General features: G+C 32.5%; 1 pseudogene; it reads left to right on the forward strand.

The window, feature by feature from the left end:
• Positions 1-25,709: 25,709 nt before the first annotated feature.
• LOC149552982 (cytochrome P450 94A2 pseudogene) lies at positions 25,710-32,419 on the forward strand (annotated as a pseudogene).
• Positions 32,420-72,089: the final 39,670 nt, after the last annotated feature.

A 72,089-nucleotide genomic window follows, 5' to 3' on the forward strand; every position in this document is an offset into this window, starting at 1 on the left:
CACGTCCATCTAGGTACAACATTACATAATAAAAATAAAATAAAATAATAAAATAACAATATTATGCAATGTGTGCAACACCCATTATCTCAACAGAACAGTCTGGATTAACTCTTCCCAGGAAAAATCCAGACCTAAATGGAGGTTCACTACTCAGTCTCCTGCTTAAACCATGCATTCCGTGAAACTGTCTTCGTTAGCTTTACAAGTTTGAGGTTAATATTACTATTAGTTCAATAATTTATGTCTTCCCATGTGGAGGTTAGTATTCAATTTTCTTTTCTTGAGGTTTATTTAGGTAATACACTACATGTGGGAGCTTTGTTTCAAAGTTAAATTATTTATATCAAAAAGTTTCGTCAGTTCATATAAATAATTCACACTTTTTCCACGTCTCTTTGCAATTTATTTGCACCCTCTAAATAAATTTGTCATGTATTGTTTGTTATTAGCTTAAATGTTTTCATATTTCTTTCTCATCTAAATCTTTTTAAGCATCCTTCAAATACTTTTGGTAGTCTTTTGTACTTTCCAATATGTTTTGAAGCTTATGTGGCTATCCTCCCTACAAACTCTATAGTTGACCAATGTTCCAAGAAACAAAACCATCATTGGTTTTTCTGAAATCATAATCGTCGAAAACAACAAAAAATTGGAAAAAAATCACTATGTTTTCAGGAATTTTTTTAAAAATTGACTTTGTTTTGTCTTTAGTGCATTTTGAAGACTTCAGCATTCGGAAAATAACAAAAAAATTGGAAAAAACTCACTATGTTTTCAAATATATAAATTTGACTTTGTTTCGTCTTTAGTACATTTTCTTTAGAGATCAGCTTGTCCCTTGATTAAATCGGATTTGATCTCCTTATAAATCTTGTGAGAGGAAGTATTTTAGTATTCAAGAATTTTGGTCAGCATTTTCTAAATTTTAGTGATTTCATCATTCTTGACTAATGGATTGGATTCTCTATGTAGTCTTACAATTGTATTGGAACATGTTTAATGAGTTAAATTTGAATCTTCTCTTTTATTGCTTTTTTTAGTAATTACAACATGGTTAGAGGATTTTTAACTTAGATTTTGTCTCCCCAAGAGCTTTTGTTGTGTCTCACCAATAGCTTTTGTTGTGTTAGTGATGTTTTCTTATAAAAAGTGAAGGTTAGTTAATTAGGTTTAGAATACAGGCTTTTCAAATTGAAAGTTGAGTTATTTGAACTTAAATCTATGAAATGATTTTTGCTCATTGTTTTTTACATTGGATTTATAATGGCCATGATAATTTTCTAATTTTGTAAATGCTTTTAAATTTTTATAATAATTATATAATTATACTTTATAATATATAAAAAATAATTACTAATAAAATCTTTATTTGATATACTTCATATTTTACCTATTTATGATTATATAAATAGAATGTATAATTATTATTAAAGCTTCTTTTTTTCTTTTGATGGAGGCCATCCACAAACAAGTTTTAGGTATTTGATACGAGTCCACACGTGTTTGAAACCTCTTCGGCTATGAGCCAAGGGCTAAGGAGCATCCATGCTCCCAAAATTTGCCACGATCCAAAGCTTTACACTATATTACTATTATTATTATTATTAAAAAAACTTCCTTTGTGAAAATAAACATATCAATAATAAATTTTAGTTTTTGGTTTTTACAAGTTAAAAGATATACTTTCCTATTGGCACACAACATGCTAGTCTATTATAAAGTTTAAACTTGAAGCTAGTAATTTTTTGTTTGTACGAAGTAGTTAATTGGTGTATTTGTATGAAAATAATCATTATTGAATTCAATATAAATAATGTTTACAAAATTTTTTGTTATGTCATTTTATTTTTCATATTATTATTAATATAATATTTAAGATGTACATCTTATTTAGTAAAGATATCTTATGTTAAAGTTGTTTAATTTTATATTTCAATTCTTTATTTATCTCATCTTTACTTTCCAATTAGTGTGATTTTTTCATGATATATTGAAATTATAAGATCGTAGAGAGGAAAAAATATAGAGGTCGATGAAGATACTATAAAGACAAGGACCATTTTCTTATCATGTTTGTATTCATTCAATAAATATTTAAAATTATTAAAAAATATTTTACTTTGAAATACATTAATTTTTCATTCAATAATATTTATCCTATTTTAGTTATATAACATGTTCTATTCTTTGAAGCTTTATCTTATATTACATTTATATAGAACAATTGATTTATATTCCTAAAACAATGTCACCTATGCAAAAGGAAAGACACAATATTTAGTTGATTTGTGGCAAGCTTGTAGAACTTTGTTTAAGGATACAATCAAGGAGTATTGACAAATAAAATCATGATGATAGTGATTATTATAATTTGGTAATTAAAATAGTTCCAATGCATGTCTTGTAGATTGTTATAGGTATGCTAGTAGAGGAATTCCAATATGATTAGTTAATATCAAGAAGAAAATAGACTATCAAAGCATTGAAAATAGTTACATGACAAATTATATGGACATACTAATGCAAATCAAAGTGGCCATGTTTAAATAATTGGGTTAATTAGGGTTCAAGTACTTATGTATAATAGTTTTAAAATTTTATTTTAACAGTTTATGAATTCTTGGTTAGGAGATAACATTTCCTTAAGGAAAGAGGTAGTAAAAATTAAATTAGAAAAAATATAGACATGATTAAATAGTTAAACTGATATTTAAAATCAATTACAACATTTTATTAAAAAAAAATTCAAAAATTTTTTAAGTATTTTTAATTTGATGCTTACTTTAGTGCTTTATCATAGATTAAGCCTTTTCACTAATTGGCTATCTTGGTAAAAGTTATACTTATTGTTATGTATTTCCTTTCCTAGCCCACATTATTATTATTTTTCTAGTTGTGTTGATTTACATTTTTTGTCTTTGACTAGGAAGTATTCAATTTTGTTCTATGACACATATCAAGTCTTTTGACATTCCTTTGATAGTATGTTCTCCCTCCCTTCTCAAAATTTTGCTCTTATAGATTTCCATAAAGTCACTTTCCCCTTGTGATATGTGAGGTTTATCAAGTCTTTTGACTTTCCTTTGATAGTATGTTCTCCCTTCCTTCTCAAAATCTTGCTCTTATAGATTTCCATAAAGTCACTTCCCCCTTGTGACATCTAAAGTTTTCTCTCCCTAAGCTAGCATTTCATCATTTACTTAATAACAAATGCCCTCATGTTTCATGTTTCTCAATTATCCCCATTGTCAATGTAATATTCAAAAAATCCTCAGTTTAATCAAATGACTAGATAATGCAAGGAAGAGGTGCTGATACTTGTTTCTTAATACAAAAACCCTCAAACTAGGCTAGGCTTCTTCCCAGGCCTACCTAAGCATAACATATTCTATCGCTTTAGATTCTCTAAGGTTAGACACAATGTGAATGGCCTATTCCTTGTGCCACTCTCACCTATTCTATTGTCTCCATCGAACCCTTCACAATACCCAAACAATGAATTCACACAATACCCAACACCTCTGTCACCTTACACCCTCTAGGATCTTTTCATCAACACCATAGTTCAAAATACTTCCCACGAATGGTCAAACAATATCCAAGACTCTTTATACATTCTAAATGATATTTATCAGCATTCCAGAATTTGATAGACCTCCAAACAATCATACATAACTTTTGAAATATATAATATTTTCACAATCCCTTTGGTCATAACTTGCATAATTTGGTTCTAAATAACATATCCAAAAACTAATGGAATCCAAAAATTCAATAAAAAGATATGGTCCATGTACTAAGACTGTAATTGTTTATGATATAATTCACAAACCTTATTACAATGCAGGTTCCCTTGCTGCATAAGGTTATTACCTCCCAATCTTCAATACATAAACTACTCCACTCATTGGTGATGTTTCTCAATACACCAAGGATGTAGACCAACCCTCGAGCATCCCTTCACATCTACCATAGGATTACAGGTTGCTGATTTGCTGTATTTTTGTTTCTAACAATAGTCAAAATGTTGATTCACAACTTCTTCTAATACAATAAATAAAACTGGTGAATCTTAATAAGATTTAAAATTATACACACAAGGGAACCTTCAAAGCTTTCCAATCCTCATACAAATACCATATGCAACTACTATGGCCAATTAAACCCGGAACTACAAGTGTTATGTTGTTTACCCAGTGAATGAATGTAAAATACTATCCAAATTGTGAATATGGTAGATTATTTTCATAACTTGTGTAGATAGGAAAACCTCAAATACCTCAACAATTAATAAGCCATTTTCAATATCTTTCAAATACAAATTACTATTAGCATTACCTTTTCCAAATCTCAAACTTATCAAATACTTTTCCAATCTTGTATACTAGGCTCTAGGTGTTGGTTTCAATCCATACAATACTTTCTTAAATTTGTAAACCATGTCTCCTTTATCTATCAAAAGAAAATGACTAGGTTGCTCTATGTATACCTCTTCTCCAAGTTTTACTATTTAGAATGGATGATTTGACATCCATCTTATACACACTGAAATTCTTGTGAGTTGCATACACCAAAAACATTCTTACTACTTCTATTCTAACAAGAAGTGTAAGTGTTTCCCCAAAATCAATTCGTTCTTGTTGTGAATAACCTTTACATACTAGTCTTTCTTTGTTTCTCGCAACCTCACATTTTTCACTCATCTTGTTTGTAAATACCCACTTAGTTCCAATAACATTCTTACCCTTAGGTCTAGGAACCAATTTTGATGTATTGTTCTTTTTTGTAATTCCCCACTCGAGAACCCAAAAGAAATAAATCTAATATGTTACAAAGTTTATTTAACTATATATATATTTTAATTTAAACATCAAAGATATAATGTAGAAGTAATATACACAAACACAATATTTACATAAATGTAATTACAATACATATTTCATTCTTGAAGCATTCCTTCATGTTGAGTCACGTTTAAGAAAGTTTTTTTAATAAGTGTAAGTCTCAATTACAATATTCCTGATCATAAAGAAAGAATAGATACATCATCTCATTGGAAAAAGCATGAATAATGCAATGAAATACATTTGCTACACATGTCACATGGTATGCAAGAATAAATACAAGTACACCAAGATACAAGATATATGATAACTTATATACCAAAACTAAACTAGAAGTTTCCAATATAAGAACAAGAATGATAATGGTGCAACTACATCAACGAACATCAACCATTAGCTAATCTGAGGGGGACCCAAATGGTAAAAAGTCACTACCTCTTGACTGTGTGGTCACCTTATCAAGCTCCCACTCCCAGTGTGCAAGAGAGATACTGAATGATTTGTATACGAATAATCAAACCATAAAATTATCCTAGGCAAGGAATCCTGATAGCCAAATTTACCTCAAGGGTACATGAACTACTGATGAAGAAAAGATAACCAAACTTGAAAAGACACTCATTCAAACTAACGTAACATGCCAAAATCAACAACAAATACCAAGTACAAATCAAATATCAAAATTATAATGATACAACCACCTCCAAATCAATGTCAAGTCTCACAAGTACATTAATCAATAGATAGAAACTATCATCAATAAAAGTAAACCACCACTCACTAACTCCAACAATAAAAGCACCACCAACAAATAGCTGACACTCATCATTAAAAGTCAATTGTCAATGATAATTGACATCCAATCAATAAAAAAAAATCCACAATAAATACACTATCAAAAGTAACATCCAAGAAGTACACCACCACTGGTAATTATAAAAAAATCATGAAGGAGAATCAAGCTACATACTATAGAATTTCATCACATGAGCCAACTCTAAGGTTACCCTGGTAGTCTCTTAGGACCATGCCCTCGTAGTGACTCTATGTAAAACCAAAATACCCTCTTGTGAAGACAAGAAAACTAGTCACACCTTTCAATGTATCATCCCATTACCATTCTTAGCCTATACAAGTACTCAAGGCATGGACAAGGTAAAATCTCTAACCTATCTTTTTAATTTATCTCAAGGCATGAGAGAGAAAAGTATTTTAATTACTATGTTATCACTTGCTACAAAACTTACAATGAGCTACACTGTTAGTCACTTTGGGCCTCGACCCCATTACAAGCCACTCCCATAGACATGCACCTAGACTACATTCCCAAAACTCATAAACCACAATTATGTCTCATACCACAAAAGTAATACTGATCAAATTTTGTTTCTTAACACACAACTCGAAAATAACATTGGCTTTCGAAACCCAAGTTCTCATAAATGTTCATCAAAATAAATCTCAAATTGAATCATAAAATATATCATGACACCTAGTCAAATAATCATAAATAAAATCTCAAAACGTCTCTGGCGCACATCCTAACTTAGCCAACTAAAAAATCCATAAAAAAAAAACTATCACAAAAATAAAGATCACAAGATTATAAATAGAATATAAGAAAACACATAGTTTTCAATCATATGGTTTAATTCCATAATTTTCTATTGTTAGATTGAGCCATAAAGATGTGTTTAGAAATAAAGTAAGAATATACATGTTAATATAAATTGTTATGTTAATATGCTTACTTAAATCAATATGTATTTAAATGTCAAATCTCTTTGTGCATATAAAATATCATGCAACATTATCATGTTATTAATTTAAATAATCTTAAATCATAAATGATTTAATTAATAACATAAAGATATTTTATTAGATTTAAATATTGATATCAATTCCATTTTTAAAATATTACTATGACTTCTATCTAAGTCTAATATTAATATTTACTTTTCCATTAATTCAATATGACTCTACAAATAACTCAAACTTGAAATTATAATTATAATTAAGTTATTTACAATTTCTCTTACAATATTCAAATATTCATAACTAGATGATTATATAGTGAACTCCACTATAACTTCTCTTAAAATATAACTAAATCACAATTTTATAGAACTTTCCACAATCCATTAGAGTTCTTTGCTATATTTGCTGGGTAGATTGTGTTAAATTTTTTTTGCTTTAACGCTTCGGATCAGACTCTATTCCTATAGCTCTTTCACCTTGATGATGGATCATAGAGTGTGATCCAAAACATTGCTATAATTTTTTTTTAACACAATCTACCTAGAAAACATAGCAAAGAACTCTAATGGATTGTGGAAAACTACTATCTACATAATTTTATATTTATTAACTTATAACTCCACTTGCATTAATAAACATATAACAAGTTATAACTTAGTAAGAGTTTTAAAAATAATTAATACTAAAAACTCACTCATAAGAAAGCAAGTAGTGTTTATAAATAAAATAAATAATTTATTTTTAATTTAATTTTTTTAAATATATTTTTTAAATTTCTAAAATTAATAATTGGTCATATTTTTTTAAATAAATCTAAATATTATATTATATTTAAAAATAAATAAAAGTAAATATACAATTAGTATTTTTTGCATGTCTTTGATCTATGAAAATCATGCAACCATAGTATAATTAGTTTTCTATCTTTAGTATATTTGTTTTCACATGGATGTAGAAGTTTAGTTACAACATGCTTTCTTCTCAATTAATCTTTTGCTTTTCAAATAAATTTTGCAACCAAATTATGTTAGATAAAGGAGGAATATTTATCTTTATTTAGAAAATTCAAGATAATCACATGGTTCTAAAAAAAATTTTAAAGTTGAAACCCTAACTATTCAATTTGTTGTTTTCTTCCAATTATCTATAGTCAATTTTTTCCTATAGTAGAAAGTCTCTTAAAATAATGCAATAATAATTATTTTCTAAATTTTTCTACAGTTTTCCTCATTCAACTTTTCTTGATTAATAAGTTTTTCCTTTTCAAAATCTATAACATAATTCTTTATCCAAAAATAAATACAATAAATTAATAAGCATTATGCAAGTACTCGGTAAGACATGAAGTAGACAAATCTATCAACAAAATTCTGCAATTAGTTTTCAAACCCTACTTTTAAATCACAACTAAAATCTGAGACAATTTGTGAATGCATGCAAATCCAAATCCTCCGAAACTTTCAATAATGCTTTTGCTCCAATTCCAAATTTTGCTTCCCAAAACTTGTGTATCTCTCAAATGAACTACAAACTCTCTAATAAAGAACCATAATCCTAACTAGAGTTTCTATTCTCCAATATTTCAAATGCAACTAACTTTGTTAAAATATTAATATTTTAATTGTTTATTCCTTTCATGCACAGTCAAAGGATTATTTAATTAAAATATTCTTTTCTTTTCTTTTCCTCTATTTTACTAATTAGTGCAAACACTATTTAAAGCATAGTTTATTATTTAAATTAATAATTATTATTAAGCATCATTATTTAAATGCAACTCTAATTTAATTATTATTAATTAAATAATTATAATAAAGTAATATTAAATATTTAGTCTTTTAATATTATAATTCTCTTTAAACAATTTTCTAAATTAGATTTTTAAATTAAATCTTTTAAACTAAAACACATTTAATTAATTAATAAATAATTAAGTGTCATAATATTTTAATTTCTCTTTAACCAATTTTCCATATTAGACTTCCAAATTAAGTCTTTTATATTAAAGCACATGTTTAATTACTTTTCTATTAATTAAGTATACTCTTATTTAATATTTTTTTTTAATCAAACAATATTTAATAATTCTCAATATTATATGATTAACCCAAATATTATAATTCTGCGATTTACTAAATAAATCACATAGCCAAATCCACATAAAAGCAACATTATCAAAACTCAAGATTAAATAGCACAGGCAAAGATAAATCACTAGTTTAAAAGGGGTGGAAAGTTAGATACATGTCCTCCTTCTCAAGATAACTAATTAGGCTACGGATGAGATCAGACTTGAACATTATCTCTCAATTCTTTCCATTGAGTTATTGCAATAGAACACACTCATCTTGGCAATTCAAGGAAGTCGATGCCTGATACTTACAAATCTGTATAAAAGATTAACATGTACATGTGCATATATCTCTAAGCTAAATAGGAAATGATAGAGAGTGGTATATCGTGTAGATCCTGACTAGTAGGTGACTACGACTCCCTACCTCAACCATATTAGGCACACCAAATATAAATGTAAAATAGACATACACACCATACACATGCAAGTGTGAGGTAAGTATAATAGTAAATCCTACATATAAATAACATCATATTCTAACATGAACATCTCATCATCATGAGGACATAACAAACATCTTTCTAAGATAGTACACCATATGAGAAGATCATAAAAGTAATTTCATTAACTAAGAGCAATTAGAGCATCATCACTACAAGTAGGAAATTTTTACAACCTAACATAATTAATTGCTCAACATATAAAAGTATTGCATTTCAACTATGAAATAAATTCTAACACATCTATAGAAGAGTCATATAGAGATTTTAACAACTAAGTCTACAATGATAGAAAAGGAGGGGTATTACTTCTTGCTCCCCTTAAAATAGGCTTACTCTTGGAAGCCGACTATTAATACTAAGGTAACAAAAATGAAATATATAGCCACAAAATAGCATTTAAAATACCAAGTGTTAGGAATCAAAGTTTTTCTTTCACAGTTCTATTGTTTTCAATTTTGTTCTTTATATTTTCTTTTGATAAGTCTTGTTGTTTGATCTTGTTGAAAATTTAACAACTTGTTAACTAATGACACACAATATTCTTAGAGTTCCCAATGTTGAAACTTTGACTCTGATACTAGATGTAATGCCTCACTCGTGAACCCAATAGAAATAAAACTAATATGTCTTTTATTAATTAAAATGGGCTTTTTACAAGGATTCCTAAAACCCACTAGTTAACTATAAAATACTACCAAAAGTTAAGGTCTAGCAACCAAGCAACATAAAAAACAACAGGCCATACCCAACCATCAAATCTAAACAAAAAACATAGGACCAAAAGCTAGGGAACAAACAAAAGACAAGGAACATTGATCAAGGCACCAATTCTTTGGCTAGCTCCACTTTCTTGAGCTCTAGCTCTCCCATGGCCTTAGCCTAATTAGTCTTTGATTGGCTATCATTCAGAGAATCCTCCTCTTCCCTCTTCCTCTTTTACACTCTCCTTCTTTTGCTCGAGCTCTAACCCTGCAAAGAATCATCCTCATCAGCTACCCTGGTTTCCTCTCTGTCCTTTTCCTCTTTCACCTTTTTTCTTTCCTCTATCATCAAGTGTAGCTAAATGATGTTATGATTAAGACCTTTTATTATTTTTAGACTCTAGTTAGTAAAGCTATAGAGAGAGCTCTCCATCCTTTCCACTCTTTTTTCAATCTCAGAAACCCTTGCATCCAACTTGCTTATTCTAACATTCCCGTCCCACTTTTTGGCCTTTCCTATCCCTACATCTTGAACTTAATCTCTTCAATTTCATGGAAGATCCATTTAATGGACCATAAATTGTCCAACAAACTATTGTGGGCATTTTTTAGGAGGTTCATCCCCATTCCCCTTGCATTGTCACTAAGAATCATCAAAGTCGGGTCAATGAGCTCCTCTAATTGAATTTTTCCATTTGTTCCCTCCAAAACCTTTGGGTGGATATGCTCTCTAACTAGACCCATTTTTTTTAGTGCTGGCATGAAAGTTCCTCCATGTAGTTTTCCTTCCCTTTGCATCAAGAGTAATAGTGGTTTTAGTCAAGCCCTCTTCCTCTTTTCTCTCTTCTAGAGCTTCAATAGTGCTCTGGTTACCCTCACCAAGTGCCTTCTCAGCATCCTTCTCACCACCCCTTTTACTTTTGACCAAGCTGTCATCCTTCTTTCTTACCTGAGCCTTGCTGGTGCTCTCCTCTCTCACTTTTCCCTCCTTATCCATGTCCATCCCCTCTTCCTCATCATTGAAATTCTCCTCCAAGTTTTTCTCTTGCTTTATACTTCTCTCTGTTCCATTTCTTGGCCTCTTTTTCTTCTTCCTACCCATATCCTTTATGATTTTAGCCACCTCCTCTTCATTATCCAAGTGTATACCAACATTATCCTCCATATCCGAAGGGAGGTAAGAGCTCTCTTTCTTCTCAGAAGAATCCACCTTTTGGGTAACAACCCTTCCACAAGTTTGAGCTTTAAAATGCTCATATATGAGTAATAACAAACCCTCATGGAAGGTAGGATTAGCATATGTTTTCTTCTTGAAATCCATAATACTCTTATTTGTAGAGAAAAATAGGTAGAAGGGGATGAAATTTTTTGTTCCATATCTGAAATGGTTTTAGATAACGAAATGCTGGGTTCAAATCCTTTCAAACCTTGTGTCAAACATTATGTAGGATATAATTGCCCTTAAGAAAAAGCTCCACAATTTCTTAATAGATGCGGGCTCACAATAGGCACCAGTCTTAACTAGTTTCTTCATCTACTACGCATCCTTTGCAAAGTCTTTCACCACATTCATAGATATTTTCTTATCCCTATAGAATTTTATGCCCTAATTGGGAGAGTTAATAACCTTGGCAATGATCCCTTCATTAACCTGGAAGTCGATCCCATCAATCTTCATCTTCTCATCTCTCAATGAATTAACCATAAGGTTAGTTATCTTTGGATCTTAGCCATGAAGTTTTTCAATGAAGGATGAGATGCCACCTTCCCTCAACTTCTCCCACACCTTTGATCGCCTCTTGGACACTTCTCTACTTCTCCCTTTGACTCTCTACGATGCCTCTCCCCTACCATTATGTTACAAAATGAAGAAGAACAAAAATTTTTTGTTCTATAAGAACTACGAGCCGAACACTGGTTTTTCTCATAGAACTTGTACTTGCCTCCAACTTCAATAAAGAAATAGTAATAGTAATTACCAATTTCCCATAAAATCATCCATAAAATGTGCCACAAAGCCCCCTAATTATGATGCCTCTGAATCGGCCCTACCAAGCTTTCATCACTCTACAAGTTTGACTGACAACATTAACTTCCATTAATACACTTTATGTTTCCCATCCTCCCCTGGATTCTCTCCATCTCAATTAAACTTTTAGCGGTCATTGGAAATTCGTCATCACTAGGTCATCTGTGTAACATGTCCCTCCTTACTACCTCACTAGCCATCCAATCAATAACCATGTTTCCCTCACGATAAACATGTGACACAAAGACCCTTTCGAAGGAAAGTAAGATAATATGTTACAAAGGTTACTAAACTATATATTTTTAAAATTTAAACAACGTTAAACTAAAACAGTGGAAACAATATATACAAAAACAACCTTTACACAAATGCAATTACAATACAAATTTCATTCTTGAAGGGTTCCTTCGCATTGAATCATGTTTAAGGTAGTCTCATTAATAAGTTTAAGTCTCATAGTCTCATTAATAAGTTTAAGTCTCAATACAATATTCCCAATCTTAAAAAAATAACATATACATCATCTTATAAGAACAAGCATGAATAAAAATGATACAATGAAATACATCTAATGAATAACATCTGCTACACATGTGACAGCGTATGTGAGAATAGATACAAGTACACCAAGATACAATATACATGCTAGCTTATATATCACAAGTAAAGTAGAAGTCTCCAAGATGAGAATATGAATGATAATAGTGCAACTACATTAACAAACATCCAACATTGGCCAATCTAAGGGGGACCCAAATGGTAAGAAGTCACTACCTCCTGATCATGTGGTCATCTAATCAGGATCCCACTTCCACTATGCAAGAGAGATAATGAATGATTCACATATGACTAAATGAAACCATAAAACAATCCTAGACAAGGAATCTTGATAGCCAAATCTACCTCAAGGGTACATAAACTACTGATAAAGGAAAGATGACTAAAGTTGAAAAGACACTCATCCAAACCAACATCACTACCAAAATCAACAACATAAACCAAGTACAAATCAAATATCAAAACCAAAAAGATACAACCACCTCCAAATTAGTGTCAAGTGTCACAAGCATAATAAGAAATAGATAAAAACTATCATCAATAAAAGTAAACCACTAACCACTAACTCCAACAATAAAAGAACCACCAATGAATAACTAACACTCATCAATACACTACAACATTTGGGGTCAAATTGTGATGGTGGTGTAATTTGTGTTGATTTTCATGCTTTCTTTTGTAATTTTCCTGACATCGTTGCAATACTGACAGTGACATTGTAATTGTGACACCTTGCAACTATAAACAAAAAAAAGAAAACATGGCATAAATCATTCCCCATTTGTTTTGATTGTCGAGAGTTGTGTGAGAAAGAGGGTTGAGTGCTCCAAATGAGGGTGGAGAGCTATGAACGTTTTCATCCCCTTCGTTGATGTGATCTCTGCATTTCATTGTCATGCCCTTGGTCTATGATTTTTTTGTTGTGATCTTTGCAGTTTGTTTTTGTGCCCTTGCTATGCGATTTGGTTGTCGTGCCCTTGTGATCTCTACATTTTGTTGTCATGGCCTTGCTCTGCGATTTTGTTGTCATGCCCTTATGATCTCTACATTTTGTTGTTGTGCCCTTTCTCTGTGATTTTGTTACCATGTTATGCCCTTGTGATCTATCTACCCTAACTTTTTAATTTCGTTGTTGTCCCCTAGCTCTACTATTTTCTTCAAGGGCTATGCAAATTTTTGCTTCTTTTCCTTCTAAACATGCATCTCTTTATATTTTCTTCCAAACATGTATATTTAGAGATCTATTATAAGGTTCTTATTACATCTAGCATAAAAGATAAATCAATCCAACTGCATAAATATTCTAGAATCCAAATAAAAATAAAATAAACTCACTCAACTTGTGCTAAGTGACTTACCTCAAGATCCTCCACAAAAATAATATGGACCAAGAAAAAAGAGTAGAGCTCACAAGAAATTTTACAAAAACACCTCATACTAGATATTTTTAGAAAGAAACCAGCCATAACCTAGTAAATTGGGATTTAGTTGCTGATTAGTTGGGTTGATTACAAATTTGTGTAGAACTATCATTAGATTAGGTATAATAAAATGAACAATCAGTTATTCCCATCTAGTAGGATCAAATATAGTTTTCCATGGTATTTCTACAAGCACATTACAGTATGGTCTTTCTACAAGCCACATTTTATATGAGTATTACTCATTAAACCAATCAATTCCAAAATTTCTAGTCTCTTGAGGCCTCTTGCCCAATTGTTCATGTGCTTGTATATGCTTCCATATTGTGCATTTTATGTGATTATTGTATTCTATGTAATTATCACTCTACTTTTTATCCATCTCATGGGATGACCTCTCTATTGACACATTGCAACAAATGATTCATGCCTCCCTTCACTACGGTGCCTCTATAAGCTTTATCCATTCCACGTGAGCATGATGTCCTCTAGTTGCAATGCAATGCCTACCAACGATTGACTTTTGAATGGAAGTATGGACAATCTTTTTAACAAATATCATGGTAGCATTCTATCAAATAGTTTACATGCCTTGTCTATACTACCTAATTGATGAGTTCTCACTAAGAAGTGTTGTTAGATAAGAAGATTCACATTTATTTTCATTACTCACATATCATTTTGTCAATAATGGCTTCTTATCCAATTTCTACAATCACCCTTGCATATGGATTATTTTGAAGCTGATTTGTATTTTGTTAATGCTCAATATTTCATGGTTTGACGTGAACCTTTATTTTAGAAACCCAATTTGTGAGGTGGTTATTTAGAAACTCCAAATCTCCTCCACTAAATATTTTGGCAATATTCTATGTGGGTTGTCATCAAAGAGGACAAGTCACAAAAGGTTTAAAAGCTATCCAACAATTAGACAGGAATGTTCTTTGACTATGGGCTAGAAATTGAATTATTTTTTCAAATTCTTGTTACGTTCTTGTCTAGAGAACCCTTTACAAATTTGAAACAACAAGTTTACATCAAGCATGAAACACCAATCTCTAAAAATCATGTAGTGTCCTCTTGGGCTGGGAATATGAACTTTTATTCTCTTGAACATCACCACAGTGGATATAAAAAACTCATCATCTTCAAAACAACATGAAATAAGGTGGGTCAGTGCGAGAAGTTGGGTCTCACATTTGGCCAAAAAGTGGAAGTGTTTTTCTTGTTTTTGAAATATTTTGTCAATTGATGCCAAAATTTGAGCCATTTAGAGATTAAATACAAAAAAACTTCAGAAATAAAAATTGTAGTGCTTGGAATCTTCTTTTTGAATATGTAATTTATTTTTATACCCATATGATGAATTATTTTTTTTATATGGATCTTCAAAAACCACATTTTCAAAATGCCTATTTCAGGACCATACCACGCTCGTGTACGAACACCATAATTTAACACAAATGAAAGTATTTTTGTGAATCCTTTTAAATGGAGTTACCTGACACACCAAAGATTGATGAGAATATTTTTCTTGAATTTTTTAATAAATATTTTTTTATTTTATTAATTTTTAATTAGCTATAAAGGAAAATTTTAAAACCTCTCATGTACAGACACCCTAATTTGATCAAAATTTCACTTTTTTCAATATATATATATATATTTAACTTCAAAAGAATTGAATTTAGATTGATGAAATATAAATTAATTTAAAAAATATATAAAATAAAAAAGTTATTAAAGTTTTAGTGAACATTGCTATTTTACATTTAGGTACCACCTTTGACTAAAAAAAATACAAAAATAGTAAATAAAATAATAACACTATAAAATTTATATTTCTAAAATCAGGACAGTGAGAGCTCTAATGGGTTTTTTTTTTGTAAAAAAATTTGATCAGGAAGACCCTCTTAAAATTATGGCAAGGCATGAATTTGTCAGTTCAATGCCTTAGCCAAATCTTGAGAGGCCAAGGCATAGGCTTGGTCTCACCAAGCCTGTCCGAAACCAAAAACTGAGACAAGAGAAAAAAATCCTGCCTCATGTTGTAAGAAACGGGCACCCCTTATTTGAATTTCAAAAAATGGGTACCCATTTTGAAAAGCTAAAAGCAACATGCAAAATCTGCAACTTAAAAATTTGAATTTTTAAGAAACGGGTACCCATTTTTTTATGTTTAAAAAATAAGTACCCATTTCTTAAAAATTCAAATTTTTAATTTTTTGAGAAACGGGTACCCAATTTTTAAAAATAACAAGTGACCATTTTTTAAATTTAGGGTCGGGCACTCGAGCCAAAATTGGGTGCCCATTTTTTAAAATCGGGTACCATTTCTAAGAGGTCTCATTCTGTGGATTTGACTTTCGTGGAATTGCGACCCAACTTTGTGCATTCACCCAAATGACACCAAGAGCATGTATTAAACCAATTCTAACTTAGAGTACCTTGAAGTAAATTGTGATGAATCTCCACTAAATACATTTGATCAAATGCTTGGCATCCCTCTTTATTGAATTGTAACTTACCTTGCAATTGGTAATTTGTGATTTCTCTCATATGGAAAAAAAGGCATGCAGAGGAAGGTTAGGTGGTGTGAGTTGGAAATGGGGAATAGATCATGGCATAATTCTTAAGGCTCTAACTCTCCAACACCAAATGGTCATACATGTGCAAGTATGAAATGAGAGACACCATATGCCTTCCCATGTGGTGGCTTTTAGTCATTTAGAGGTGATATACCATAGGCCAAATAATGAAGATTGGATTAGATTATCACTTATATTCCTAAAAACTTCAAACTCACCAAGCAATAAGCTTCAACTTCATTTGTGTATGATCACTGAATAAGATAAACCTTGTATATTATCCCTTACCATGTAGAAAATTCAAATAATTAAGAGGCACATTCTATTGGACAAGACACCAAAATCAAGGTCAAAATGGTTTGAGATGGTTCATCTTTGAATGCTTCCAAGAATTTGTAGCAGCTATTCTCACTACTGGAAGAATAACTTCAATGAAGAGTTGAGTGTAAGGAGTTAAAGAAGAAAGTTCTGCTTTTGTGTAAATGCCATAATCATGAGGCTCCCATAATATCCTTAATATTGTCTAGATGTTGTTTCTACCATGCAATCTCTTTCTAAAGCCACTCCTTCTCCTTTGCTCTTATGCCTTAAATTTTGATTACCAAACTTTTGAATATTTGTCTCTACCTTATCTTTAATCAACTTCACATTGTGTTACAACTCTAGCATAGGTGTTTGATCATCAATGGATTTCATTTCAACATTCACATTTTCAAGATTGGTCAGCACCCTCAGTCACAAACCTCTCATGTCAAGAAACTTATGTACTATTTCAACAACATTTTCTTTCTTATGAACTAATTGTTCTTTAGGAGCATGTTTTTGTAAAACACTAATTTTGTTGAACAATTGTACGCTCGTAGAAAGTGCATTGTTGTTATCATGTATGTATGTATATATAATAATGAATAATAATAATGTTTTCATGTATGCCAAAATAATAACTAACATTATGATTGGATCATATATTAATGAAGTAATTAACCTAGTTAATTAGCAACTAGACCAATTTAACTAGTGTTTCCAATGTCATAGTACCTACTGCAACACTTTCTTGGATTCTATCTAGTGGCTTCCATAATATTCTCTATGTTGTCTAGTTTTTGTTTCTATCATGCAGTCTCTTTCTGAAGTTGCTCCTTCTCCTTCTCTTTCTAAAGTTGTTCCTTCTCCTTCACTCTCGTGCCTTAAATTTTGATTATCAAACTTCTAAATATTTTGGAAAATACAATAGGGAAAGTAAACTATGAGGTGGGGGGGGGTGTGGGTGCTGAATCATTCCTTCAAAACTTTAACCATTAAAGCATTGACCACACCTCCATCTCACAATTTGCATGTAAACTGAAATAGCTAGCTAAATATATTCATTCATAGCATGAAAACAATAAACATTCAACACATATATGACATGAGATATTTGGTTACCAAGAAACCCTCCAATGAGAAGGTAAAACTGGGATGGGGATGACACCCAAAAATCTTCACTAGTGTAGTTGTAAAGTGTATCCAGTGAAGGTTACAATGTTTGATCATAAACTATGATATACCTTGTGAAAGGTCTACCCTGTTAAAGGCTTACAAGATTGTTAGATCTTACCCTATTAAGTGATTTCAATACCCTGTTAGAAGTGTCCCTAATTACAAGATTTAAACTTACAATGAAGTAAGCACCTTGTTAAAGGATTCACAACAACATGTTAGGACTACTCTATTAAGATATTTAATTGATTCACCTATTAGAATGTCTCAGCAATGATCCTTCGGTTAGCACTCTTCTGCTAGATAACAAATAACGTCTTTGCATATGTATCCTTGACCTTCTCTAATATGATATATCACTTCTATCCTCTAACTTCCTTCCTCTGCTCTCCTCTAACTGATTCTACAATTCATATCTCAATTAGCAACTCCTTAGCCACCATGAATGCTCTATTTTTGCATGCAAACTTCTCTCTTTGAACATACAATGTTTTAGGGTTTTCCTTCCTTAAGAAGACCTAGGTGACTTAGGGTTAGGTATGAATCAACGACTATGATTCACCCATTTTTCTACTTAATCCATCTCTTTAATTGATTATTTGCATGTATTGTATAGTGATCCTCAATATAGATTCATTTTTATCATTTATAATCGCAAAACAATCCTTAAGTCAGTTAAAAAATTGTTTACAAGTTTGTGCCATTACAAACAATTGTGTCCAAAACTATTTTACTTGGCACTTGAAGTCTCTAATTCTTGACATCCATTGTATCTTCAATGTTGTAACTCGACCTTTGAATAACTCAACATCCATTAATCACTTGGCATCAACTGTCTACTCAACACTTGAGTGACTTGACACTTACTAATTACTCATCACATACTGATGCTCAACACATTCAATATATTTTTCTCAACATTCACTATTTGAAAACTTATGCTCAACATACATTACTTGTTCAACATAAACTAAGTTCTTTCTAGTAAATGACTTAAGTGTATTATCAGTCATATGTCAAACACAATCTAAGATTAATAATCTCCGCCTTTGACATGAGTGGTAAAAACACTTGGTCATGCATGAATATCCTTAACTTATGAGCATAATTTAGATAATCTCTATTCAGTACTTGGCTTACATAAAAAATTTCAAAACTTCCAAAATTTGCAAAACTTGTGACTTATCAGTCATACCTTCAAAATTTTATAACTCCCCATGAGCTGATTGTCCTGTGTTGAATTTGAATACTCCTACTAAGTAAATTTGCCTCAACTATTGTGCTATGTTTCTATACCGACTCCCCCTTAGTTTGGCTTGGTCAACATAACATCTCAATTTGTATGGGAGCCTAGTTCACTCAGTCATTATAGATACTAATACTGATACTCGACACCAATTATTTATGTGAACTCTTTGCTTAGTTCTTGCCTCAAATCTTTTCTAATGCATCTTGATTTATGCAAATATGGACTTTTAGCACATATTATGTTAGGAACTAGTGACTAATGTAGCACTCAAACGTATAGTTCCTTACATACGTTCTTTGCTTAGTTAGAAGTAGTGTGATCACCTGATCCATTGGATTGGGTGACATCAACTTCACTGGCTCCACTACTACCTACTTCTTCCTTCTTTCTCTAGGTGTGATTCATCCAGTTCTTTGCAATCTCAACAATCTTTCACCTTCTCTTTGTTTATTGCTAGGTGCTAGTGCTCTAGTTTTTAAATTTTAGCTTACATGTCCAATCTTGTGACAACTATAACAAACCAAAATTCCATTCATCAAAATCTTGGATTTTCCTCTAAAGTATGTCCTTATGTAATTTTCTGTAATATGACCATGTTCGCCACAATAATGACAATTGTACCTTGTGTTATAATCCCAATTGTGGAAGTTACCTTACTTGGATGCATTTGCTTGATTCTTGATTGTAAAACTAGTTTTTTTCCTTAGATCTACATTCTTGAGCTCTATGTCCATACCTCTGACAATTGTAGCAATATCATTCAAATCAAGGTGCAACATGTGTATTATTGGCTTTGGATCTTCACTCATGTCCTTGTTTTCCTTGCTTCTTGCAATTAAAATAGAATCCATTGAATTTTGGTTTAGGATTTCGCTTACTAGTCTTACTTCTGCAGATATTTATTGTATGTCTTGGTTTCCCATAGTGATGACATGTAGGTTTGTTGTGCTTTGTCTTTGCATTCCCTTGTTCTCCACTCTTTGATGATTCTTCTTCTTTAGTAGATGATAGGTGCTCGGTATATCCTAGTCAAGAGGTGTAATTAGGTATTCTTGGTGATCTCATAGCTCCTCAAAGTATCTCACAACTTCATTAGGTTTGTTCATCCTCTCTATGATCTCCTTCTTAGATCTTTTAATTCATTCCTTAGATTTTCAATTTCCATGTCCTTTCTATTCAATTCTTGATTTGTAAGTAACAATAGATTCATCATATCTAGTTGATTGTTTATGAGTTTCTGCACATCAAATGTCCATTCATCAAGCCTAGTAGCCATTTGTCTCTTGTCTTCTTCTGCCATTATTTTTTCTTCCTCATTTTTCCTTTTCAGTTCAAAAAATTTACATAGTTTTATTGATTAGATTTCGTGCTCTCTTTTAAATCTTTTAATCTCTTTAGTTAGTATATTATTTCTCTCCAATAGGCATTTTATTACTGCATCACTTTCATTGGAATTGCCATTGTTAAGTTGTCCTTCGATGTCTTCTTCTTGATATAGAGTGTCATTATGTTGGATAGCCAATTATTTTCTTCTCTTTAAGGATTTCTTCAACTCCTCTCTTGTTGCATCAAGCTCCTCTAGTATGATCTGTATGTCAAGCTTCTCATTCTCAATGATCTTTCCCAGCCTATAAGCCTCCATCTTGAAGATCTTAACTCTCAAGTGGTTAGACTTCTTCTAAGAGAACAAAGCTTTGATACCAATTGTTGGAAGTCTATGGGAAAGTAAGATACTAAGAAGGGGGTTGGGGGGTGAATCACAATCTATAAAAACTTTTACCTTCTTGAAACAAATCAAAAGCATTCACCTTTAACCCAGTTCACATTAGCATCATGAATTATCTAATCATAAACTAAAAATTATTTAACTATTCACCACATCCATAAAAATGAAAGTAAATATAAACACATAACACAAAAGATTTGGTTACCCATAAACCCTCCAAGGTGAAGGTAAAACTGGGGTGGGGATGACACCCACAAATCTTCACTACTAGAGCAATAAAGTATGTGCGTTGAGGCTACAATGTTTGATTACTTATGGTGATCTACCTTATGTGGGATCTGCCCTGCTAAGATCTTACAAGACTTATTCAGTCTACCTTGATTAAAGGATTTAAACTTACAATTAAGTAAGAACTCTGTTAGGAGATTTGTATAGGCTTGTTAGGACCACTATGTTAAGAGATTTACCTTGAGTCACCTACTAGAATGTATTAGTACCTAATCCTTTGATTAACACTGGTGCTTGGTTACAAATCTCCTCTCTTCAATTTTTATATGATTTCTTATATGATAAACTCTATTATGTGCTTCACTACTAGGTTTCTTCTCCTGGTCTTTGCTTCTAACCATCAAACATAGCCTCTTTTGTACATATACTTCTCTCTTCACTCTGTAGCTTTTTCTCTCTTGATTTAGGATTTGGATCCTTCTTAAATAACCATTTGGAGAAGGTTCTAGAACATGATCAATGATTCATATTTATCCCTTTTGCTGCTTAATCCTTCCATTTTTCTGATTGGTTACATTGCCTTCATAGGAATTAATGATCTCTGAAAAAATGCGTAAACAACTCCTTAGTTGTCTCAATAATCATTAAATCATGTATAGAAGCTAGCCAAAATAGTTTACATAAGTGTTTTTGCCACTCCAAACACATATACCAAAACTGGTTTACTCAGTACAAGAATACTCTGATGCTTAATCATGACTAATACTCATTTTTCACTTGGCTTTTGTATGCTTGGTACTAACTGTGTGACTTGGCATTAATGGCCACTTGGTACATACTGGGGTTCTTAGCAACCTAAAACTTTCTTGGCTTAAACTATAATGTGTACGAATCCAAATACATCATTCAACCTCCATTGATTTGCACGGTCGTAGTGATAACTGACCAAATCTTCCTAGGAAATGACCAAGTGTTTGACATTGATAGTCAACACGACTTAGAGATCAACCTGTAAGTCCTTTAAAGAAAGCCACTACATAATAACGACAAGGATTTATAAGGGATGTCATGTAAATAGGTCACACTAAAAATGTGCATGTAAACCTCTAACAAGGTTGTCTCATAACATATCTTACTTCATAAGAGTGAAATTTTTGGGTTGTTGGTACCCAAGTGCTTTTTTCATTCAGAGGGCTTCCATGTTAAATATCAGTGTCAAAATGTGTGAATGCTTATGTATTACAAGTTGATTTTCATCTTATTTACATATTGCTACAATTTGATATAAGATAAGCTAATACTCTGATACTTGATAGAGTAATGAACAATGAGATAATAGTTTGACTTGTGAAAAGATTCTAAGTTTGACATGAGATCTTAAATGTAGTTATCGAGTTATTGTTATGAAAGTTTATGAAGTTTGAATTGGCATTGAATTTTTTTAAAGGCATGTAGGATCTAGATATAATAGATTTAACCCCCCTTTCCCTCTTAGTTATCTAACAACAACTACTATAGTAGTTAAAAAGTGGTATCAGAACTTGGTCATAGGTTTGAATCCTTGGAGGCCACAATGAGTAATGTTGGAAGGGGGATTGTTGTAGTGGGAAAATATCTTGCTAGAGTTGGTATATGATTTAATATCCTTCTTTATCTTTTATAATTCTAGGGGTCCTATTAAGCATTAACAATTCAATCTTTTGGTGCAATGACAACCCTAATAGTCAACAATTTCTTGATTAGTAAAGCATGATACAAATTAGAGAAGAATCAAGAGTGAATGAAAACATCTAAAATTCATTATATTAGGTTCATATGAAGAAATAGAAAGACTCGATATAATATCCTCTCTAAAACCCAATTGTTTTTCAATTTATATCTTCAATTTGTTAACTATTCTTCTTGAATCATTTAACTAATAATCAAGAGGATAGAGTGTTGCATACTACAGATTAAAAATGGGGAAATAAAAATATCATTTCAGCAAAAATACAAGATGTTTAGCCTGAAAATATTTGGGATGGGAAAAACAAATCTTTCCATTAACAAAAATAAACTAGCTAAAGAAAACACCATGATGTCGAATTACATTCCAACAAAACACACATTGATGTTTGAAAAATTTAAATATTATATCTATTTTCAAATCATTTGAGAGAAAATATTTTTTCCCCAATACTTGGGATAAGTTAGGCCATATGAGTACATGACTACTTCTTCATCGTTATATGTTCCTGAATTAAAATAAACAATAGTTTGAATCTTGAAGATTTCACTTTGATAAAAAGTTTAGCATTAGATCAATCATGACATGTTGAATACATACATAATAAACTAAAATGACATGGGTGAAATAGGTTTCTTGCTGAATAGAAAATGGAATAAATCACTAGCAAACATTCAATTTCAAATATGTTATTATAATTATGTAGCTTAAAGTTGTGGGTTGAAAATAAATATTTGTACCTTATCTATCTCTATTATTTTTTCCTTGATCCCAACAATATTTTTCCTAGAGATGTGTTTCTTATCGACTAATCCAACTATACCTAGACAACGAACACTATTTTAAAATTACAATAATGAATCCCAAGCTATATTTGACAAGAAGTCCACTCCATTGCTCTCCAATAATTAATTAATGTGATGGTGTATTTGTGTATATTTTAGATTGTGAATAAACTAAATGATAGTGAATGTACTTAATTCCACAATTGTTCATCTTTGAATTTTCATTAAAGAAAAAGCTTATAAGTGGAAATCCCACTTTCTTGCATTGTGTGTGCGATTGGAGATGATAGTCAACCTTTTGTCATTCTAACATGATAGTTTTTTCACTAAGAGAAACAAAATACTCACCTCAAAAATAAAACATAGTGACAAGGCAATCTCTCATGGGGACATCTTCTTCATTGTCTATAATATGGAGGTTCCATTTGTCTCTTTCACCATATCCTAAAATTTGGTTTGTTGTTATTTTTAAAAGTCACCTATGCTTCAGGTCCTTCAATTTGTAGATTATATCCAATTCTACAAGCATCGTGGGGTCATCCTATTCCCTCGCCTGATCCAATAAATTTATACTTGTTTTAAAGTTATCCAAAGAACAATCAACATATCACTTTTCTTTACCTTTTGTCTTGCTTCTCTAGAGGTAATTTTTACTTCATCAAATTTCATTTCCTTGATATTCTAATTTATAATCTCCTCTTACTTTGACTCATTAGCACCAATTAGATTCATTTTCCTCCTTTTCTCAATTTCCTTCATCTTCATTTTTAACCAAAAATCTTTGAACTCTTGAGTGTTAATGAAGTTACCAGTCTCTATAAATCTTAAACATGTGGCTTGCCTTTCATTAGTGTTGTCTATAGATTGAGTGTAATTAGATAGATGGTATTCATAGCCATTGTTATCATCTTGATGCACTAGTTGAAACAACTTGAGCTTATTCACTCCTTCATCATCGTTCAATGCCTTCAATGCACCAACCACCTCATCAATTTCCTCTTCTCCCTCTATATAATCATAAGGTAGTGAGGACAGTGGGTAATTTCTTTTTTAGGGAAAGGTTCAATGTAAACTTTGACCCTTGTACATCATGAATAATGACTTTGTAGGAATTTATGTTTGTGACTCAACTTCCTTTGACACATTCTCAATTAACTTTCCAAAAAAAAATCAAAACTATTTGCCCTTTCTTCTTCATATCCTCCTCCGTCTTCATCAATGTATTCCATCTCTTTCATCTTAGAATATTCTCCTCAATTGTCTCCTGTCTAATTAAAAATTGTTGTGATTTTTTTATTATTATAGAATGAATATGATCCTCCCAATGGCATATCATTTCTATTCCAAACTCCAAATAATAATTATTCTTTTAGTAACCCTATAGTTTTTAAATTATTTTAAAATGAAAAAGTATTTGGCTGACACTAATATGTTAACCCATTTTATTTTCTCTAAGAGCAAGGTCTCATGCAGCTGCTAGGCTTTAGTCATTGCTTAGTACTTTTAGGAGTATTTTGGGCAGTTTATGGTCCCATGTAGTTGTTAATCATTTTAATATTAAATTTTTAAATAAAAATTGGATAGAAATTTTAGTGATTAAAAAACTTAAATAAAAAATAGAAACAAAAAAGGGAAGGAAGTAAATTTATGATGACAAATGGAACCTTTTCAATAATGTTTATTTTGAGCCCCTTTTTCTTCATAACTTATTTTCATTCCTTAAATAATAGCTACTCTATAAAAATAAGAAAAGATTCAATATTATCATCTTTCCACAATCTTAATTCTTCATAGGAACACTCTAGTACTTAAGTATAAATCTGAATTAAGCAATACATGCAACTACATAAGAACATGGTGTAAGAGTATATGATTGATATAGACGTTTCGTAAAGAAGACATGTTTCTCTTTCATATGACGCATATTCCTCGATTATATTATTTTTCAGTTTGATTACTGAGGAATACACCACCTCAACATAACATAACATCGGGAAAATCTGTCGCCCTTACACTTTGAAGGGCTATTCATGTTGGATGCAAGTTCAAAATATAAGAAAACAAGGAAGACGGAAAACATTCAGATCAATCAAAAGATGTCGAAGGGCATCTCCCAATTATTTCTTGGCGTTAGTGGCTAGTTATATAATCTACGTGCTCATAAACCAAAAACCAAACAATACCGTGCTTACATCGTATCCAATTGTGGGCTCATTATTTGCTTTCTGGAGGAACAAAAGTCGGATCCTAGAATGGCTAGTGGAAATTCTCAGACACGCTCCTTCCAACACCATCACTTTTCAGTGCCTCGGAGCACATCCACCTAATGTGGAGCACCTGCTGAAGACTCATTTCGACAATTATCCAAAGGGCAACTATTTTCGCCTCCGCTTGCACGATTTGCTCGGAACTGAAATTTTCAACGCCGACGACGAGGCCTGGAAATTGCAGAGACGAGTTGCTAGTTATGAGTTCAGCACCAACTCTTTGCGTGACTTTATAACAGAGAGCATGCAGGGTGAGATTATGGATCGCCTCGTCCCACTCCTCAGACACGTGGCTGGGAAGAGCGATCGGGTGGATTTGTAGGACATCTTCCAATGATTCGCCTTCGACAACATTTGCAAGGTGGTCCTCGACGTGGACCCCGCTTGCCTCCACATTTCTCTCCCCTTTTTAGAATTTGCAGACGCATTTGAAGTCTCCACCAATTTAAGCCTCCAAAGATTCACCTCTCCCTTGCCCTTCCTCTAGATGATCAAGCGCTTCTTCAACATCGGCTCCGAGAAACACTTGCGCCATGCGATCCACACCATTCACAACTTTGCTTAAGACGTTATCGACGCTAGGAAGAAGGAAATGTTTCACTCTCATGGCAGGCCACAGTGTGAAGATCTCTTGTCTAGATTTCTTTCCCCTCACGAGAGTGGTGTTGCGACAGGGAAGGGCTCGATTGATTATTCTGTGAGAGATATTGTGATAAGCTTCATCTTGGCGAGCAGGGACTTGACTTCTACCACGCTTACATGGTTCTTCTGGCTGTTGGCGGTAGTTAGTAATTTCTGTCATTAAAATCAGACAACCAACCCAACTTAGCCATCCACAATCAACACTCTAGCCCACAACTCAGTTGTCTATCCATCATCCATAACAAATTACATAGTAGACACTATGTCGTTCCAGCCGCCCATGTTTTTAATATATATAATATTATATTTAATATAGTGTAACATGTGTAAAATGTATTGTGTGTAGAGAGTTCTCATACCCTCTATAAATAGAGGCCTTATGTAATGCATTTGTGCAAGCCAGTAAGGCAATAAAATTAGTTATTATTTCTGTGTATTTGTCTCTCTTTGCCTTCAAATTGGTATCAGAGCATGAAGAGCTGGGCTTAGGAAGAAAATAATTATGTGTTGATATGTATAACTACTGTAGCAGTGAATGAAGCTTCTAATATTTTCTTGATTGCAGATAATTATCAGCTTATAAAGTTGGAGACTAGTGGCTGCCAAAGATTGAGAGAAGAAAAGATCCCAGTTTAATGTTTGAAGAAGGTATGAGCTGATTTCTTGGAGTGAAGTCTAATGTTTAAAAAAATTTGTTAAAAGGGGAAAATAAGCATTATAATGTTCTTTATTTAAGCTATATGTCATTGGCTTAGACTTGTTTGGTGGATTTTCTTTGTAAAGCAAAGTTTAAAATTGTAAGGTGCAGTTGTAACTGTGTATTAATATGGCTTCAGGAAGTAGTATAGCTCAACCACAAATTCCAATATTTTCTGGTAAAAATTATGAATTTTGGGCTATAAAAATGAAGACACTATTTTGTTCTCAAGGCATATGGGATCTTATTGAAAAGGGTTTTATTGAACCACAAGATGAGTCTACATTAACACAAGATGAAAAGGACAAATTACAAGATAACAGGAAAAAGGATGCTAAAGCGTTGTTTCTAATTCAAAAATCTTTAGATGAATCAATTTTTCCTATGGTTTGTGCTACTAAAAAGTCTAAAATTGCATGGGATATTTTAGAAACAGCATATCAAGGGACATCAAAAGTTAAGATTGCTAAATTGTAAACTTGAAGGCGTGATTTTGAAAATTTGTGTATAAAGGATTCAGACTCAGTTGATCAATTTCTAAATCAAGTAATGAATGTGGTTAATCAAATTAGATCATATGGTGATGACTTGACAGATCAAAAAGTTGTTGAAAAGATACTTCGTTGTTTACCTAGAAAATTTGATGCTATTGTTGTTGCCATTGAAGAATCTAAAGATTTGACAATACTATCTATTGATGAATTGATGGGCTCACTTTTATCTCATGAATCAAGAATGAACAGAAATAACAATTCTTCTTTGGAGAATGCATTTAGATCGTAGGTATCTTTTGGCAGAGGAAGAGGAAGTTCAAACTACAGAGGAAGAGGAAGAGGTAGAAGCATAGATGGACGTGGAAGTCCAAATCAAGAAGAGAGAACAAATCAATCCATTCAGAGTTCTAATAGAGGACATGGCAAAAGTTCATTCCAACACCCATCATCAAGGTTTGATAAATCTCGAATTCAGTGTCATTATTGTAAGAGATTTGGTCATATTGCAAGTGAATGTAGAAAGAAACAAGAGGATATTGAAAAGAATGGTGCTAATTACTCAGATGTATTTGATAACAATTCAGGAAGTTTATTTATAACTTGTAATGTTTCTCAAGAAAGCTCTAGTGATATATGGTTCCTAGATAGTGGATGTAGTAACCATATGACTGGAAATAAAGATTTTTTTGCTAGCTTGGATGATTCTGTAAAATTTGAAGTAAAGCTAGGAAATGATAGTAAAGTCTCTGTAATGGGAAAAGGTGTTATAAATGTCTTGAAAAAAAATGGAGGAAAAATATATATTCCTGATGTGTATTCTGTGCCTGGATTAAAACACAATCTCATGAGTTTTGGTCAACTAGTACAAAAGGGTTACAAAGTTTCTTTTGATAATGATGTTTGCACAATCTTGGATAGAAATCTTAGTGGTAGGTTAATTGCAAGGGTCAACATAACACAAAATCGAATGTTCCCCCTTCAAATTCATTGCATTCAAGGAGGAAAAGAAGTTAGTTTCAAGACAATATACTCAGATCAGTCGTGGCTATGGCATTTGAGGTATGGTCATCTTCATTTTGATGCTTTAAGATTATTACAAAAGAAGAATATGGTGAAAGGATTGCCTCAAATATTGAAACCACCAAGTTCATGTGAAAGTTGTATTTTGTGAAAACAACATAGAGAAAGCTTCCCAGTACGAGGTTCATATAGAGCAAGAGCACCATTAGAATTAGTTCACACTGATATATGTGGACCTATGCAAACTCCATCTTTAGGAGGAAGTATATATTTCCTAACATTTATTGATGATTTTAGTAGGAAGATTTGGATATACTTTCTCAAACAAAAAAGTGAAGCTTTTGAAAAGTTCAAGGATTTCGAAAATTTGGTTGAAAAACAAGTGGTCACTACATCAAGGTATTGTGATCTGATAGAGGTGGTGAATTCAATTCTAATGATTTTCTAGAATTTTGCAGATTTCATGGAATTAAGAAGTAGTTTACCACAAGGTACACACCACAACAAAATGGTGTAGCAACAAGGAAGAATAGAACCATAATGGAAATGGCAAGGAGTATGTTGAAGGCCAAAAATCTATCCAATGAGTTTTGGGCAGAAGTAGTAGCATGTGTTGTATACATTTTGAACAGGAGTCCTACAAAGAGTGTTAAGAACACAATTCCACAAAAAGCATGGAATGTTAAGAAACATACAGTATCCCATGTTAGAGTTTTTGGCTGTGTTGCTTATTCATTAGTTCCATCTAAATTGAGAAAGAAATTGGAAGATAAAAGTGAAAAATGCATCTTTATTGGCTATAGTGAACAATCAAAGGCTTATAGATTGTATAATCCCATTTCAAAGAAATTGATCATTAGCAGGGATGTTAAATTTGAAGAAGAAGATTCATGGCATGAAAATGATAACAAACAAGTCACAAGAGGAGCACCAATATTACAAGGTGATGATGAATTAAAGAAACATGAGACTCAATCAACACCCAACACTCCACCAAGGAACTTTGTGCAAGGTGCCTCACCTCCAAGTTCAAATGTAAGTGATAAATCTGATTCAACATTCTCAACAACAGGTTACAAAGGTAAGCAGACAAGAAGCTTAAAAGAAATATATGATCAAGAAGAAGAGTATATAGATATTTACTCAAATTTTGCTTTATTTTCTTGTGATCCATTGTATTTTGATGAAGCAATTAAAGAAGATAAATGGATCAAGGCAATGGATGAAGAAATTGACTCTATTGAAAGAAATAACACATGGGAATTAATGGATTTACCTAAAGGAAAAGAATGTATAGGAGTCAAATGGGTTTACAAAACTAAATTTGATGAAAAAGGTGAAATTGTTAAGCACAAGGCAAGACTAGTTGCTAAAGGTTTTTCACAACAATATGGAGTTGATTATAATGAAACATTTGCTCCAGTTGCTAGACTTGACACAATTTGAACTATTTTAGCAATAGCAGCATAAAATAATTGGAAAGTGTATCAAATGGATGTAAAATCAGCTTTTTTGAATGGTTTTCTTGATGAAGAGGTATATATTAAACAACCACCTGGTTATGAGGTTAGTGGGCATGAACACAAGGTATATAAACTAAACAAGGCACTTTATGGTTTGAAACAAGCTCCTAGGGCTTGGTATAAGAGGATTGATTCATACATGATAAGTAATCATTTCAATAGAAGTAACAATGAGCCCACGTTATATGTTAAGACTAATAAGGAAGGTCAGATTTCGATTGTATGCTTGTATGTTGATGACTTAATATTCACTGGAAATCTATCAGTAGACATGTTCAAGTCAGAAATGATGAAAGAATTTGAAATGACAGATTTGGGGTTGATGAGATATTTCTTAGGTATTGAAGTTATTCAATGTGACAAAGGTGTCTTCATTTTTCAATCCAAGTATATAAAGGATGTTTTAAAGAGATTTAAAATGATGAATTGCAATCCAGTGTCAACTCCAGTTTCAACAGGAACAAAACTTAGCAAGGAAGAAAAGGGCTCAAATGTTGATGCAACTATGTTTAAAAGACTTGTTGAAAGTTTAATGTATATGACAGCTACAAGGCTAGACATCATGTATAGTGTCAGTTTAATCTCAAGGTTCATGGAATCACCACGAAATTCTCATTGGCAGGTTGGAAAAAGGATATTGAGATATATTGCAGGAACAATGGGATATGGAATCCTATATTCCAAACCTAACAATTTTGGTTTGATTGGTTATACTGACAGTGATTTTGCAGGTAGCATCGATGACAGGAAGAGCACTTCTAGATATATCTTTCACCTTGGATTAGGAGCTATATCATGGGCATCAAAGAAGCAACCTATAGTGACGATCTCATCAGCTGAAGCAGAATATGTAGCTGCCACTTCCACAACATGTCAAGCAGTATGGATGCGTCAAATTTTGCTTGATCTTCACCATCATTAGGAGGAACCAACGCTAATTCTTTGTGATAACAAATCAGCAATAGCATTATCTAAAAATCATGTATTTCATAAGAGGAGCAAACATATTGATACAAGTTACCACTTCATCAGAGAATTGGTCAATAATGGAGAAATCCACCTTGAGTTCTGCAAATCTAAAGATCAATTGGTAGATATTTTCACTAAGGCATTACCAAAGAATAAATTTAAATATCTGCGAGAGAAATTGGGTATTACTGATGCAAAATTTGTTAATGAAAAAAATTAAGGGGGAGTGTTGGCGGTAGTTAGTAATTTCTGTCATTAAAAGCAGACAACCAACCCAACTCAGCCGTCCACAGTCAACACTCCAGCCCACAACTTAGCCGTCTATCCACTGTCCATAATAAATTACATAGCAGACACTCTATCGTTCCTGCCACCCATGTTTTTAATATATGTATTATTATATTTAATATAGTGTAACATGTATAAAATGTGTTGTGTGTAGAGAGTTCTCATACCCTCTATAAATAGAGGCCTTACGTAATGCATTTGTGCAAGGCAGTAAGGCAATAAAATCAGTTATTATCTCTGTGTATTTGTCTCTCTTTTCCTTCACTGGCTTCTCTCCTCTCACCCACAAGTCAAGCAGAATATCTATGAGGAAATTGCGGGCCTTGTCACGATTAGAGAAGGAAAAGAGAGCACTGGTTGCTGCAGTTTCTCATACGAGGAGTTGAAGAAGATGAAGTATTTGCAGGCCACTCTGTGCGAGTCAATGAGGTTGTACCCTCCCATGCCGTCAGACACAAAATAGGCATTGTGAGATGATGTGCTGTTGGACGAGACGGTGGTGAGGAAGGGGATGCGAGTGATATACCACCCGTACGCCATGGGGAGGATGGACAGCATCTGGGGCTCCGAGTGTTTGGAATTCAAGCCGGAGAGATGGCTGAGCAAGACGGAGAATGGTTCGCAAGAATTAGTGGCACATGACGCATTCAAATATCCAGTGTTCTAGGCAGGGCCGAGAATTTGCATGGGGAAACAGACGACATTTATTCAGATGAAGAGTATCGCTGTGAGTGTTATCGAAGAGTTCAAGCTAGAGGTTGATCATGACAACTGGAATCCCAAGTATATTGCGATGATCACGGCTAAAATGGAGAATGGGCTTCCCGTACGTGTGGTAAAAAGGTGAAAAAAACTCCCCTGACTTCTGGATGGGTTTTTGTTTGTTGTCGGAAGGTCGACTCTAGGGTAAAAGCAAGCGTGAAAATATGATTATCGTACATAAGATTTTCATTGGGTTTTAAATCTCTTTGCAAAACTCGTGTATGTATCCAGTTGGGAAATTTCCATCTACAAGCTTAGTATAAAAGTTTCAACATGTAGGAGAAAAATGTTTAGTAGTATTAGTGCTAACTTCACCTATCTCTAGGAATTTTTAATTTGAAGTTGGATTTTGTCAGTTTTTTTATTGTATTTTTTAGATGAGGGAAGTGTTTAAAGCTAAGGTTTCAATTTTTGGGTATGGGAGCTTATGTAATGATCATGGAGCTCAAAGTGGTTTGAAAGAGCCATTTCAAAATGCTCACCCAATACACGTTATGTTCATGCACTAATAGTCGCTCTACTTGCATTTAAATGTCTTTTACAAAATATCCCAATAGTGATTACACAAATGTGCTGCTTACCAACCAGAAAAGTTAAGAAATAAATTACAATTAGTACACATGAGATCCACTATTGCTACATGTGTTTTCATTTTTCGGACTAAAAAAAGTAGTATTTGGGAGGTATCTATGACAAAAATCATAACGATTAGCAAACCCCCTGTCGGTAATTAGGTCTTTGCTCCTATATAAGTAGGCTATTTCTATTTGATAACAAGATTTTTTCTGTTGGAAGGCAACCCCTAAATAATAGTAGGCAGATTTTATTGTTGTTCAACATTTTATTGACAAATAATTTAGATATTTAAAGTTAATCATTCATATATTTATGTGATTATTCTATTTAAATAACTAGAAATAATTTTAATCATTTACATATAGATTCTTGGTTGTTATAAGAATAGGAATAACATACAATATGAAATAGCTTTTACAAAAAATAAAATATTAAATTATTTGTTTTATCTTCAGAAAAAATTCATAATGAATATATTTTTTAAAATTGGAGTTTCCAACTAATCAATTAATCTAATTGTTTTCATAAAACAAACTACAACCACATGTTGGGGTTACCATAATTTAATATTACATTGTCAATATAGTTAATCATTTTGACTATTTATTTTCTATATAAGTGCACTCTAGTTTAAATTGTTCACTACACACCAATGAAAATATCATATTTTTTTTCCTCAACAAAAGATGTACAAAAATATGGTCAATAAATAATTGTCTTGTGTAATAATTGCTAATGATGACAAACTCTCAAAAATAGCAACATGCTTCTTAATCTTCCAGTTGTAGAGGAAGAGAAGGAAATGTTTAACAATCTGGATTCTTCCTTTGCCAACAACACTCTAATCACTAAAGAGATTTTTAAAGAAAAAGAAAAATGTGCTTTGTAGATAGTAACAATATGTGGATGAAGTTTAAAACCACAACAATTTTGTTTTATTGAAATGTAGAGTTTGAAGAAATCAAGATTTTTTCAAGTGAATGTGCATATAATGATAGACAAAAAATATTTTTATGTGGACAAAATAAGAACTTTTACTTGAATTAAGCATTTAGTTGAAAATGCTGAAATTCTTTGGTACATAATTATTTTCTAATTCTCACTCTTGAGATCACACTTGAAATTTGTAATAAGATTTCTTAAGTCAAAATTTTTTATTTTCTTGACCAATAACATGTAGATGCTCTTCATGTAACACCCATACATGCTTTTCACCCTCATCTACCTCTTTTATACACTTTTTGTACATTTTTTTTCCATTAAAGTTGCATCAGTTTTTAAGATAGCCACATGAAGAATGCCATGATTTTATGATTTTTCAAAGTGTAACTACACAGCGTTGCATGTTGAATCAACAATAATTTCTCCTCTCTATGTTGAGACTTATCTCCCATCATCCATGCATAAAATCTAATCTATGCTTATCTTTATTTGCATGGGTAAATTTTATATTCATATTTATCTTCTCTACACAAAATCTATCTATTACTTGTTGTGTACTAAGTCTCCATAGCTAGGTCTATGCCAATTTTTTTTGGAATTATTGGATATAAAATGTATTTTTGTGTGTAACTCTGATATATAGTCTTAGAAAGGAGGTTTTTCATTTCATGTAAAAATTTTAGAGTTACATATTTGTGTTTATTGATAAATCAATAGAATTAGTTCATATGTTGTAGCAAACAATAATTTATGTCTTCTTAAATTACATGCTCTATTTGTTAAGAAAACTACATGTGAAAATGCCTTCCTAATGCCAATTTAAGGGAGATATAAGAAAGATTTCATATTTACTATATAAAATTGAGATAAGAAGGAAAAAAACATAGAAAATACGATGCACACAAAATAAATGGATGAGACCAGATATAATGCGAAAACCCTTTCGAGAAAAATCCACCACCCAATAATCAAAGCAACTTCTTTGTGTTATAGTAAACAATATTACATATAATGAACTATGGATTCTTGCATAGACTTAGATTATGTTTAATCAACTTGACTTTCACCATGCATATCCCAACAAAATATGCAACAATTCATACACACGACAAATGCTATGCAATCTAGTGTATTAACTATCACAAAACAAAATAGTTACTAGCAGCCTTTGAACTCCTCCATTTGATAGTCCCAATGGTCACTCATCCATTTGACGATCACTCCCTTCAGCCTTATAAACTCCCTTCGACATTAGGTCACTCACTTTGGCATCAAGTCACTCCCTTTGGCTTCAGGTCACTCCCTTTGGTTTAAGGAACTCCCTTCGGCATTGGGTCACTCTCTTTGGTCTCGGACACTCCCTTCAACATCAAGTCACTTCCTTCGTCTTCAGATACTTCCTTCGACATTAAGTCACTCCCTTTGGTTGTGAGCACTCCCTTTGGTCGTGCGCACTCCCTTCAATCATGGAAACTCTTTTTGGTAGGGGGTCACTTCCTTTTGCATCAGATCGCTCCCTTTGGTATCGAATCACTCTCTTTAGCTTTAGTCACTCCCTTCACCATTAGACACCCTCTTTAGATGACCTAAAAAACCATTGTACATAAGAGTCACCCCTAGGGTGAGCAATATACATACGAGTCATTTCCAATAATCTACCACTTGAGGAGATACATGTTGATATCCATTGAGTTACTCAACAAGGCAATGTGCCCCATTTAAACTTAAATTTTCTCACTTTATTACCTCCAAGGTATACAACATAAATTCAAAATCATCAACATATACAACCTGTAACATATAGTCTCAAGCCTCAAAGCCAATCTACCACTTATGCATTAAAAAGCTCCCACTGCACAGGTAGTGTCAATATGATATGAATCCATTTGCCAAAATCACCATGGTCTCTAAGTATTCATGAGCACCTATAATTGATCAATCAATGCCAACTCTAAATGCAACATTTCAATATCAAGAAATATCAAATAATAGGAAAGTTAGTCAATGTATTTAATTATAAATGTTTAGTGTTTGATTCTTTTCAATTTAAGGGATTTGGGGTGAATGCATAAGTATTCCTCCTATGGTAGGAAGTAACAAGTGCCACATAATGGCTAAGTACTTGGCTTAATTAATTATAATTATAATTTTATATGTAAATTGAATTGTAATTTTATTAAATCTTATAATTTTTTTAATAAAATATAACAACAATCTTAATTTTATTTTAATGTACATAGTTATAAATATAATACATTTTAAATTGTAATATATATTTAAGCCGATAGGCTTATATGTGGGAGCTTTGCTCCCGGATTTTACAATTTTCCACCGAAAAATTGTCAGCCTTTATCGGATTTCATATTTTTCTGACAATGGATCTTTCCTTTAGCAATTTCTATTTTCGACTCCTAAAAAGTATCACTTTTATTTCTAATTTAGTCTCTAATTTCTAATTTCTATTCAACTCTTCATTTAATATATTTTGTTTAACATTTGTTTATAAAAACAAACTTTTCAATCAAAGTAGAATAGTTAAATTTTGTGTGTGAAGGTTTTTCTATGGTGTGAGGAGGGTTTCACCTATTTTCAACTATTTGGATTTATAGGTGCAATAATGTTCAAAAATCCTTATAGCCTCATTTATTAGTTTAATAGTGCTGATTTTTCTTGGTTTTTTAATAGATTTTTGAGTTTTATACTGTGATAAATTATGTGAATCAATTAATTATTTTCTTTACACCATATTTTTAAAATATGTAGTACAGAAAAATTAGTCAATCATTGAATCATTGGTGCTGGAAAGAAGGTAAAAGAATGTCCGAGGACTATATCTTATTTTTGTGATAGATTATTCATTTTCAATTAGGAAAGAATCTTTTTTATGTTAATTGTTTAAATCAAGAGAGGTATATTTCCACACTCTATTCTATTTGGATGCCATTATTTGATTCAAGTCTATTGAGAATCTACTTTTATTGGTTATTTGTGATTATATATATAACAAAAATTAAAATTGGGGTGTGTTACTTATATATGCAAGCAATAAGATTTAACAATAAGAGCTTTACTGAAATACATATTACATAGATTTGATATTGAAGACCTTGAATAGGAAAAATCATTTAAACATCTTCACAAGAGAGAAGTTCAAAAATAAAATGATAAATATAAAAAATAAGAAAAATATACATTTTTTTAAATAAAGAATGACTTGGATTAAAATAGGAAAAAATATAGAAAGTATTTATGTATCTAAATTTTACTTTACTATTTCTTGAAATTAAAATTTAATTTAATTTTTGAATATACATTGATTTGCATGAGGTTTATATTAACATTTTAGAAATAATTTAATTTAGATTAACTTTCTAATATGAAGTGATTTAAAGTTAAAAAGATGAATAAAATAGAAAGATTGCTATATTGTTCATATATCTAGATATTAATTTCTATTCTATTTTAAAATTATAATTAAAATATATTTATAAATATAATATAATTTATTTCTATTTGATAACTATTATAATTAAATTGATAATTTAACATTACATAATAAATATTTTCCAAATTTAAAAAGCTTGATTTTAATTTAATGAGGACTAAATTTTATAAATTTAAAAAGTTTGATTTTAATTTAATGAGGATTCACCTTAGTTCAATTAGAAATAGATAAAATGAACAATTATGAAAATTTATAATTAAACAAATAAAAATTTATACAAATTATATTTTGAAATATTTTTAATTATGCTTTAGTAAAAATAAATATATAGAAATGTTTAGTTGCATAAAAAAAATATAGGCTTGCATATGTCTAGATATTATTAATAAAAAAAATTAGTTAAAAATATTAGGTTAAAAGTGTAGATTCATTTTTAAAAATTTGCAAGTTTTTCATTTGATTTTTATATGAATATTAAAAAATTGTCCTCTCTAATTCACTTTTTTTTTGGTTTCTTAAATCTTTATTAAACCAAAATCTTAACTTAGATTATTTCTATTAATATTTTTAAAAAAATATTAAGCTACATTACTTCTATATGGTGGTTAGATATTTTAAATATCTTGTATAATAGATTCTTTCTATTTTCTTGAAGTTTCTTAAATTAATTCAAATAATATTTAAATATTTTTAAAAAATAAAAGCTTTTGTGAGTTTGTTAAGTTAAAATCTATTTGCAAACTATGAAATTAAATTTATAAAATAAATTTCCAAATTTTGTACAAAGATTATGTTTCTTGCAACATGGTTTCCCTCATGGACTTAATTGACTTTTTAGTTTGCATTTTCATAACTGATTTCAATATAACTTTTTGAAATTTGTGTATGGATGTTAGGAAAATAATCATAAATAGATGATGTTAATTGAAATGAGGCTTACATAGTATTTTTATTGTCATGAAAAAATCTATATGCAGAGATTTATATTACATTTAACAAAGCTAGATTGTTACTATGCAAAACAAATATAGTCAAGGTAAATTATGAAATGGTTAGATATAAAAAAATAAAAAATTGTACTTTGATTTAATGATACAAGGTATTTATAACATTTATTTCATTGTATTTAGATGGAATTATTGATAAAAAAATTTAATTACTTTTTTTTTTTTTAATTTAGTACATTTTAGATTTTATCTAATTAGTTGTAAAAATGAAATATTTTCTATCGGCACATTGTTGCATGCACAAAAGCATGCGACTGCTAGTATAATTGTGATAATAACTTAAAAATTTAATGTAAATAGTCTAAATAAAAGAAGTAATTGTACAAAGATTTTTTATTTAACTTATATATCATAAAACATATAATTTTATTTACATATAGTAAACAAAAGTGGTGAAAATTTATGGTAAATAATATACTATTATCATGTTCTTTAAAGGTGTTGAATCCTGAAAATCTGTGTATAAGACTTTAATTATTTAGCAAATAAGATCACTCTAAATTAATTTTTTATTTATAAAAAAAATATTACATCTAGTCTATGAAAAATACTAATTGCATAATGCTATTAATTTTATTTTTTGATTGATAAATCATTAATCACTACTTAAGAAATAGTAAAAGAAACATTTTAAAAATAATAATTTACTATACAAATATATTTTTTATTTGGAATAAAAATTATATTAAGAAAAGAGAACAAGATTTACATATCATTACTAGTTTAATAATATTATAGTATTAGAATGAAACTTAGAATATTTTGTTTTTAAAAAGTAAGCTAAATGAAAAAATGGTTTAGCAAATAGATGATTTACAATAAGTTATTAAAAAAATATTTTAAATAGATGAATAATTTTTGTAGTCACATTTAATTTTATCTATTGGATATTAATTTTGAATGATTTAACAAATGAATTGAATGATAACTTCAACACAAATTTTTTTAAAAAAATATTTAATATGATTTATAATGTAAGACCTATTTGGTACAACCTTTAATAATAATAATAAATATACAAAATATTAATATAATAAAATTGATATTGCTTTTGAAATTTGAAAAATAAATTTAACAAATTTTGAAATGGAAATTTGATAATAAAAGTTGATTGTCATTATACTTAACCTTAACTTGTGTCTCATAATTAAGAAAATAATTATTATGGTAATTTTCATAGAAATAGAAACTTCTATGTTGAAAACTATCAACAAGTAAACTTCCAAAATGAAAAATTTTATAAGAAAAAACAAACTTTTTTGTAGAATAATTTTGTCATCCCTTAAAAAGTAGCCTTGTAAAACATTAATGTTAATCGATGATATTGAAGATACATATTTTTTTTTAAATATAAAAAGTCAATGTGCCCTTGGTCTACAGGTGAAGTTGAATGGCTCAAAAAGAGCCCGCCAAGGATCAAGTCTTGTTGAGTGCAAGACCCGAAGACATCGTAAGGGATGAGGTTGAGATCATGCCCTAAACGAATTTGGTAGCATGGATGCTCTTGGGCTCTTAGCCGAATAGGTTTTAGGCATACAAAATTCAAAACTATAAATTTCAACTTTGGTAGAAGGACGTTTATTTTGGAAATAATAATAGTAAATTGTTATGATTGGTGGAGAATCATTAATTAATAGACTAATAAGGAGGGAATGTTGACATCTTGTACATTACATAAATAATTAGTTACTTGATATGATAGTTTTGGTGTTAGTTATGCATAATTAAAACTATATTGATTTTTGTGGTGCCTATTTAAAGAAACATCATTTTGTTTTTGGAGGCATCCACAAACAAGTTTTAGATATCCGATATGAGCCCACGCGTGCCTAAACCTCTTTAGCTAAGAACCAAGGACATACATACAAACAAATCACCTTTGATATTGAAAAAAAGAAAATAAATATCTATGAAATAAAAGAATAATTTTGTTTTGATCCTACCTTCAATATGTACATACATACAAACAAAACAGAATACATACCTTTGATATTGAAAAGAAATTATTAATTTTTTATAAGAAAAAAAAATCTATGAAATAAAAATAATAATTTTGTTCTCATCCTACCTTCAACATGTACATACATACAAACAAATACGAATACATATCTTTCATATTGAAAAGAAATTATTAATTTTTTATAAGAAAACAAATATATATGAAATTAAAAAAAAAAAATTATAAGATAAAAAAAAAATATTATCACAATTTAATATTCCACATGTAGTTACCTTTTCTATATAGAATTCTCTTTAAACGGTACCTATCATCTATTAGAAAGAGAATAGATTTTAACACGACAAGTTTATCCCTCTAAATTATGCCAATGTCTATGCTGGCATCAAAAGGACAATTTAATGTTTTTAATGATTAAATTAAAAATCATTTTAAATTTGTATCATAAATTTAAATTTAATTAAAATTTTCCATATTGATGCTAGCATAGACATCGCCCTAATGTAGTCGGTTCTAGGATAAACTATTGGTATTGATACTTTTGGGATGGTTATGCCTATATTGAATCATGTTTATTTTAAAGCATGAGTTATTGCAAGAAAAGTGCACTTCCAATATGACTATTCATTTAGAGAAATTTTGTAATGTATTGGTTCCATAAGCAATTTCAAGGAAAGTCTCAACATAGGTAGAAAGAAATTGATCAATTAGCTTTCAATTTGACCTTGTTAAAGGTCGTAACTATGTCAAAATTATTAGTAATGAATATGCAAACATCCTTAAGTTAAAGTTAATTTTCAATGCTTTTTTCATGAAATTATCAATTTAATCTTTCCATTAGAAAGCTCACATTTTAATCTACTTAAATATCTTATCAGAAAGTTTATATCATGATGCAATAAAATGAGTAGAGTGAACTAAATAGAAACCACAGCTGAAGGATTTAAAATAACAATAATAATAAAAAGGGGTCTGGAAGTGAACATTTTGTTCTTTGGGTTTTGTATGAGGAGTGAGAAAATAACCACTCTAATACAGTCCAATAAAATGCTAGGAAGAAAATTCCAATGAATATTTTAAATAAAGTCTATTAAATAATATCTCTACCTAGTGAATAAAATTCAACCTGAGTACCTAACCTAGAGGAGCATGACTTGTACAAAGAGGTACTTATATGATTCCCGCGATCATAGCTTAGGTGATAGGTCCACTTCATTGTACAAAAGACATATACATATAAAGCATAAAATTTTGTATCAATCGGTGGTTTGAAAATACTTTTAAATAAAAAATGCCAGCATAGACAACCTTTAAATAAAAAATGAAATAATATAGAAAATATTAATATAATAAAATTGATATTAAACTTAAGAATTTTTGAAATAGAAATCTGATAATAAATTGTTATTGTACTTAACCTTAGCTTGTGTCTCATAATTAAGAAAATAATTTTTATGGTAATCTTCATAGAAATAGAAATTTCTATGTTGAAAACCATCAACAAGTAAACTTCCAAATGAAAAAGCTTATAAGAAGAAACATAATTTTTTTATAGAATGATTTTGTCATCCATTAAAAAGTGGCCTTATAATACATATTTTGTTAAAATAGAAAAATTCAAAACTATAAATTTCAACTTTGGTAGAAAGATATTTATTTTGAAAATAATAATAGTAAATTGTTATAATTGGTGGAGAATCATTACAATATACAATAATATTGCTTTATGACAAGTACTAACTAGCTATATATACCTCTATATATATTACGCCGAGAGTAATCGTTCTCGAGGCGCCTATTTTTATTTAATCCCAAAGTTATTTTAATCGAAGTTGGGATTAATGAAAATAAAAATAGGCGCCTCGAGAATGATTACTCTCGGCGTAATATATATAGAGGTATATATAGCTAGTGGCAGTCGTGGCGCAATAGGAAAAATATTTACTTTTTATTTTTTATTTTGATAAGGTTACTATAAAATTGTTAATTAATTTTTAATTAGAGTTGTATGAAGTTAGTATAAAATTATGCTTCAAAATATTTTTAAAAATTTAATATAAGGAGTTTAATATAGATTAAAAATATATTTTTTATTTTTGGGATATTGTAATGTAAAATGTTATAGTCATACATAGATATATGGTTAGGGACAAAGTTACCATTATAGTTAATGTTAACCTTAGGGATAGAATTAGGGTTAGGGTTAGCATTAGAGTTAGGGTTGGAGTTAGGGTTAGGGTTTGAGCTATGGTTAAGGTTAGGGATAGAGTTATGGTTATGGTTATTGTTAGAGTTATGGTTATGGTTTAGATTAGAGTTATGTTTATGGTTAAGGTTAGGGTTAATGTTATGGTCATGGTTAAGGTTAGGGTTAGAGTTACGGTTATGGTTATGATTAGGGTTAGTGTTAGGGTTATAGTAAGGCTAACGTTAGAGTTATGCTCATGGTTAAGGCTAGGGTTAGAGTTATGCTTATAGTTAGGGTTAGGGATAGGATTAGAGTCCAATTATGGTAGAGTTAGAGTTAGGGTTAGAGTTAGGTGTAGAGTTATGTTTATGGTTAAGGTTAGGGTTAGAGTAATGCTCATGGTTAAGGTTAGGGTTACGGTTAAGGTTTGAGTCAAATATTATTTTAAATTTAATATAAGGAGTTTAATTTAGATAAAAATATATATTTTATTTTTGGGATATTGTAATGTAAAATGTTATAGTCATACGTAGATATATGGTTAGGGACAAAGTTAGGGTAAGGGTTTGAGCTAGGGTTAAGGTTAGGGTTAGGGTTAGATTCTAATTATGGTAGAGTTAGATTTATGGTTAGAGTTAGGGGTAGGGTTAAGGTTAGTGTTAGGATTAGAATCAGGGTTCAGATTAGGATTAGAGTTAGGGTTAGGATTAGGGTTATAGATAGGGTTAGGGTTAGGGTTAGGGTAAGGTTCTAGGTTAGGGTTAGGGCTAGAGTATGAGTTAGGGTTAGAGTTTGAGTTAGGGTTAGGGTTGTAGTTTGAGTTAGGGGTAGACAGAGCATTATAATTTGGGTTAGGATTAGGGTTAGGTTTAGGGTTTGAGTTTGAGTTATGGTTAGAGTTAGGGTTAAAGCTAGAGCTAGAGTTAGAGTTAGGGTTAGAATTAGGGTTAGTTTTAGGGTTTGAGTTACCAATAGAGTTAATTTTACAGTTGGGTTAATGTTAGAGTTAGGGTTAGGGTTAGAGTTTTGAGTCAAGGTTAGGGTTAGAGTTAGGGTTAGGGTTAAAATTAAAATCCAATTATGGTAGAGTTAGATTTACAGTTAGAGTTATGGGTAGGGGTAGGGTTACGCTTACAGTTAGGGTTAGAGTTAGATTTAGGGTTAGGGTTAGGGTTAGGGTTAGGTTTATATTTAGAGTTAGGGTTATATATAGAGAGAGTTATATCAATGTTAAGGTTAGGGTAAGGGGATTGAGTTAGATTTAGGGTTAGAGTTAGGGGTAGGGTTAGGGTTAGGGTTAGGGTTAGAGATAGGGGTAGACAAAGGGTTAGGCTTAGGCTTAGGGTTAGGGTTAGGGTCAAGGTTAGGGTTAGGTTTAGCGTTAGAATATGAGTTACGATTAGAGTTTGAGGTATAGTTAGGGCTATAGTTTGAGTTAGGGGTAGATAGAGTATTAGAATCCTAGCTACGATTAGGGTTAGGTTTTGGGTTATGGTTATGGTTACGGTTAAGGTTAGAGTTAGGTTTAGGGTTATAGTTATAGTTAGGGTTAAAGTCCAATTATGGTAGAGTTAGATTCAGGGTTACAGTTAGTGGTAGGGATAGGGTTACAATTATAGTTAGGGTTAGGGTTAGGGTTAGAGTTAGAGGAAGGGTTATATTTAGAAGTTTTCTTATGGTCATGGTTATAGGTAGGAGGGGAGTAAGGGTTGGGATTTTAGATTATATTTATTATTATATAAGGTGCCCTATATAATAATATGTATATTCCCACACTCATGGATAAGGTTAGGGAAAGAAGTAGGACTGTGGTTATTAGTGTTACATTTAGAATTTCATTTAGGAGGGCATTGTGTGCTATTTTTTCCCCCTATTCAACCCATCACTGATGTCTGATCTGAGAGACCTTAAATGGGATAGGTTCTTTGCAGAGGGTTAACATCGCTAAAGTTGGCGGCTAACATTTTGTGTTGGCTCAGTTTCTTCATTGACCACGCTGGATCATTTTTTCTTGGTTGGGTTGATTCATGCTGCGAGATTTGATAACTCTTATTTCTTCGTGAGCTATCTTCCCATCTTCCCAAAAGTGCAAGATGTTGCCATGCATTCCCATTCTAACATTTCTTTATATGCTAGTGTCTTTGAAACACTCTAAAGCCTAGAATTGCACAAGATGCTGCCATGCATCTCCATTCTGATGCATCGTCATCCTACATTGTTTCTTTAATTCTCTGAAGCCCAAAATTGCATCATGCTACCACGCATTGCCTTTCCAACATTTCCTCACTCCACAATGCTTTCATGAGTCTTTAAGACCCAAAATTGTACCACATGGAGGGGGTTCACACCTTTTGTGGTATTTGCTTCATTTTTTGGGAGGAATCTCTTCACTACATCTTAGTCATCCATTGGAAATAAAGCCAATCTTGATCGACGAATGTGAATTAATCCTTCATTGGGAGGAGTTTCCTCGTTGCATCTCAGTCATCCTTTTTGAGGGGAGAATCTACATCGACGGTTGCAACTTAATCCTTCATTGGTGAGGATTCACGATGCATCTATGCCATCTATTTCGAGAGGAAGACCTTCATCGATGACCATCATTCATTTTTGGGGAAACCAAATTCCCCCTTGGGATCAACCTTGCATTTTTTGTGGGAGGTTAAGACATCATGTTATCTCTTTTCATAGTTTTTTGCCAGCGACATGAATGTCTTTCCTCTTCTTTCCATGAGTCTCCATTCTAGCGCCTCCTTAAGCTGCATTGTTTCTGCAATGCTCTAAAGCCCAAAATTGCATCATGCTACTACATGTCACCTTTATGAAATTTCCTCACTCTGTAGTGCTTTCGCAAGGCTCCAAGACCCAGAATTGTGCCATGTAGCGGGGGTCCCCACCTTTAGTGCTATGGTTATAATTTAGATTTTAGGGTTATGGTTAGAATCAAGGTCAATTGTAGAGTTTATAGAATATTTAGAGTTAAGATTAGGGATTAAATATACATGAGGGTTAGCATTGGGTTGTATGATAATTATAGTTAGGATTATAGTTAGATATATCATTTAGATTAGGTTTTAGTCAGGGTTTAATTAGACTTAAGATTAGGGTGAGGATCAAGGTGAAGTCTATATTAGGGTTCATATCATGGTAGGATTGAAACTAATGTTAGGGTTAACATTGAAATTATGATTAGGGGTAAGGTGAAGATTTATATTTGGTCATGATTGTGGTTTGTGCTAGGATTAGGGTCAAAGCTATGATTAATTTTATGATTGTACCTTTAGGGTTAGGGTTTTGTTTAAGTTTATGATTATGGTTACAACTATGGTTTATGGTTCAAGTTTAAAGTTGGGAATGTGACTAGGATCAGGGATTAGTAAATTTTTTAAGAGTTCGGTTATAGGTTTACACCATGGTTAGGACCTTGGGACTGGATTTAGAGTTTAATATCATGGTTATCCATATAGGTAGGTTTAGGATTTTGATCAATATTTTGGAGTTTTTTTTTACATTATGGTTAAGGGTTAGATTTTAGGGTTAGGACTATAACCAATATTAGTGTGTAGGTTTTTGGTTTAGATTATGGTTTGGACTGAGATTTTCGTTATATCAATAGGGATATGTTTTAGTGCTATAATTATAGTTTAATGTTGGATTATAGTTATATTGTACATCATTGTTGGGGCTAGGGCTAAGGTAGGGGTTGTTGTTAGGGTTAACTAAGGATGACAATTAGGATGGTTTATCTTTTCAAGTAGAAAAAAAAACTCATATTGATTCAAAAACAAAGAAATTATACTTCGAAAATATTTTTCTATGTCATAATAGATTCATTTATTTTAATTATTGTATTAGTTAATTAGTTGTTTGATGTTTCAAAGTAAACATGGCTTATTTTATTTAAATTTAAATAATATTATTGTTTTGAATTGAATTTAGCTTAATTGTTAATGATCATATTTATATTTCTAATATTAACTCCAATTTGATCAAAGACCAAATATATTTTTGGTATTTTTGTAAACGAACTTGCTTAACACTTCCCTATTTCAAAGTTAATAAAATATCATTTCTATTGTCTTAGATTTGAGAGTAAGTATATTAAATAAGTAATAATAAATGAACATTATGATTAATATATTTCTAAAATAAAAATATATTACTTAAAAACTTGTTTACTTTAAATGAATAAAGTACTCATTTACTTGTAAATTTTAAAAATAGAAATTAATCTACATATATATAAAATATTTATTCTTTTTCCTATTTGCATACAAATTAATTAAAATCTAAACTTTAAACTACATAAATATTTTTAAAATATATATCCATCAATAAATAGTTTAGAATAAAGTAAAATCTAAAAATTAGACACATATAGAATCTTTTTAATTTCTATATACATGTTTTTCTAATTTATTTCTACAAACATGCAACTGATATTTCTATTATCCATTTTTTTCCATTCTAAAAAAATCTAGATGTAAATAGAATTTTTTTAGATGCATGTAATCTTTCTAATTTTTTCTACATACATATATTAACATTTCTATTTTATATTTTGTTTTTACATTATGGTTATTTCAATCAAAATATGTAGATGTAAATAGAATTCTTTTCAAAAAAATTTATTTAAATTTAAATAACATTATTGTTTTGAACTGAATTTAGCTTAATTGTTAATGATCATATTTATATTTCTAATATTAACTCCAATTTGATCAAAGACCAAATATATTTTTGGTATTTTTGTAAACGAACTTGCTTAACACTTCCCTATTTCAAAGTTAATAAAATATCATTTCTATCGTCTTAGATTTGAGAGTAAGTATATTAAATAAGTAATAATAAATGAACATTATGATTAATATATTTCTAAAATAAAAATATATTACTTTAAAACTTGTTTACTTTAAATGAATAAAGTACTCATTTACTTGTAAATTTTAAAAATAGAAATTAATCTACATATATATAAAATATTTATTCTTTTTCCTATTTGCATACAAATTAATTAAAATCTAAACTTTAAACTACATAAATATTTTTAAAATATATATCCATCAATAATTAGTTTAGAATAAAGTAAAATCTAAAAATTAGACACATATAGAATCTTTTTAATTTCTATATACATGTTTTTCTAATTTATTTCTACAAACATGCAACTAATATTTCTATTATCCATTTTTTTCCATTCTAAAAAAATCTAGATTTAAATAGAATTTTTTTAGATGCATGCAATCTTTCTAATTTTTTCTACATACATATATTAACATTTCTATTTTATATTTTGTTTTTACATTATGGTTATTTCAATCAAAATATCTAAATTTAAATAGAATTCTTTTCAATAAATCTAGATGTATATAGAATTCTTTTAATTTTTTACATACATAAAATCTTTCTAATTTTTTTCTACATACATAAAAGAATAATTTCTATTTTCTATTTAAAAAAAAAAAAGCTATCATAAAGATTGATAAAAAATTGATTGCATATGCATTCTTTAGTTTGTGCACTAAATGCACAAAATAAATTGTATAGATTAAAACTTCCCGTGCTGGGCATGGGAATATACAATAGAAATATCAGTTACCAAGAATAGTCGGCCATAAGCTATCAAATCTTAAACTCTGCAAAATTTCTTGCAAGCAATCTTTGTTCTGTCTTCAGCTGAAAAGGAAAAAAAGAATTTCAGATCTGAGATTGTTTAGATTGCCCTATTCGATTCAAAAAGCCATGGAAGTCACCGCAATTACATCTCCAAGAGGCCTAATGTGCCTTGATTCAGTACCCACATGCTTATCTCCACGAAAAACTCTGCACAGGTCCTCCAGTGGCCTCAATTTCGGTCATATGAACAGAATTCTAAATCTAAATGAAATTAATTAAAATTGAAATATAAATCAAAGTAGAATATTATAACTAATTTTGAATTTCAATTTACTTCTATATCTAAATCTAAATGAAAATGTAAATAAAAAATAGAAATCTCACCTGCAAAAATGTTACTCCAAAACTTCAATTTACTCCTATTCAAAAACTCCAATCTAATCCTCCAATAACCTCCACCTCTTCCTTCCTGCAAAAACATAAAATGAAAATGAAATGAGGAGCCTTGGTTTTATAACTTCTGAGAGGCTCCTCATATCCCCCAACAGATGTCTCTTCACATTCCACGAATTTGTTTCAAATTCCCCCACTCCCCGCAAAAAAAAAGCATGAATGTGCATGCAAAATTATATTTAACAAAAAAAAAAAATCATATTGAAATTATTTCGCCCCTATTTTTTCGGGCCCTATTTTTTCGGGTCCTACTTTTTCGGGCCCTACTTTTTCAAGCCTATTATTTCGGCCAGCTATTATTTCGAGAATTCTTTTTTAATATTTAATTTGGAAGTTTGTAACTGCTCCCAATTCTTTTTTATTGACAGGAATCTTGGCATATTCCCGTGCTGGGCATTTGTGCTGCCATTGTATAGAACGCCTCTCGGCGTAACTAGCATGTTGTGTGCCAATAGGAAAGTATATCTTTTAAATTGTAAAAACCAATAACTAAAATTAATTATTGATATGTTCATTTTCACAAAGGAAGCTTTTTTAATAATAATAATAGTAATATAGTGTAAAGCTTTGGATTGTGCTCCAGGTGAATTTTTAAAGCGTGGATGCTCCTTAGTCCTTGGCTCTTAGCCGAAGAGGTTTTAGACACGCATGGGCCCGTATTGGATACCTCAAACTCATTTGTAGATGACCTCCATAAAAAAGAAAAGCTTTAATAATAATTATACATTGTATTTATATAATCATAAATAGGTAAAATATAAAGTAAATCAAATAATTATTTTATTAATAATTTTTTTTAATTATAAAATATAATTATATAATTGTTATAAAAAAATTAAAAGCATTTAGAAAATTAGAAAATTATTGTGGCCATTATAAATCCAATGTACAAAATAACTAGCAAAAATCATTACATAGATTTAATTTAAATAACAACTTTCAATTTGGAAAGCCTATTTTCTAAACCTAATTAACTAACCTTCACTTTTTATAGAAAAACATCACTAACACAACAAAAATTATTGAAGAGACAAAATCTAAGTGAAAAATCCTCTAACCATGCTGCAATTACTTTAAAAAGCAATAAAAGAGAAGATTCAAATTGAACACATTAAACATGTTCCAATACAATCATAAAACTACATAGAGAACCCAATCCATTAGTCAAGAATGATGAAATCACTAGTGAACAAAATTTAGAAAATGCTGACCAAAATTCTTGAATACTAAAATACTTCCTCCCACATTATTTATAAGCAGATCAAATCCGATTTAATCAAAGGCTTCAAGACACCCTGGGCTTCAAGACATCCTGGAAAGTACAAAAGGCTACCAAAAGTATTTGAAGGATGCTTAAAATGATTTACTTGAGAAAGAAATATGAAAACATTTAAGCTAAATAACAAACAATACATGACAAATTCATTTAGAGGGTGCAAAGAAATTGCAAAGAGACATGGAAAAAGTGTGAGTTATTTATATGAACTGACGAAACTTTTTGATATAAATAATTTAACTCTGAAACAAAGCTCCCACAGGTAGTGTCTTACCAAAATAAACCTCAAGAAAAGAGAATTGACTACTAACCTCCACACGGGAAGACATAAATTATTGAACTAATGCTACTATTAACTTCAAACTTGTAAACCTCTTCGGCTAAGAGCCAAGGACTAAGGAGCATCCACGCTTTAAAAATTCACCTGGAGCACAATCCAAAGCTTTACACTATATTACTATTATTATTATTAAAAAAGCTTCCTTTGTGAAAATGAACATATCAATAATTAATTTTAGTTATTGGTTTTTACAATTTAAAAGATATACTTTCCTATTGGCACACAACATGCTAGTATAATATAAAGTTTAAACTTGAAGCTAGTAATTTGTTGTTTGTATGAAGTAGTTAAGTGGTGTATTTGTATGAAAATAATTATTTTTGGACCCAATATAGATAATGTTTACAAAAGGTTTTGTTATGTCATTTTAATTTTTCATATTATTATGAATATAATATTTCAAATGTACATCTTATTTAGTAAAGATATCTTATGATAAAGTTGTTTAATTTTATATGTCAATTCTTTATTCATCTCATTCTTACTTTCCAATTAGTGTGAATTTTTCAAGATATATTGAAATTATAAGATCATAGAGAGGAAAAAATATAGAGGTTGATGAAGATACTATACAAATAAGGACCATTTTCTTATCATGTTTGTATTCATTTAATAAATATTTAAAATTATTAAAAAATATTTTACTTTGAAATACACTAATTTTTCATTCAATAATATTTATCCTATTTTAGTTATATAACATGTTCTATTGTTTGAAGCTTTATCTTATATTACATTTATATAGAACAATTGATTTATATTCCTAAAATAGTGTCACCTATGCAGAAGGAAAGACAAAATATATTTAGTTGGTCTATAGCAAGCTTGTGGAACTTTAAGGATACAATCAAGGGGTATTAACAAATAAATTCATGATGATAGTGATTATTATAATTTGGTAATTAAAATTGTTCCAATGCATGTCTTGTAGAATGTTATAGGTATGCTATTAGAGGAATTCCAATATGATTAGGTAATGTCAAGAAGAGAATAGACTATCAAAGCATTTGAAATAGTTACAGGACAAATTATATAAACATAATAATGTAAATCAAAGTGGTCATGTTTAAATAAATGGGTTAATTAGGGTTCAAGTAATTATATGTAATAGTTTTAAAATTTTATTTTAACAATTCATGAATTATTGGTTAGGAGATAACCATTTCCTAAAGGAAAGAGGTAGTAAAAATTAAAGTAGAAAAATTAAAGACATGATTGAATAGAGACATGATTAAATAGTCAAATTGATATTTAAAATCAATTACAACATTTTTTTTAAAAAAAAATATTTCAAAAAATTATTAAGTATTTTTAATTTGATGCTCACTTTAGTGGTTAATCACGGATTAGGCCATTTCATTAATTGGCTACCTTGGTGAAAGTTATACTTGTTGTTATGTGTTTCCTAGCCCACGTTATTATTATTTTTCTGGTTGTGTTAATTTACATTGTTTGTCTTTGACTAGGAAGTATTCAAGTTTGTTCTATGACATTTATCAAGTCTTTTGACTTTCCTTTGATATTATGTTCTCCCTCCCTTCTAAAAATCTTGCTCTTATAGATTTCCATAAAGTCACTTTCCCCTTCTGACATGTGAGGTTTTCTCTCACTAAGCTAGCATTTCATCATTTCCTTAATCATAAATGCCCTCATGTTTCATGTTTCTCAATTGTCTCCATTGTCAATGTAATATTCAAAAAATCCTTAGTTTAATCAAATGACTAAATGATGCAAGGAGAGGTGTTGATACTTGTTTCTTAATACAAAATCTCTCAAACTAGGCTAGGCTTCTTCCCAAGCCTACCTAAACATAACATATGCTATCCCTTTAGATTCTCCAAGGTTAGAAACGAGGTGAATGGCCTATTCCTTGTGCCACTCTCACCTATTCTATTGTCTCTATCAAACCCTTTACAATACCCAAACAAAAAACTCACACAATACCAAACACCACCATCACCTTACACCCTCCAACCTCCAAGATTTTTTTTTTCAACACCATAGTTCAAACTACTTCCTACTAATAGTCAAACAATATCCAAGACTGTTTATACATTCCAAATGATATTTATTAGCATTCTGGCATTCGTATAGACCTCCAAATAGTCGTACATAACTTTTGAAATATATAATATTTTCACAATCCCTTCAGTCGGAAGTTGCATAATTTGGTTCTAAATAAGATATCCAAAAACTAATAGAATCCAACGGTTCAATAAAAAGATATGGTCCACGTACCGAGACTATAATTGGTTATGGCAGAATTCACAAACCTTGTTATAATGTGGGTTCCCTTGCTACATAAGGTGATTACCTCCCAATCTTCAATACATCAACTACTCCACTCATTGGTGATGTAGACCAACCCTCGAGCATCCCTTCACATTTTCCATGGGATCACAGGTTGCTAATTTACTATCTTTTTGTTTGTAACAATAGTCAAAATGTTGATTCACGACTTCTTCTAATATAAGAAATAAAGGTGGTGAATCTTGATAAAATTGAAAATTAAACACACAAGGGTGTTAATTACTGTTAGTTGGATAGCTATTATTTCTGACTCGGAAATAGCAGCACTATTTATGGGTAGCTTGGACAACTGTTCATCCTTATCTATGAATAGCGGTTGTATTTATGGGTGGTTTGGACAGCTGTTTGTCCACTTGCCAAAAATTAGTAAATGGTTATTATTTACTAATTTTAGTGATTCCTTTTGGACACTTTACAACCAATTCTATTATTGGCTGTCGAGTTGTCTTAATCTCAGCCGTTGGTTAGATTTAATCTCAGTCGTTGGTTTACCAACAAGAGTAGTATAGAAAGGGGTCATTGGGTCATTTGGAGCAGAAGCTTTGGAGAAGCAATTTGCAGTGTTAGCAAACAGTCTTGCAGGGTTAGCAAGGGCGCAGTGTTAGAGCGGGAATAGCAGTGGGGAATATCAGCGGGATAAATTAGGGGGTTGTCGGAGTTCTGCCAGTGTGAGGCAAGGAATTTTGTATCTCTTGATTTGCTGAAGTTTAATATAATTCCTCATTTATAGAACTGGTTTTCCCTTAGGGGTTTTTCCAGGGACAATTTGTCCAAAAAATATTGTGTTCATTGTGTTGCGCATTTCTTTCCGTATTTTATAAGTGAAGTTGCAGTTGTGTTATTTTTCGATATTAGCTGGGAATTTGTTTTCAACAGTTTAATAATTGTTTATGATAGGAGATTAATAATCAGTGACTGCAATAGTTTGATTTTTCACATGGTATCAGAGCATTGTTAAGGGTAGAAGAGTTTTTCCCTAGGAAAGAAATTTTGATCTCTTTAGATTTATTATTGCTTTAAACCCTTGAGATGGCTTTAGCTAGTTTGAGAGATCAGGATAGATTGGATGGTGCCTCAAATTTTGGTGTCTGGGAGGCCAGAATTTCTTTATTGTTGGAAGAGAATGGTATCAAGGATTATGCTACCAGTGGTGTACCTGTACCAACAGATGCAACACAGCTTGCAGCATATAGGAAGGACGATGCCAAAGCGAGGAGGATTATCCTTGATGGTGTCAAGGATCATATTGTTCCACATATCTCAGAGCTAGATATAGCAAAGAAGATGTGGGACGCCATTCTAAATCTGTACCAGAATGCTACCACCAATAGGAAGTTGATTCTCAGAGAGAAGCTAAAGAATACCCAGATGAATCAGGGAGAAGACGTCACAAGTTACCTCACCAGGCTCAGACTTGTCAAGGATGAGTTAGCAGCTGTTGGAGATAGCCCTAGTGATGATGAGCTAGTGAGAATAGCCCTAAATGGGTTTACTAAACAATGGAGTATCTTTGTTCAAGTTGTCAGTGGATGAGATACTTTACCGAGTTGGGATCGACTATGGACTGATTTCACTCAGGAGGAGTTTAGACTAAGTCTTGTCAATGGGGCCAACAAGAGTCAGAAAAATGAGGTGGAACAAGAGAACGTTGCCCTAGCGGGTAAAGGGAAAGCAAAGAAGGGATCTAGCAAAGGATCAAATTCACAAAGTGAAAAGAAGAAGAAGGACCTTTCTAAGGTCAAGTGCTTTGGATGTCACAAGTTTGGCCACTATGTCAGTGATTGCCCAGAGAGGAAAAAGGGTAAGAAGCAGGTGGCAGCTTCAGCAAGTGTAGAAGAACTCTCCAGCAGAATGGAAGATGAGTTCGCACTCATAGCTTGTATGGTTAGCTCAACCTCACAGTGTGTTTGGTATATAGATAGTGGGGCGTCATTTCATATGACAGGAGTTAGAGAGTACTTCTCCGGTTACAAGGAGGAGGACACCAACATCCAGATTTCTATGGGAAACTTGTCCAAACTCAACCCTGTTGGGAAAGGGACTGTTTAGTTTCAGAGGGAGAATGGAAAGATAATTCCTCTTCATGATGTGTTATATGTTCCAGGCTTAGGTATGAATTTGATTTCTGTATCTTTTCTTTAGGATAGGGGGTATAATGTACTCTTTAGAGGGACACATGTGTTGATTAAGCACAAGGATTGGAAATCACCCATAACTATTGGAGTTAGGAGTGGTCGCCTTTATAGATTGCAGTTTGATACTCCTAAGGCACTTATGAGCAACAATAATCCTAGAGATCTTGGAGAGCTATGGCATAGGAGGATGGGCCATATTCATCATGGAGCACTTAGATTGCTTTGTGAGACCGTGACAGGTGTTCCAGAGGTGAGCACAGAGCATGACGATGTATGTAAGGGATGTGTTTTGGGGAAGTTTGCGAAAGAATCTTTTCCAAGGAGTGACACCAGATCTAAGGGTGTTCTTGATCTAGTACATTCAGATGTTTGTGGACCAATGTCGACGAAATCTCTTAGAGGATATGAGTACTATGTTACTTTTATTGATGATTTCTCTAGAAAGACCTGGATATACTTCTTGAAGACTAAGGATGAGGTTTTCAGTCGATTCCAAGAGTTCAAGGCTCTTGTGGAGAACTCGACAGGAAAGAAGATAAAGGTTTTTCGATCAGACAATGGAGGCGAGTACAAAGAAAATGTCTTCCAAGAGTTCTACACCAGAGAAGGAATCAAGAGAGAATGGACTATTCCTTACAATCCACAGCAGAATGGAGTTGCTAAGAGGAAGAACCGTTCTATATCGGAGGCAGCAAGAGCTATGCTACATGACCAGGACATGCCCCGTTACTTATGGGCAGAGGCGTGTAATACAACAGTCTACATTCAGAATAGAGTTCCACACAAGGTGCTAGGGAAGATGACACCAGAGGAGGCTTTCACAGGGAAGAAGCCAGATGTTAGTCACTTTAGGATATTCGGGAGTTTGGCATATTGTCATGTTCCTGAAGATACACGTACAAAGCTAGATCAGACTGCAGAGAGGGGGTACTTTGTTGGGTACAGTGAGACCTCAAAGGCATATAGGATTTTCATTCTGGGGACTAAAATAATTATTGTCAGACAGGATGTCAAGTTCATGGAAGACAAGGCATTCAGGAGATCTAGAGATTTGCCAGCAGATGATCAGAGTGAGCAGCTAATAGAAGCTCCAAGACCAAGTCAAGGGCATCAAAGCTCAAGTACAGTTACCAGTACGAGTGTAGACTCAGTTAGTGAAGATTCAAAAAGTATGGAGCAATAGGTGCAACAGGAAATGCATTTGGAAGACTTAGAGGTTGACATTTCATCCTCTACAGTTGGCAGTAGGAACCATGTGGTTCCAGATACACAAAGGGATACTCAGGAGTTTGTGGGAGCTCCTAGGAAGAGTACTAGACAGTGAAGACAACCAGCCAAGTTCAATGACTATGTGGCATTAGTTAGTCAGTTGGTAGATAATGAGCCTTCTAGCTATCAGGAAGCTGTAGAACATCAGGTATGGCGAGATGTTATGGTTGAGGAATATTCTTCAATAATGCAGAATGATGTGTGGGAGGTATAACCTGGACCAACAGATAGGGATGTAGTTGGATCACGTTGGATCTATAAGATAAAGCATGGTGCAGATGGTAGCATCGAGAAATACAAGGCTAGGTTTGTGGCAAAGGGGTTCTCTCAGAAGGAGGGAATAGACTATGAGGAGACATTTGCTCCAGTTGCTAGGTATACTTCTATACGAGCTGTAATCTCACTTGCAGCATAGATGGGATGGAAAATCCATCAAATGGATGTCAAGACAACATTCCTCAATGGTGAGTTGAAGGAGGAGGTATACATAGAACAACCAGAAGGCTTTGTAGCACATAGCAAAGAGACCCACGTGTGCAAATTGAAGAAAGCATTTTACGGACTCAAGCAGGCTCCTAGAGCATGGTATGAGTGCATTGATACATACTTGCAGAAAATGGGCTTTGTGAAGTGAAGCAGATGCTAACCTCTACTACTTGATGGTTAGGGGTGAGATTCTCATTCTTGTTCTTTATGTGGATGACCTATTTACAGGTTCACTAGGGCTCATAGTGGATTGCAAGAGGAACCTTGCAGAAGAGTTTGAGATGAAGGATTTAGGACTTATGCACTACTTTCTAGGCATGGAAGTGTGGCAGACAGATGGGGAGATTTTCCTTGGTCAAGGGAAATATTGCATTGAAATCTTGAAGAAATTCGAGATGGAGGATTGCAAAGCCATGTCTACACCCATGATCACAAATTGGAGGAAGGTAGATACAACTAAGAAGAAGGATGTAGATCCCACTTTATATAGACAGTTGATTGGTTCGCTTATGTATTTGGTCAACACTAGACCAGATATAGCATTTGCAGTAAACTCTCTTAGTTAGTTCATGGTTGAACCAAGGAGAATGCATTGGATAGCAGCTAAGCATGTGCTACGTTACTTGTGTGGTACAGTCGAGTATGGGATCAGATATGTTCGAGGTGAAGGTATTAGGTTGATAGGCTATACTGATGCAGATTGGGCAGGAAGTACAACAGACAAAAGGAGCACTTCAGGGTGTTGTTTCAGCTTGGGATCAGGAATTGTATCTTGGTTCAGCAGGAAGCAGAAGTCTGTGGCTCTAAGTTCAGCAGAAGCAGAATACATAGCAGCTAGCATGGCGACATGTGAAGCTATATGGCTTCAGAAGTTGTTAGTAGCCTTGTTTGGTCAGAAGGTTGAGACTAGTGTGATACATTGTGACAATCAGAGTTGCATCAAGTTGTCTGAGAATCCAATGTTTCATGATAGGTCTAAACATATAGATATCAGATATCACTTCATCAGAGATTGTGTACAAAGGGGAGTTGTTCAACTACAATACATACCTACAGATGAGCAGATAGCAGACATTCTGACAAAGGCTTTGGGAAAGGCCAAATTTATCTTCTTCAGAGATAAGATGGGTGTCATGAAGAATAGCTTCCTCGCTAAGAGGGAGTGTTAATTATTGTTAGTTGGACAGCTGTTATTTCTGACCCAAAAATAGCAGCACTATTTATGGGTAGCTTGGACAGCTGTTCGTCCTTATCTATGAATAGCGGTTGTATTTATGGGTGGTTTGGACAGCTGTTTGTCCACTTGCCAAAAATTAGTAAATGGTTATTATTTACTAATTTTAGTGATTCCTTTTGGACACTTTGCAACCAATTCTATTATTGGCTGTCGAGTTGTCTTAATCTCAGTCGTTGGTTAGATTTAATCTCGGTCATTGGTTTACCAACAGGAGTAGTATAGAAAGGGGTCATTGGGTCATTTGGAGCAGAAGCTTTGGAGAAGCAATTTGTAGTGTTAGCAAACAATCTCGTAGGGTTAGCAAGGGTGCAGTGTTAGCGCAGGAATAGTAGTGGGGAATATCAGCGTGAGAAATTAGGAGGTTGTCGGAGTTCTACCAGTATGAGGCAAGGAATTTTGTATCTCTTGATTTGTTGAAGTTTAATATAATTCCTCATCTGTAGAACTGGTTTTCCCTTAGGGGTTTTTCCAAGGACAATTTGTCCAAAAAATATTGTGTTCATTGTGTTGCACATTTCTTTTCGTATTTTATAAGTGAAGTTGCAGTTGTGTTATTTTTCAATATTAGCCGAGAATTTGTTTTCAGCAGTTTAATAATCGTTTATGATAGGAGATTAATAATCAGTGACTGCAATAGTTTGATTTTTCACAAAGGGAACCTTCAAATCTTTCCAATCCTCATACAAAGGCCATATGCAGCTAATGTGGCCAATTAATCCTAAAACTACAAGTATTATTTTGTTTACCCAGTGAATGCATGTAAAATACTATCCAAACTGTGAATGCGGTAGATTATTTTCATAACCCGTGTAGATAGGAAAACATGCAGTAATAGATAATGATACTCCACTTCATTAGCATGTATAAGGAAACTCAAAGACCATCATAGCCGTGAGGTATTGGAGAAGATAATAAAATTATAATCAAATGATAGTGCGACAACAGAATATCACAAGAAATGACTGATTTATTATTCATATTATTCATACACCATGCTTTGTAGTTTTCACCTCCACATCTCCTCTTTACTATCTCTCCAAATGAGATTACATTGCTTTATAGGATAATATGACTTTTCACCTCCCCTAAGTGGTTCAAACAATATGAATGACTATTCACCTTTTATATTTTGTCAATTTTTGCAAAGAAATTGCTGACAACATTTCTTGACAATTTTTACACTTTTTTTTACATTTTGAATTTTATGTTATAATATATTTTCCTAAGTACCTTAAAAGGTCTATCATGACATCTTAACACTATATTAAACTCCTATTTATGCCCTTGTATGACATTTTCCATTTTTTAGGAACTTTGACTTCCTTTGACTAACATATTGCTTAACATAAGAACTTGGTCAACATGACCGTCATTGAACACTTACTAATATGAAATGAAATGACTAAATCGATAAGATAACATGACATAATAACCTAATAATCATGACCCATAATTCCATGGGAGATGGTTAGGGTTCCTTGCACCACTAAACTACTACTAACAAATATCATTTTGTTAAAAATACAATCTAATCCTCATATTAAATTCAACTCAGATAAACCAAAATATTTTATGATTTATGCATCAACAATATTGTCACATTTTTAAATCTTTAACAACAAATATTTAAAGTACCAACTCTACAAGTCCTTTCTCTCTCTTGGCTTCCTTCTAAGCTCTATGCACTCTCTGACCTTGAGGGGATGGTCCCCTCCCCCACTTCCTTCCCCCCCCCCCCCCCCCCCGCCCAACCCACTGGAGCTGGGGCATGTTTGTTTGGATCTAGAACTGGTTGTTCATTAAGGCCCAAAGTGTTCATCATCTACACCATAAAGATATTTTTCTGATGGAACCTTGTACTATCCCTGATGGCTATACCTATTTGGGCCCAAAACCCGTTGGTGGTCCCCCATCAACATCCATATTGGTGGTGTCTCCTCAGTCGAACTAGTTGGGGGCTATTGTCAGATCCAAGTTTCATGTGGACTTTGGTGCAAAACCTGTGATCTCCCCAGAGGCCACTGGTCCCATGATTGCTCTACTAGATTTAGTGGTCAATTTGATAATATTGATATTTACCCTTTGTCTTGTTGGAAAGTTCATATCCTTCTAACCCACGGTTGATATGGTAAGGAAGTGGTGCTCTATGAAGTGGAAACTCTCGAGGTTAGTGTCCATCTCTACGATGACTGGGCCCCTATTCCTGTTTAGATTCACTACAAAAAAGGATCGTGACTCGATCATGGAAAGCTTCTAAAATTTTGGCAAACACCCCTTGTTGATGGAGGAATGGAAACTTGGATTCAACCAAGAGAGGGACCTCTACAGGTATGCTCTAGTTTGGATAATGTTGCCCAGTCTCCCTTTAGAGTTTTGGAATGAGCAGGTGTTCAGATGGATTGGTAACTCATTTGGTTAGTTCATCTTGAAATGGATAATATGACTAGATCTAGAACTAAGCTGGGTTTTGTTAGATTCTGTATTAATGTAGGAATGAACAAACCCTTGCTGACAATGGTTGACCTCAAATTTGAATGGGGCAACGGTCTCAACTGATAGTCTATGAGGATGTGACCCCCTTGTGCCAAAAGTGCAACATGTTTGGTCATTTGGTTGTGGATTTTTTGAAGGGTGAGAAACTCATAGACAAAGTGTACTCACTAGGTGTGGTGGTGGTTGAAAGCTCGAAAACTATTGAGATAGCTAAAAAGGCCAAAAGCCTAGTGAATAAGGAACCGATAGGCCTGAAGGAAACATGTGAGGTGGCCTCCCAAGACCTATTTGAAACCCCTAGAAAAAAAATAGTGAGAATGGAAGAACCCCTGTGAAGGTGGACATCATTGGATAGGGTGAAGAAGTCCAAACTATTACAGATGATGTAGTTGACCATGAAGAGGAGGACTTTTTGACACACTTGTTCTACAAATGTTTCAACCTAGGAAGGATAGATGAATAAAGAGATGGAAGCTGACAAGGATGTTCCTCCATGTTTTTCATCCCTTCTCTTAGGGAATGGATCACCACTCATTGATGATACCCTAGTGGTCTCACTTCTAGGTATTGTTCAAATGCTTTCCCCCACAACTGAGCTACCAAAACTTGACCTTCTTAGCAATAATGTTGAATTGGCAGTCCCAAAGCGTAAGCCTAGAGGAGGATATAAGGAAGATGTAAGTTCATCCATGAGGATTGGGAGACCTCCAACTAGGAATGTATGTCAAAAGGAAAAAGAGAAGGATATAGCATAGGGGAAACAAGAAACCTTGAAGAAAACTCAATATCATAAAAGATGAAGCTCCTAGCTTGGAATGTGAGAGGGCTGAATAGCCCCAAGAAACAATATGAAATTAAAAAAAAGATCATAGAGCTTAAGTCTGACTTGATTCTTTTATATGAAGTTAAAATGACTGAGCAGGTTTTCTTTAGAGTTGCTACTTACATTTGGCTAGGAGCAGAATTTACTTACAGTGAGGCTAATGGCACCTTTAGTGGCATTGCCATGATGTGGAACCCAAACAAGGTGGTGGAAATGGTCACCTGTATTAATCCCCATTTTGTGGTCATGAGTTTCACCTCCCAAGGTGTTAATTAGAATCTTTTCAACTTCTATGCCCCCAACACTAAAAAATGGTAGACTAGATGGTTGGGATGAGGCTACTAAAGTGGCTAAGACTATGAGACAAGAAATAATTTTATGTATGGGGGATTTTAACACCCCTCTATATCCATCGGAGAAACTGGGGGGGTTTGAAAGAATTTTCAGATAGTGTGCAAGATTTGGAGGGCTTTCTTAGAAGGAATAACTTGACTGATATTGATCTTCAGGGTCTTGCATTCACTTTGTATAATAATAGATTGGGGAAAATTTTGATTCAGGTTAGACTTGATAGGGCTATTATTTCTTTTGGTTGGGACATTCTTCAACATTCTTCCTTAAAGGCAGAGTCGAGGACCATTTTAGATCACTCTATGTTGGTGTTTTCTTGGTTGGAGAATCAACCTACCAGACTGAGGCCTTTTAGGTATGAAATCAGGTGGCACTCACACAATGAGTTCAGAGATTGTATTGTGTGGTGGTGGAAGGATCTAGTTGAGGGAAAGACCATGTTCTGTATTGCCAAAAAACTTGAATGAATCCAAAAAGAAGTGCGGGGATGGAGAAAATCCTCTTTTGGAAACATTTCCAAAGATAAGAAATCAACTAAGAAGAAGTTAGAATCCCTCCATAACTAACTTATTTAGGGAAATACTAATGTTGAATAACAAGAGGAGGAGAGGGGGTGTCAGAACCTATGGAAGACACTCCTAAATTGGGAGAAATTTTTTTGGAAACAAAGATCAAGAGTTTAGTGGTTGGAGTAGGGTGACTAAAATACAACCTTTTTGCATAGATTGACGTCAAGAAGGAAAAAATGTAACACCATAAAAATTTTGGTGGATGATAATGGTTAGGAGATTAATGATATGAACAAGATAGAAGGTAAATTCAATCTCTATTTCAAGGAGCTCTATAACCCCCCTGTTGTGTAGGTCATTAGTAACATGCAAAATGCTATTTTGAGATCTTTTTACCTAGTTGTGAATAACCAGATGAATGAGGACATGACTCTTAAGGTCAAGGAGGAGGAAGTCAAAAAAGCCATGTTTAGCATGAATCAATACAAAGCCCTTGGTCTTGATTGTTTTCCCCTAGATTTTTTGCAGGAATTCTGTGATATTGTCAAGTATGATTTGATCCATGCTGCTAGAGACTTTGTCAAAATGAGAAATTTATTGAAGGAACTCAACCAAACCTTCATTTTTCTTGTCCCTATGACCGATAACCCTATTCATCTAGAATACTTTTGACCTATTAATATATGCAACATGATTTATAAAATCCTTGCCAAGATTATGGTAAACCGAATCAAGCCCCTCCTTGATAAGTTAATAGGTCACTACTAGAATGGTTTCATCCCTAGGAGGAAAATTCTAGATACGATCATAACTACACATGAGGTTATCCACTCTATGGATAGGAGAAAGAACCCAGGTATGGCTCTTAAACTAGATATTTCCAAAGCTTATGATAAGGTTAGGAGGGAATTTTGATTTCTATTCTCTCTAAGCTTGGTTTTAATGAAAATGTTATCAAAAATATCAAAAATGTGGTTAATATTGTCACATGTTCCATTCTTGTTAATAGGACACCTGAAGGATTTTTTTCTTCTTCCCAAGGGCTATGCCAAGGTGACCCCCTATCCCCCTATGTTTTCATTATTGTGGCAAAGGTTCTTGGTAGAAATTTGGTTTCCATGAACATTGTTGGCAGGTTAAGAGGTGTTAGACCCACATCCTTGTGTCCTCCAGAAACTATTCAACAATTTGTGGATGACACCTTCTTATTTGGAATCTCCTTTGTCCATGAAACTAGGGAGTAGAAAGTTGTCCTAAATTAGTATGCAGAGGTCTCTGAACAATGCATAAATTATTAGAAAAGCGAAGTGTATTTCTTCAACACTATTGTCATCTTGAGAGGTAAGGTGTCATGAGCCCAAAATGATAATTCATAATGACTATGACAAAACCCTCAATAATATATTAATATCAATTTTAATAATTATTATATTTGTTGAGATTTATATCCTTATATATTAATAGTAATTAGATATTAATTTGTTTAATGTTAATTGATTAGTTGAAATTGATTTGATATCAAAATCATTAATTCAAATGTTTACAATATAACTATGGGAATACTACCCAAAATAATGCTAAACCAACCATAATATTCTAAGAACCAATATTAAATACCATGTTGATCTATTAACTAAAAGGTAGGGTCACAACATTGCATGAAGTACAACTTTTCACCAACCTACCCCTAATCACGGTGAAAGGAACATAAAATACCATCACAATGAGGAAGGAGTTGAGAAGACAATGAACATGGGTGTCGAAGAAGATAAATTTTGATTCTATAGTGCCATCAAACAAAGAAGTTTATAAAACACCTACAAGTCATAGTGGTGTCTTATTTGTCCACTAGTCGATAGATTTTTGGATGTAAAGTAATGGATTGATATTTTACTATGAGCCCCATTGGAGGGATTTGAACCTTCTTTGATTGGAGGTCACTCCACGTGGAAGCATGACTGGAATAACATGGCATGGATAAAGTAAGCCTTGGACTTTCCAACCAAGTTGATAAAGAGCCCGTGTATTGTGAGAATGCCGAGTAGAATCTGTATATTGTGAGAAAGCCAAGCATATAAACAATGTGATATTAGATAATTTGTTTTACTTTTAAGAATGATATTTATAAATGATTAGTAAGATGGGATGTAACACATTTTTTGTATGAATTGTGCTAAGCATAGTGGGGTATGTGCAGGATCATGTTGTGTCAAAAAGGGGTGATGCATGAAAAAAATAGAGTTTGAAAACATCTAAAATCATTTCAAAATATGCTCTAACTTTTTTCCACCCATCCTGATACCAAAGCTAAAAAGTAGGCCCAAGCCTTATTAGGTATCTGATTTGATATAAGATACCTGATATTATCGGATATCTGATATACAATTACATATCTGATAATATTGGGTATCCGATATCAAATTAGATACCTGATAACTATGCTATTAGTTTTATAAAAAAAAAACCTGAGGGTTGCTGTTTTGACAATGTGTTCACATTTTTAGCTCAGATATCTAATTGTAAAATGGATACGTGATAAGGTAAGTGACTTTAGGTTTTTTTTTAAATGTTTTCAATCAATTTTATTATAAATTTATTAAATTTTATTATAAATTTCTTAGTTTTACTTGAATTTGTTAAAATTTAGATTTTTTAATATAAATTATGTTTTGCGAATTAATAGGTATGGCTGACCAAAATGATGATACTAAGGCAACGAATACTATTCCTCATAACCCTCCACCAAATGATCTAGTGCCCCTCAAAATCATCCACCAAATGATCCTTTACCCCCTCAAAACCATCCTTGCATCGAGGATTTGATATTTGAAAATCTAACCAAATTGAGGGTTTTGCGAACAACATATAATACTATACCCACATTGGCTCCTATGTTATCAAGGTTAAATACCATAGTGGATAACATTGAAACACTTACCAAGGAAAAAAATGTCACTCTTTGTTGGCATGACAACATGCATGAGATGTTTGATGATGGTTTGGACTATGATGAGGTTGTAGCCCTCAATATAAGTAAAGATGATTTGTTTTCCCTTTTTGCAAACCCAAAAACCAATTTATTAGTCAACCACAAAAAGCCCAAACAATCAATTAAATGGTGCACAAATGACACCATACGTGTGAAATTTTGGAATCATTGGTGGATGGTTTTTGACATCCCTCCACATAGCAATTTAGAGGTGCCATTTTATTTCCTTAGAAAATTGTATGCAAAATTTGTGTTGGGCCTCAAGGTGAACTATTGGAGCATGAAGCCCAACATGGGTGTAGCACTAGGAACTCCTCATGATAGACCCTCTTCCCAGTGGAAGAAAGCTGACACATTTGTCCCCCCTACTGATGTCTCCCCCCTCCTCAAGTGCAACATCCTAATATCATTGCAGAGGCTAGCTCTTAGACTATTAGAGCCATCCATAGATTGAGTAGCCTATTGATGTCCCAAGCTAAGTCAGTGTTGCCTCCCCGTGTTGATGATGCTAGCACAAGTTCGTCATCGGCAAGCTTATCACATGTTTGTGTGCCCCGTACTTGCATAACATGCAAGAATATTTGTCTGGCTCCTATAGGTGATCATTCTAAGTATCAGTTTGTATTTGATGAGGATACACTAGACGCACATGCAGAGGCACCCTAATGCGAGAGAGGAGGGGCATGCAGAGGCATGGACTCCTGTGTCGGTACATGTATACATATTTTTCTTATGACATATGCAATTGAAATTTAATCTTTATAATAGAGTAATTTTAATTTTTAAGCCATAATAACTTATACATATATGTGATCTTCATTCATGTTTAAGATAGATTGATGATGCCATGCTCTCAGCTATTTCATTTGGCCTTGAGACATCTACGATACATTATGTTGTGTTCTCATTATTTTTTCTATTTGATATTGTAGCATATATGGTTTCTAATCTTTTTTTAATCTTGTAGGTACCACCTATCCCTGGGGGACAAAGTGTGGGGGATGAGCTAGGACTCATTGACAAAGGAAAAGTAATTAGGTGCCTTCTATTTGATTAAATATTGATGCATTCTTGTAAAATGTATGTGGCAATGAATTTAATTGCATTCTTTATTGTATAGGGCATGGCTACTAGCAATGAGCCCATTCAAATTCCATGTCGTAGATGCTCAGGTATTTCCATTCACATAGAGAGCCCCATTGTATGTATAAGTATCATTTATTTTTTATTTTCCTTAATTTCAAAAATAAATTCAAAATTGATTTCTGTGATATTAACAACTAGTATTTTGTATCTCATAGGAAACTCCTAGTGCACATGAGGTTGGACAAGTGAGTTTTGTATCTTCAAATGATGATGCAACCACTATATCCTGAGGAGGAGCCTACATTAGTAAGTTGTAGTTTGAATTCTTCATTATATGTTATAAATTTGGCATGCTATGAATTATAATGTTATAGTTTAAGTTGTAGATTCATCTGACAAACATATTTGAACAAACATAGGCCACAATCAGTGAGGTAAAAGCATTGTCGAGGGCATACGAGAGTACTCTTGACTGGTGCAAGAGGTCGACGAGAGGTATTTATGATGAAAGTTTAATAGTATAAATCTTTATTAAAAAAATATCATTATGCATTTGAGTAATTCAATGTTAGATGCAAAGAATCATATAAATTTAGTAGTCTAACTTTGGGTTTTCCTTTTTTATTTATGTAGGAGGTATCTGATCCACCTAGTCCAGCGAAAAGGCTACATTTTGATCATCCACTAGTAGCCTAGGATAGTATAGTTGTCATAGGATGCATCATGAGACATTTTGAGATGACATATGTGACATTGTTTACAGAAACATTGATATTATACACACTTTGATGGCATGATTAGCCACATTTTGTATATGGATCTATGTATTTTGATATATATTTGTGTAATTTGTCTATGGATACATGAACTTTGATATATATTTGTATAATTTGTCTATGGATACATGTTTTTTGATATATATTTTTTCCATTTATGTGCACAATGATATACATATTAATTTAGTATCTAGTATTGTTCAATTTATCATGGATCATGTGTATTGTTCATATTTATGGAATATCATTAATTTTGATCATGTTTCTTATATTAAATTCAAATGCAATAATTTGTGAATAACATTTTAACAACCTTTATTATCAAATTTGGATGCAATGTTTAATTTAAAGTGCTATCATGACATAAATACACTTGTTAACCTCTTAGACAAGGTTCACATAACCCCAAATCTGATTTTAAACTCCATCTTCAACCTTGAAACTAACTCTTGGCTTCAAATCTAATCTCAACACACTTAAGGACTCCACATCTCAACCATGGATTCTATTCTGAACCACGAACTCATTCCTAGACTTATAATCTTTGATAATTAGCCCTTCACTTTGTTACTATCCTTATACTACAACTTTTCAATTTTAATATAACCTCAAAATATCCCAACTTAAGAGACTTGATTGGATCAAACCTTTTTAACTTGGTTCCCCAATACCATATCCATATGAATAAAATTTATACATTTCTCACATTGATCAGATTACCCACAATGATCCACTTAATAAAACTTAGGAACCAAATCATCCAAAACATACCTTCTTGTTGTTCTTTGTATAGACCCAAACACGATCATCCATAACTTTTGAACCATGCTTCATTTCCTCAATCCAACCATCGAGTAATGCATTCTATCATTATGTAAATTGGCTTCATTAATACATTCTATCATTTCAAACCTTATATAGGTGTGTCCAACCTTGTATGGTCATGCTCAAACCCCTAAATAACTCTTTGCACTCATTTTCACTTTGCAAGAAAAAGTTGCAAAAGTTACAAAATTGGAATTTTGAGAATTTTTTGCTATAACTTTAAATTCTTAATTACATAAGTTCACCAAACTTGGTAAGGGGTTATTGATAGCTTGCACGAGCTCTGAGTTATGACCCTCAAAAGATTGACCTCAATACACACTTAGAGCACCTTGGAGACTCCTCAGTATGGGGTGGCCGTAGATCCCTCACCTTGGAGACTCTTCAATATGCACTTAGAGACCCAATTTACATCTAGCGCCCTCACCCCCACTTTTCAATGTGTATTTCACCATTTCATATGCCTTTTTTTTTACTATTGTCTTTCCAAGATCTTGTTCGCACCCCTCATGGAAATATGTGTCAAACTTGGATAAGCCACCATATTCTAAACACTTCTCATTTAGGTAAGCATTTCTATAAAATAAAAAACCATCAACTCTATGACATAAAAATTGATCTAGCAAGTCTCTTGATTATTTTAGAAGTCCACTAGCACCACAATTCTCCAATATTTCTTTACTATGCAAAGTAGAATGGATGGAGCGTAATAGTTTATGGTGCATAGAAAAATCAACATGATATTTGCAACATGTATTTCAAATTTTAAGTGGCACACAATAAAATGGCTTCTTCAAAAGCCCTTTGTGATATATGAAGACTTCAATGAATCTCTCTAAATTGTTTAAAAAACATAGTTTGACTTACCTCCAATAATGTTTAGGATGTGGTGTTCGGTCTTTGACGCTAATTCTCAACTTTAACACATCTTAAGCATTGGGTGATACTCTTGAGCTAGAGTACCAAAATTGTGTAATTTCTTCCTTCACATCATCGGATAGCTTCTTATCAAAATGTGGAAGTCTCCCACCAAAAGCCCATGTTTCATTTTAAAGAGGATCATCAATTCTCTCTCATCTACTAAGTGCTCTTCTCAAAGTAGTATGATATAGGTTCAAGTCAATACAAGTTTGTCTCATATATCTACCCTTTCTCAAATGATGACTTACCAAAGAGGTTGTAATAACCCTTCGAACAACTCTCTTATCCTTCTCCCTACTATTTTTCCCAATGCTATTGAGAGCACTGAAAAGATTCTTCACAATAATGATATTTCTTTCCAATTTTTTATTGACACGAATCTTCAATGTGGAAAGCATAGGTCTCATCTTTTGCATCTTTAATTAAGTGCATAAAAAGCTGACATTGCTCCACCACTGTTTTGTTGCTGAAAAACATCTTATATAGTCTTGAAGCCCATAACTAAATGGTTCTTTTTGATTTTTTTCCTTCCAAATTGGTAATAATTGTTTCGTCAATTTTAATTATTCATTTTGGTTTTCTAGAACCTTCATGTTGATTATAATTAAGAGCTATGTGATGAGTCTAAAAAATGCCTTTATTTTGTTATGTTTAAGATACTTTGTGATACTCTGTTTATCCTTGTTTTAACACTTATAAGCCTATGTTTGATAAGCCTTTGATGATTTATGGGGTAGAAAAAACTATGTCATCTTTTGCCTAAATTATATCTAATATGCAGTATTTCATATAAATATGCAAATGTGCGTTCTTATGCTTGAATTTAGTTTGATGGATGTTTATTTGAAAATATGTCTTATATCATAACTAACCTGATGATAAGGATTAAAGGATGAACAGAAGAATCCAGAAGTTGGTTGCCGACAAAATTCAAGGAGAAACGAGCATCAAGGAACAACCACGAAAAGGAAGTTATAGCCACTCCAAGAAACATGGCAGAAAATAAGGAGGAGCTTTTACGAGCCATTGCCTTCTCTACATTTATGTTGTAACAAGCAGATGCTAAGACTTCATTGCTCCCTCCTCAATTCCGTTATCCTTCCTTTTTGCTTTCAGTTGTTCTCCTATACTCTCTCTTGCAGACTTAACTTAGGACAGTTACTTTTCTATTATGTAATAAAGAGTAGATTCCCTATATATGTTAGGATTGACTCCTGTGTTTGAAGTTTTGGTTTTTAATAAGTTTTATCGAGTAAGAGAGAACACTGATTCATAGTTTGTTGCAGTTGTGTTTTACAATTCTGAATCATGTAATGACTAATTAATGAAATGAATTAGTTCTCTTTAGCTTCTGTCCTGCATTGGTAGATTAGAGAAGCCAACCAAGGGGGCCCACTTGGAAGGTGGATTAGATTAGGATAGAATAGATTCATTTTACTAGCATTAGCAGTATTTTAAGTAAGACGTAGGTAGTTAACTCCTTCCTGTAGCATCACACTTCATGAACATTCCTGCAGCATCTGCAAGAATAGTCTAGGGGATGAGTCAAGATGGAATCTCTATTATCTTGTCATTGTGTTTTCAACATTCATAGATTCTGTATTTTCCTTCCTTTGCATTTTTACTTTCCTACAGCACAAGCATAATGACTCATCAAGGTACCTAGTGCACATACTGTGCCGACCATTTCAAGTATACGTCCTTGGGTTGACAATCTAAATGCACCTCATGGTAGGGGAAAAGTAGTCCTTAGCTTGAATAGATTATTCCTAAGCCAGGCCTAGCGCATGACTATGGAACACCTATTGTGAGGCGGTTCATTTTTGGTGCCGTTGCCGGGGATGGTGTCAAGCTAGGAGCATTTTTGAGTCATAGTTTTTAGATTAAGTTCTTTTTACCAGTGTGAAAATTTTAGTTGCATGCATCGAAGAGGAAGACGATGAGATGAATATGGAAGATTTCTTCCACAAGGATCTATTAATTTGAAAGAAGAAGTTGAGTTGTCCTTTGAAGACGCATGTCTTGTTTTCCCCACAATATCATCATCAAGAGCTGAATCCCTAGATATATCGGGTCTCCAACCTTTCACTGAAATATTGACCAGTCTTCTTGATAACACTACCTTGAATCCACCAATTGTTAATCATCTAGTGCCTAACATTCCTTTTCAGCAGCAACCTCATAATCCAATCCCACCAGTCATGGTACAACCCACTTTTCCATTTCCACTTCCAAGTCTCATAACCAATGCCAATCTCAAGAATATACCTCCCACTACTCTTCTGAAGTTCTATGGCCTTGCAACAGAAGACCCTAATACCTTCTTGTTTGAGTTCGACATCCTTTGTAATAGTTTTGACTACAATACTAATGCCCATAAGCTTTAATTATTTCCAACCACATTGAAAGAATCAAAGCTCTTTACGATGGTTCATGGGCTTAGGAGCCAATGCAGCTGTGAATTGGCATGAAATGCAAGCCTTGATTTTGGAAAATATAAAGAATATTGCAAAGCATCTAGCACAAGAGGAGATGATATCTTTAGGATATCACAGAAGGAGGAAGAGACATTAGAAGACTATGTTTCTCAATTTTTATATACACTACAAAAGAATCCTCAGCACACATTGTCTTAAGATTCCCAAAAACTAGTCTTTCTAAGAGGAGTGAATGAAGACTGTTTGGAAGCATTGGACTTGATGGCTGGTGGAGATGTATATCAAGCTCAATGGGGTGACCTCAAAAAGATATGTCAGAACTACTCAAGGTCAACCATGAAGAAAGGTCAAGGACCCCTTTCTACGGTTACAAAAGGAATTAGTCAAGGCATTTCAAAATTTGAAATATCCAATTTGTTGTCAGATTTCAAACATGACATCATTAATGATGTCGCTACATAGTTGGATACAATGACTGCAAAGAAGAAGCAAGAAGAGGCTAAGTTACAACTAGCTGAGTACTGTCCTCATTGCCGAAAGTAAAAGAAGGATTGCCACTGTAAATTGGTTGCAAGCATGGAGAACCAGCATCTTCCAACTAGATATGTAAAGATAGATGGGGATGTTGAGCAAGTATTCTTTGTTGCTCAACACCGACCATGGGCTCAACGTCAAGGTATGCCTCAAGACCCCTTGCAAAATTCAAATTCATATGGTAATCAATGGAAAAACTGCAATACCCAAGGTCCTCCACAAAACCAACCCAATTAGAATACTGCTGGGCAAAATAACCCACAACAGTCTCAATGGTCTCAAAATTTCCAACAACCTTGGCCTAACTAGTAGAATAACCAATGGCCCCAGAACCAGTAGAACTAATGGCAACCACCCCAAGGGAATTGGCAATCTCCAAACCAATGGAAGGGATCTCAACAATGGCCTAACCAAAATATTGGTGCTCCACAACTACCCCCTCTAGCTCAACAACCTGCTTTAATGCCACCACCTACAAATAGTGGACCTCAAAATCAAACACAGCTACCTGCACAGCCTCAGCCAAATCCAAATAGTCAACCACAATAGCCCATGTATAGTGTTGATATCCAGCAGTACTCTGCTTATGCCCTACATGTCGCAGGTATACATTTGAGATCTGGCTATCATGTCATTCTAGGTAGACCATGGTTGGCCACAGCTGATGCAAACATAAATTGCAGATCAGGGAATATGACTGTATCAAATGGTCAAGCAACCAAGCAATTTGATCTATATCCTCCTGCACAACCATTACCAGATTTGAGTACATC

The sequence above is a fragment of the Cupressus sempervirens genome, chromosome 6, assembly GCF_028749045.1.
Source record: "Cupressus sempervirens isolate cs-2001-9-10 chromosome 6, ASM2874904v1, whole genome shotgun sequence".
NCBI classification, from domain to species: domain Eukaryota; kingdom Viridiplantae; phylum Streptophyta; class Pinopsida; order Cupressales; family Cupressaceae; genus Cupressus; species Cupressus sempervirens.